This window comes from Tamandua tetradactyla, chromosome 19 (assembly GCF_023851605.1).
Source record: "Tamandua tetradactyla isolate mTamTet1 chromosome 19, mTamTet1.pri, whole genome shotgun sequence".
Taxonomy (NCBI): Eukaryota; Metazoa; Chordata; class Mammalia; order Pilosa; family Myrmecophagidae; genus Tamandua; species Tamandua tetradactyla.
Genome location: NC_135345.1, coordinates 18,000,750 through 18,072,838, shown reverse-complemented (window position 1 = coordinate 18,072,838; position 72,089 = coordinate 18,000,750). Strand labels below are relative to the sequence as shown.

Here is a 72,089-nt window from a genome sequence, read left to right as displayed (position 1 = left end):
GCACAGTAACAACTTCAACTCTTCCCAGGAAGAACAGTCTGGAGAACAATTCCCAGCCCCCCATTGCTCTCTCTGCCTCCAGGATGCCGGATCCTGAGAGAGGGGGTCCTACAGAGGTGAGGCCACTGTGGCTCACCTATTCACTTCTGGTCTCAGTGTGTCCACCCTCTCCCATCCATTGGTCCCGTTAGTTGAATAGTGATGCCTCAGTTCATCAGTTTGTTCCAGAAGGTCCCACTGTGTGAAGGATCTAACAATGAATTAAAGTTTCATTTTAAACTCTTAATAGCCCAATCAATAATTTAGGGAGCAAAGAAAACATTTTCTGGGAAAGCATTAGCTTCAGTCTGAAAAATAGTTGCTCACCCCTTGGAAATGGCACAATGTTTATGAGGGTGGGGTTGAGAGAATGGAGGCTAACAAATGCGTTTCCTATTTTCTTTCTCCTTTTCCTTCTTTCCTTATTCCTCTCTCTTTTCTTTTCTCCCTCCCCTTTCTCCTCTTTTCTCCCCTTTTCTCTCCCTTATACCTTTTTTATTCTCTTCTTTCCTCTCTATTCCTTTCTTTCTCTCCTACTTAGTCTCCTTACTTTTTCTCCCCTTCACTACTGCTATTCCTAGTTCTGCTTTTTTTTTCCATTATTTTGAATACTGTGCTAGCTACAGCAATACCTCATTAGTACTGTAACAAATTTGCAGCTACAGTTTTTTCTTGGAAACAGATCAAAACCATTATCTGCTAATGTTGCTTAATTCCATTTGACGTGTTAGTCCCACTCAAATTAAAGATTCACCTTAAAGGAATTGCTAAGATTCTAATCAAAATTTTACATTATTTTTTCTGTTGTGCTTGGCTGACCAAACACATTTAATTTAAAAATTCAAAAATAGACAAGATTCTAAGATTTCCAACCTGCTTTTGAGAACTCACAAGGCGATTGGTGATATACTCAAGTTACTAAACCCTTTGAACTGATTTCCAAGCACCTACTTCAAAATCTACTTTTTTCTGTCTCTTTTTCTAGATGCTGCTGATTACAGGTACACTCTGAAATCCATCTGGTTTGGGAACAAATGACACTTCAAAGAAAGAGACCTGGCAAGGCTTTTTGTCTCCAAAAGTGTTGATCTGGACTAAAATTTTAGTACAAAGCTACGGCCTAAGGATCCAAATACCCTACACGTATCCAGCAGCCTCAATGATGACTGACCTAAGTAAAACAAAATTGTAGCAGAGAATTACCTTGTAAAAGAAAGTTAGTGCTGTGTGGAGCAATGATGGCTCAGTGGTAGAATTCTTGCCTGCCATGATGGAGACCAGGGTTCAATTCCCAGTGCCTGCCCATGCAAAAAAAAAAAAAAAAAAAGTAAAAAAAGAAAGTTAGTGTTATGTGGTCTCTGGTGAGAACAGACAGCTAGCAAATATCAATTTGTCTCTGGTTATCCTTTAAAAAAGAGTTGTTTTGACAGATTTGTGATGTCTATTTAAAAGCATCCCCTCATCCCGTTTCTCACCCATGGCAGACACCTGCAAATCCCTCTAAATCCAGGGTTTCGGTGGATTAGAGTTGTCACAAGAGAAAATCCCCATTTGGCGTACCAGAACGAAGTGATCTTCAAAGTCCTTTTACACATTTTTAAAAGTCTTTGAGATGGGATAATTTCCTGACGTGTATATGGAAAAAGTAGTGGCTGAAGCCTGGTGTCCTGATTCCTAGATCAGTTCATGTTTATATTGATACTGCCCCTCTGAGCCTCACCACCCCCTTCCCTACCCGTGGTTTATGCCATGAAGATGTGGAGGAGTCCCAGGCACATCCAAGTCTCTCTGCTACAGGCACTGCCCTAGGAGATGGACCTATTGATTTGCCATCCACTTATGTCCAAATTCCCACTTACATCCAGTGCATTCCCTAGACAGTGGACCTCCAACTGTAGAGAGCCTCAAGATCATCTGGAGGGCTCTTAAAACCTAAACTGCTGTCCCCACCTACCCCACCCCCAGATTTTCTCATTCAGAAGGTCTAGGTGGAGCCTAGGAACTTGAATTTCTAACAAGTGCTGGGAGACAATAGAAGAAAGCACTATCTCCCTCCAGAGTAAAGGGGAGTTTATTTACTGTCCAGTTATAATAAAGATAATAATGCCTCCCTCTAGGTCATAGATCAGGCAGGCTCACCATTGGTCTGCTATAAAAGACTCAGGTTCCTTAGGCTCCTGATTCTTCTTCTGTAATGCATGCTGCTCTGTGTGCAGGCATTATCTGGTCCACTTGTCACTGTCCTATGCGAATTAGACCTCAGGGAGTTAGTGTAGCCATTTTATATATGACATATTTAAATGCATTTTAAGGATTTTGTCTCTCTCCCCTTTCTTATACATTTTTTGAGTTCCTGATCTCCTATTGTGTGCACTTCTCTTTTTTCCCAAGTACCTAAAACAGAGCCAGATGCATGGTAGGTGCCCAGAAAAAACATTTGTTGCATGTAAATTGAATAAGCAATGACCAAATAAGGTTAGTGCTGCTCTTAACTCCATTTTATAGATGAGAAAACAGAGGCTCAATGAGGTTGGGTTATTTGGCCAAAAATCAAAGAAGTAGGAAGTTGCGAAGTGGGGCTTTGTACCCAAAGTTTCCCAAGTCTCCCATTTAAACTCATCACCACTGTATTCTTTCTCCTTTCTAAAATGTACACATATGTCTGTGTTAGAGAAGCAGAAAAGACATCAATAGAGAAGTGATGGCTACTTGGTAACTATATTCTTTTTGTATACCTAAGCTTCTGAAATTATATATATGTAGTATATTTTATTATAAATAATGAGAAAATTATTTTACAATAAAAATAAATTTATTTAAAAATTCCACTGAGTGGACTTATTCCAAACATGCTTCTACTGCCAAAAACATTCTAAGGATCTTCCCTCCAGCAGTTCCCTCAGAGACAGTGAACAAGACTCTCAACAAAATGTTTCTCCATACTTTGCAACCACATTTCATTTTAACCAAAAAAATGACCTCGTCCCCCCACTCTCTTCCTTATCTAATACACTAGCCCTGGTCTGATTCCAAAGAATGTTAATTTTTGGATTAACAAGTTGTGTCCTAGGGACAAAGATATACAACTGCTGAGGAAGTTCTAAAGAAAGATGACATAAACTCTAAAGACAACCTGCCACCACCATCTCTGTTATATAGTTTATGAAATAAAGTTTGAGCATTCTGAGAACAGGCAACTTAATATTTGAAGACCATGAATTTAAACACGAACAACACTTATTTCAAGGTACAAGTTTTAAAAGCTAATATCCTTAAATCAAGTTGTAGCTCAGGTTTTCTTTTATCCTAATTCTTTGAAAAAGGATCATCTTTTATCGGGCAACTGTCTGCCAAACAGCTAGCGAGAACCCTCCCCATCCCACCAGCCCCTGTCCCTGACAGCCAAGCATTTTTTGTAAATGGTAAGGAGCTGTGCCTCCCACTACAGCATTTGGACCCATGTAATTTACATTCACTAAGATAATCAGTGCGTGCTCATTAAAAGGACACTGTACTGTTTACAATTTTCAAGTATTTGGGAAATTCTCCTTTGTTTATTATACCCAATTAGAAATTTGAATTAAGGTTTCCATTAAGCAAACACTGATCTCTTTTCCCATGTTTATTGTGGAACAGAAGCCAACAATCCTCTCTAATTTCCTTCCAAATTTTGTATATGAGATGCACTGTTGAGAACAGGATTTGATAATGTAATTGTTCTCCCTCTCTGAGCTTGGGCCACTTTGACTCAGTCAGAGCTTTATCTTCTGAAAACCATTGTTTTTGTTTGTTTGTTTGTTTGTTTCATTTTAGGCCCTTAGCATTTGGAAATGCATTTGCAGAACTTAGTGAAAATCAAAATGTGCATTCAGCATACTGACTTTATAAAGAAGTTTATGGTGGGGTGAATAGAACTCCACTTTGGAAATCGAGAAATGTGAATTCAAGTCACAGCTCCACTTACTAGTTGGGGGACTTTGGGTTAGCTTTGATCTCTCTGAGATGAAGCTTTCTAGCTGATAAAAAATGGGATTTATAATAGCAGTGCTAAATATCTTATAGAAGTATTGTTGATATAGAATGAGATAATATATATGAAAGTGCTGACAATGTTTATTATTTAGAATTAAGTCATATAATCAAACTTCATTGAAGGTAATGCTCAAAGACATACCTAATTTGTAATGTGATGCTCCAGAACTCTTTCATCACAATACCCCAGCTAATGAATCATTGGAACATTTAATCTACCAACAAAGAGCTCAATAAGAGGACAGTTTCTATTTAATCTTGCAAGAATAATTGTAATAAGAAGGTTACACTTGAATCATTCACTCCTGGGGATGGAGGAAAGGGAGGAGTTTGGGAGGTATTAAGCTTAAGCTTTCAAATTCGTAGAAATGGATCTTTCGGTCCTATGTGGCATTCTGCAACTTTTTTGTCCCAGGCAAGGGGCTGGGCAAGGGCAGCAGAAAGAGGGACAAATTGGAAAGGTCTCATTCCTTTTCAATTACTGACTCCAAGAACATCATTCATAATAGGTAGTACACGAAGAAGCTCCCTCCAGAAAACACTTTAATTATGGGCTGTTGGCATGCATCCAGGAGGGAGATAGCTTTTGGAGGCTGGGAGGCTGGAGCAAGGCTTTCAACAGCCAGATTCAGCAAAGGGAATACCCAGGGGGGAACACAAAGTAATTACCTTCATCTAGCACAATTGTAACAATAGCGGAGTTGGGCTCAATTGTTCATCAACAGGCAATTCCTTTCGTGCAGACAGCAGTGTTGACATCCTTGTATAGAAGCTCAGAAAGAAAAAAAAAGCAGGGTATAACCTTTTCCTTCTTAATCATCAATGTTGAGCTGGGTAAATGTCATCTGCTGTCTGACTTTTCATTAACCATATAAAATCCTGGGAAACCATCCTCGTACTCAGAAATTCGCTTTAAAAAAAAAAAAGTAAAAAGATTTCTCCTACTCCTCTTCTTTTCTGTTTTAAAAACCAACTATTTTATTTGCATGACACCCCCCCACACCCACCCACCCGGGGATGGCTGGAGGTGCCATGCCTGCAATCTCCTCATCAGAAGTTTCTTAAGGCAGAATTGTCAGAAGCAAATTGGATGACTGCGCTAACGAGAAGACTCAATTTAACTGTCATCGGGAAATTATAAAATAGCTTTTTGGAGATTGGATGTGAAGGAAAGACCCTGAGGATTGTCATTTAAGAAGCAGTAGGTTAAACTGTGTGGGGAGGATTTCCTTTAGCTCATTAGTACTTGAAGTCACAAGCATTTAAAGATCTAAGTTCTGCCAAGGGAATGAGCCCGCTTTCCTTCAGTTCTCCTGATGGAGAGTGATTAACTGGAATTAACAGGAGTATCACCAGGGATTCCTTTGCAGATAGATTCAGACAACAGGGTTACCCTGACACAGAAATCTCAGGAAACAGGTTTTTTTTTTTTGCAACCCTGCGTGCATGCCACAGGAGCGTGCACATCTGGCATTTCCTCTCGGCAGAGCAGAATGTCACTGGGAAATTATTAAGATAAAAACACATCCACCCTGCACCTGTCACAGAGTCATGTCATGATGAGAAAAATTACTCCGTGATGCCTGGTTCTGCGGATGTCTCCATTTTATTCTGGGCTTGCCACTCACTTATTTGCAGCTCCCTGAGCAAATTCCCTTAGGCAGGGTTAATGGTTGGGGGATGGGGGGAGCTATCAGTTAACTATTAGTTTCAGCAAGCATTTCGCTGGTCTGATCCATCTGTTCCTAAGATGACAGTCAGGCAGTGTGAGACAAGTGCCGTATCCAAACTCAGATCTTAGGGGCTTCTCATCTGAGTCTGGGCACCACTTTGTAATGATTAAACATACTTCTTAAGAGATGGTCTTAAACAAAGACAACCCTCCATAAACCAACTTGCTGCAGAGAATGGGGCTCCTGACTAAATTAAATTTTAGGCTACGGTTTCATTCTTGCTGAGTCCCAAAGTTGTCATTAGAAATATTACTCAAAGAAAGAATTGGGATTTGCCATCAGGAAATTTGGGTTCAAATTCTAGCTCCACCACAAACTTTATGACCCTGGGCTAGTTCCCTAAGCTTTGGGACCTCATCTGTATAAATAAGAAGATAATCAAGAGGATATACCCCCACCACATCACAGAATGAGTATAAACATCTGCCTAAGCAGCGTATTTCAAACCTGTTGAAAATACAAAGCAAAATGCACACACGCACAATTATTATTTTCAGAACAGAGATTTGGCTGAATGGATACTCAAACCAAGGTTACTTGGATGTTAGCTTATTAATATTCTATTAATAATTTTTTAAAATCATGGGGTGGGATTTTTGTGTCACCCCTTAATCCTTTCTCCAAAGATACTGGACTCCAGAGTGGAGATAAGACTATTTTGATTCATTAAAGCTCTCTACTAGTTGGGCTGCTGTTTACTCTACATAAAATGCTACCAGAGAGTAGAATATGCCAGCATTCTTGGAAGCAAGTAATAGAATGCAACCTGTTATCTTCAAAAGAAAAAGAATTTTTTAAGAAGTTTAGAAGTTTATCAGGGAAACAGAATCAAAAAGAGTCTTAACCAGACCTCAAGCATGGTAGGGAACAAGGGGGCTGCACAGGACCAAAAAAAAAAAACCACAACAGTCATTTTTAGTGAGCATTGCCTGGCCAGACCCCTCTGCAATGGGAACCACCTCACAGGTCTCCCCACCTCTCCATGTCTTTGCAGCTCTTTCTCCTGAATACAAGGACAGAATTAGCTGAGCCTAGGTTACCTGCCCAAGCCCTACCTTCCAGGTGGTGAAAAGAGAGATGCTTTTCCCTCTAGATTCCAAGGAGAGAGACAAAACAGGGAGGCACTTTCCAAAATAGAGAGAAGGCTTAAATACTGGGCAGCCCCAAATGGCAACTCTGTACTGGGAATAGCGAGGGTGTGCAGCCTGCTTTGTACTAAATACTTTCCTCTTCTCATTTCACTTTATCCTCACAACTTTCTAGAAGGTTGCATCCTCACAACCATTCTAGAGAATCTAAAAACCTTAAGAATCAACACGAGAGGACAAGAGAGCAAAGAGAAATAAATCAGGGTCTCCTTTTTCCTTTACGAATAAAACAGAGTAGGTCTCCTCTGCTAGTGCCTCACAGGGAGGAAAATGCAAAAGCTAAGGAAGGGCAGGCTGGGATGCCTCCTTCCCACTGCATCAGAGTCTGCTCTCTCTCTCCCGGCTGTCATGGCAGTGGCTTTCGTTCCCTGTGCCATGAATATTTATGATATTGCCAAGCACTGTGGAGATCATCTGACCTGCACTTGATGCAGATCAAAAAAGGCTCTGTCCCCTCCCTGGAGATTTTTCTTCCCAGTAAACCAATGACATTCAAAACAGCAATGGAAATTACTGGCTGTCTGTCTTATTTGTTAATATTTTAACAATTTTTATTCATATGTGTCTGGGCAATGGAGTGAATAATAATAGATTGAATTTCACCACTATACATCTTTAGTACATGAACACATACACATATATACACACATACATACATATATACATATATGTATGTAGTTGTTTAGTTTGTTTTTAACCCTCTGGGTAGAGTTGATTAAAAATAAAAGCTAGGGCAAAACCTTTGCTCTGCTACCTTTTATACCTTGGGGAAAATATCTTCTTGAGCCTCACATTCTTCATCTATAAAATGAGGATAATAGTAGTATTGACTCTTTGGACTGCTATGAGGACTAAACACAGTACCTGGCATGGAGTAAGGATAAAATAAAGAAGAATTAGTGTTTTAGTTTCCTAGGCTGCTTAAAGCAGGTACCATGAAATGGTTTTGGTTTAAACAATGGGAATGTATTAGCTTACAAGCATACAGTTTTGAGGCCATGAAAATGTTTAAATCAAAGCATCATCTGGGTGATGCTTTCTTCCTGAAGACCAGCTGCTGGCAATCCTGGGCTCCTCTACCACATGGCGAGGCACATGGCAATGCTTGCTGGTTTCTCTTTTCTAGTTTTGTTGCTTTCAGCTTCTTGCTTCTGTCTGTCTGTCTGTCTGTCTGTCTGTCTGTCTCTCTCTCTCTCTCTCTCTCTCTCTCTCTCTCTCTCTCTCTCTCTCTCTCTCTCTCAATTCAGTCTGTTTATAAAGAACTCCAGTAGAGGATTAAAACTCAGCCTGAATGAGGTATGTCACACCTTAACTGAAGTAGCCTTCTCAAAAAGTCCCGTTTATAATGGGTTCACAACCACAGGAATGGATTAACTTTAAAAACATGCTTTTCTAAGTTATATACCATTTCAAACCACTATGGTTATTATTATCCCCATTTTACAAATGAAAACTGAGGCTGTGAGCAATTTAGCAATCTGCCAAGAACAAAGGCAGCCACAAAAGACTTAAAACCTGTCATGAATCCAGATACAGGACGTTTTCCATTATATTTCTGCATCTTACATTTCCTACCCAGCTTCCTGCTGCCATTTACACACACACTACTTTGCCGATTTATATTTATTGTTGCATCCACAACGATTAGTAGGAAATTCTGCTCTGGCCCCAGGTGGCTTGCAGTCTCTGTGCAGAAGTGATGTCTTGCTGGTGAGCCGCTGCTGTAACTTAGCACATACTCTCCAATACTTCCTACCTCTCTTACTATCTTGGTAAGAATATGCCCCCCCCCCACCCACCCAAGATTGCATTCAAGAATTTCCTGAATTTCTGTTTTCCTGTGACCTTGCTAATGAATTCTTAACATTCATTCCCTGCTGGGGGAAGTAGGACTTCCTTCCCTGAGGGGTACCCAGTGTGGGATTCTTTAGCCAAGTAAAGAATAGAAAAAATAAGTTCATGAAAGAAGGTAGGGAAAGATGCTTAGGGAAGAAAGAGAGTGCAATGTGAGAAATGGAGAAGGCTTATGTCTTCATGTAGAAAGAACTTCAGTAAACTTCCTAAGTCCAAAACATCGGCAAATTCTAGATCCCATCAGAAGGGCTTAGGAATAATGAAGTGAAATATTCTTCTTCTTTTGTGTACGACACCAAAATCTGACCACACTGGGGGTGAGCCTTGGAAAGACTCCATGGTGACTTTATTAAATTGTCAGTAACAATCACATCACCGATTATAATGATTTTTAAATATATATTTATGGAAAGTAAATTCAAAATAAGGTAAATGTACATTTTATTTAAATTTCTCTTACTGACCACAGCAGTGCTCCCCAGCCACGCAAAAGTCCTAGGACTCTGACAAAGGCTAACAACCCCACCCCATTTATGTTTTGTTTTATAAGGCTGAAGGATGTCACGGAAAGTGCATGTGTTTGAGGACCAACAGACTGAGATTTGGGTCCTGACTCATCTGTTTCATAGCTGCTATAAATAACTTTTCCAGCCTGAGTCTCAGGCTAGTCATCTGTAAAATGGGAACAATAATAGGATCTCACAGGAATGTATAGAGATTAAATTAGCATAAATCTGAATCAACAATTGTAAGTTTCATTCCAAACATTAGAATTTGGAGTAAATGCACTTTGCATTAGAAAGCGAATTTTTTTTCCCAAATCCCCTTCATAATTATCTTACTTTATCATCACAACTCCATGAACTAGGTAGATATCATTAAACCCATTTAACACAGAGAAAACACTAGAGCAGAGAAGTTATTTAGAACTGCCAAAGATCACAGCCAGTTGATAACAAAGGTAGGCTAGAATCAAGCTCTCCAACACCCAGTCTATTCCCTCTCAGCATCCTACAGTTTTTATGAAATTGTAGGGAATACATTCCCTCCTGGACAAGTCTCCTGAGAATTCAGTTTCCACTTGTCTTCTCTTCCATTTTCTCATATTCATTCACAATGACTTGATTCTTCTTTGTGTATAAATTATCTCCTCTCTGCTATTAGAGGAAAATGATTAATACAAGTGCTAATGAGAATTTCTATTTCCCTTCAAAATATCTTTCATCTCATGTTCCTTCCAAGAAATATTTCGAGTATTAAAAATATGTATCATTAGACATATGTTAAAAGGTATTTATCACTATCTTGGCATGGATCTGAATTCAGAGATTTATTTCAAGCTGAAACTGTTTAGGTGTTAAAAAAAAAAAACTATGATGAAGCCAATTAGTAAGCATATATATGTAACATTTTTAATAGGCTTTTGGTTTAATTCAATTAGAAATTAAATTGAATACCTCTGCTTAAGCTAAGGTAAAACTTTTTCTAGCTTATGGGAATATTTCAAAGGTAATCTCCTAATCATGTTTCTAAGCCTTCAGATGGACATTCGGCAAAATGTTTACAAAACTGAACAAGATGTTCTATTATAGTCAAGGCTGAGTTAAAAGGAGATAATGTAACAATAATAATACTATTCAGAATATAGATAACATTTATTGAAGACTCACTAATTGCCAGATGCAGTAGTAAGCATATCACAGGCATTACACAATAGCTGTATTCTTGTTTCCACTTTAAATATAGGAAACCAAGTCACAGAAAGATTAAGTTATCGAGTGAAGTTCTCACCTCAAGTAACACCCAAGTCTATCCGACTTTTTAAAAACTATATGTTCTAACTGCACTTAGTAATTCCATCTGCAAATATTTATTGAGATCTCTGAAGTGACCAGCAGAGTTCAAAATCATGGGGATACAAGAATATGCAAGAGAGGCAAATCATCACGCATGTTCTTTTGGGAACAGATGGTAGATCAATACATGAACTAATGAACAAGATAACTGCAGATGGTGGTTAGTTCTATAAAGGAAAAAAAAAACAGGTTGGTGAGAGGTAAGGGCAGTTGACAATTCCAATACCCAGTGGCGAAGTCCTCACTGAGAAGGTGACATTTGAATTAGGTTCTGAATAACAAGAATCTTCCTGCCATGAGGAGCTTGGAGACAAAATCATCTGGACAGCCCTGCCCAGGTGACCTGCTGGGTGAGCTGGAGGAACAGAAAGAAGGCCAGGGTAGTTGGAGAACAGCCAGAGAAGGGAAGGATGGTAGGAACTGGGGCTGGAGATGGGTAGGACCAAACCTCATGATGACACATTTGGAAAAGTACAAAAGTATGAACATAAAGATTCTACAACCCTAATGCAAATACTGCCAAGAGTTACATAATAAAAGCTCTTCATATCAAACACCTTATAAGGAAAAGATTTAGTCTGAATATCAACACAATATGGTTACTACTTTTTTATGTTTAGGTAAGAAAAAATTCCATCTTCAAGATTGCCTATTACTTTTGGTTTGGGCTACTAAATACATAGGTGCTTTACAGTTTACAATAAGCCTCTCCCTGATTTACAAATGAATCCATTGAACGGAGTATTTATATAAATATATATAAAACAAATGCTGATGCATCGTTATATGGATCTTCAAGTCCTTTTGGTGAAAGGACACTAAGGAAGGGAATGGCTTTATATTGTTTGATTTTTGTCATTTCCAAACAATCAAAGCACTCAGTGCCCCTTAAAGTGCATCACCATTTTAAAGTTTTTTTTTTTAGAATTTTCAGAAAAATATGCAGCCATCATTTCCACCAAACCTGATAGGCAGAATAATGTCAAGTTGAGGCTCATGAGAAGGCGCTGATTTGTTTTCATATTTATTATAATAAACTCTTCACTATACTTTCTTTCTTTTCCCCTCCAAGCTCCACCCTTACTTAATAGGTAAACCAACCAATGACCAAGCCCCTTTTTCTACCTTACCTGGCTGCCACTCCCCTTAATCTGCCTCTGGATCATGCAAGGTAACAAAGCAATGTGCAGTTTTCTGACATATGGCCTTTCTCATCACTGGGCCTTTACTCGTGCTGTTCACTCTCTCACGAGCACCAGTTAGACTGCTTGCCCCTCCCTGTCCCCTTGGGCAAGACCTACCCTCTAAGACCTTAACCAAATGTTCACTCCTCCCTGACACTGCAAAGCACACTTTCTCCATCCTCCATATTCCAAAATCACTTTGCAGTAATTTTCTTTACTTTAATTGTGTACATAACACAAAAGGTTTATAACCTCAAGACAAAATATTTGGGATATTAGAAAAATATAAAGACTCCACCATTCTATCACAAATAATGCTTTCCTTAAATCAAAATAAAGCTAGCATCTTTTACCAATGAATGTTTGTCCACATTACAAATTATTGCCATAGGATAGATCCCCAGGAGAGGAAATAAAGTGTACCAAAGTGTAAATACAAATAGTTTCCCAAAGTGCAGTGTATAAGCAGCTCTGCTGCTACTTCTTTCATTGTTTAGTATTTAATTCTTTTCTAATTGTGATGTAATTCACATACTACAATATTCACCCATCTTTAGATATATAATTCAGTGATTTTTAGTATTTTAACAAAATTGTGCAATCATCACCCCTCTCTAATTCTATATCTCCATCACTCCAGAAAGAAACTCTGTGTTCATTTGCAGTCTCTTCTCATTCTCCCCTTCTCCCATATCCTGACAATGACTAATCTGCTGTCTGTCTTTATGGATTTGCCAATTCTGGACATTTCACATAAATGGAATCATACAATAAGCAGACTTTGTTATCTCTCTTCTTTCACTTAGTATATACACTACAACATGTTCATCCACGTTGTAGTGTATATCATTTCTTCTTTACTTTTTACAGCTATGTACGGATATACTGCAACTTGTTTATCCATTCATCAGCTGATGGACATTTAAATTGTTTCCACTTTTTTGTTATCATGAATACTGCTGCTAAAAACATTTATGTACAAGTTTTTGAGTGACTATATATTTTCAAATCTCTTGACTATACATATAAATGCAATTGCTGGGTCATATGGTAACTCTATGTTTAACTTTATGAGGAAATGTCAAATTAGCTTCCAAAGTGCCTGAATCATTTTACATTCCCACCAGCTGGGTATGAGGGTTCAAATTTCTCCAAATTCCCACCAATATTTATTATTGTCCATCATTTCAATTATAACCCCTCTAGTATTTATGAAATGGTATTCCATAGTGGTTTTGCTTAACATTTACCCAATGACTAATGATGTTGAATATATTTTTATGTGCGTATTGTTAGTACTGCTCTTACTCGGTTATAACGATTTATGCTCATATCTGTTTCCTTCAGACTAAAAATATATATGTCACTGCTTTTACATTCCCATAAATTGGAATGAATAAATGAATGAATGAGTGAACAAGCAAACAAAGAGAGATCTGAGAAATTCCAAAAAAGTAAAGGAAGGAAGGGAGGAAGGGAAGGAGAAAGGGTGAGAGGAAAAAAAAGAAGGTGACGCAGTCATAAAAATTTGAGCAAAGTTAGGGAAAGCTTTTAGAAAATTGGTTCATCTTTAAATAGTGACTTTTTGACTAAGATTCTAATGTGCGATAGGAGCCAATTGTGCAAAGAGCTGTGAGGAAAAGCATTCCAGGCAGAGGGACAGTGATGCAAATACCTCAACACATAGTGCACAACAAAGGATGATGAAGGGAAATGAAATCTGAGGCGTGGACAGCACCAAATCAAGCACAGTCTTGTCAATCACAATAAAGGTTTATATCTGTGATGTTCATTGACACTGTTCACAATTTTTGGTGCTCTCATTCACTGAACTGTTATATCACAGCTCTTCACTACATAACTGAATGCAGATGACACGATATTACTTGCTTTGACCAATAAAAAGCCAATGAAATATGTAGCTTCCAGGCAGAAACTCTAAGAGCCAGCCCAGAGCTCACCACATTGTTCCCTTGCCTCAGTGATTATGGAAGCCTATATCAAAATGAAGCCTGTGTCAGCCCAGCACACCGAGCACCTATGATGAATTGAGCCCCCAAAGCAGACCTACGATGGATGTGTAGCATGTAAAAACCATGAACTTTATTTTCGTTACCCCAAAAGAATGTAACCCATCCTGACTGATGCAATATTTTATTCCATCCTCTACTGAAAACCATTGGGAGGATTTAATCAGGGACAGTATATGACCTAACTCATGTTCTTAAATGTGTGCAAATGTATTGAAGGGAACAAGAAGGAAGGAAACAGAGAGAGACAGAAAAACTGGTAGGAGATATTTACACATGTCCAGGCAAGAGTTACTAGTGGCTTGGACTATAGTGGTAAAGGAGAAATGTAGAAAAATCATTAAAACATGTAATAGATTGAATAAGGAGAGTATGAAAAAGAGAGCCAATACTCTCTGTGTGCCCTTAAGAATAATACAAGTCCACAGAGTTGGGTGAGGATAAATAAAGCTCATTTATGACCTAAACTGACACTTCACACTGTAGGGGCTTGGTAAGTGTTGGCCCCCAGCCTGCTGCCATCATCACTGACACTCTGTGCAAGGGTTGAAATCACAGTTAAATGTTCTTCTTCAAATTATACCATTGTTTCATCACCATGAGGACCAGACTAAGAGTACCTGGATCACTAATCATAACACTTTACCCCTACATATTTTATCCAGGACTGGCTCACAAATTTAATTTCTGTTCACTTCTCCTTGACAATGAAGTCTGCCTATAGCTAGCCATAAATGGTGCACTGTTCACAGTGAGACAGCTCTACGGGAAAGGAAAATCAAATGAGACTGGCTCAGTGCTATTGAGGCAACTCCCTCACTTACAATTATTCATGACAACCAGAAATTTGTAGAAGCAGAAGATGTTTGGATTATGTTGTTTCCAGTAGGTTTGTGATCATTTGACAGCAGTGATAGAAATTAGATGTCACTTCTTTTATAATAACCACAAGTATTTCTTTAGGAGAACAAGCAATACTTACTGTAAACATGCCTCATTTTGGATTCTATTTGCCTAATTGTCTATTGTAACAACAAGGGTGAAAAATCATAGCATTGTTTAGCTATGTAATATCCAATGGCTTGAGGCAGGCTTTGGGCAACAAGACTGTAATTGGGGACTGTGGATCATCTTATTCCAAATGGATGGATGTGAACAAGGATAGCATTTCTCATACAAAATATTTCTGGATTCAGTGCCTGGCTGATAAGAAAACATTATTTTTGGGAACAGTTCTAAAGGGTGATACTCAATAATATAAAATTGTTACATCATGCTATGTGCATTAGAAGAGAGATGAAGATGCCTCCATTTTAAGAAGTCTTGTAGTACCAGCAGAGCAGAGATAGTTGCAGTGAGTACCTGTTCAGAGATGGGTAGGAGACAGCCTAGTATGTTAGCCCCCATCTCAAGGAGGTATAAAGTAGTTGTCATGCCAACCCCATCATCAAGACATCGCCTAAATTTTTCCTTTTTTTTTCATATACTGTATGGCAGGGTCACATTTCACTATTTTTCCATGTGAGTATCCCATTATTGCAGCACCATTTGTTGAATTTCTGTTTGGTTGTTTGTTTGTTTGATTTGTTTGTTTTGTTTGTTTGTTTTTTGGGAACTGCCTAGACCAGAAATAGAAGCCAGGTCTTCTGCATGGCAATTGCTTACATTTTTAAGGGCCCAGATATCAACCTGGGAAGGAGGGGGAAAGAGTGAATCTTTGAAAGGAGAGAAAAAGCACTGAATGGGAATTCAACTGCATATTTATCTAATGGAGACTGTGAACATCTCAAACAGACAGAATTACCTCATTTTGTTATTGGTGGAAAAGGAATGCATGAACAAGATACAGACATTCACAGGCAATAAAGAAGGCAAAATTTATTTTGCACCACTACATTGTAGCATGCAATAGACAGAATAATACCCACCCCCAAAGACATCCATGTCTTAACCCCTAGAAAAGGTGAGTATGCTACAAGGCAAAGGGGAATTAAGTTTGCAGAGAACATTAAGGTTGCTAAGAATCTGGTCTTAAGATAGAGAGATTATCCTGGTGTATACAGGCAGGGACAATGTTAGCACACTGGTCCTTTCAAGTGAAAGAGGGATGCAGAAAAACAGCATCAGGATAAGCATCATGAGGAGCACTACCAGCCACTGCTGGCTTTGAACATGGAATTATGCCTTGAGCTGAGGAGTGTGGGCAGCCACTAGAAGCTGGGAAAGCAAGGGAGGTGGAATCACCATTAACACTTCAGAAGGAACACAGCCCCACCAACCCCAGCGGCTCTCACCCAGGGAGACTTATTTTAGACTTCTGACCACCAGAACTGTAAGATAATAAACTTGTGTTGTTTTAAGTCACTGACGTTGCAGGTAATTTGTTTCAGCAGCAACAGCAAACTGATGCAGTGAATAAATGCATTTCAACCTCAATATAAATGTTTGGTACTTCCTAGAAAGTTACAATCACATCCCCTAGACTGGGAAAATTTTGTCTATTTAAAGAATCTTTGCATATGTCTGTTCTAATATATTGGATATTGATCTTCAAGCATAGTTTTTCAAGGGCACTTTTGTTTCAGAATTATTTGTGAATCAATCTGTGTAACCCCAACCATGGGCAGCAGATATAAAAAATGTTCTGTAGGGCAAATCTGCAGTCAGCCATCCTTGCATACTGAGTTTGGCAGTGGCACCAAGGGAGATCTGCTTAATTATGTATTCCCCTAACTTTTACACTTAGTCCCCTCGTGAGTTGTAGGCATTTTGATTTTTAGGCATTGATATCTTCCAGAGAGAACTGTGAAAGTTAAACACAGTATTATGCGTGAAATGACCAACTCATCATAAGCTCTAAAGAATGTGAACCCCATTATTCCACCTATGCTGGTTTGAAACTGTTGTGTACCCTCAGAAAAGCCATATTCTTTAATCCTCATTCAGAATTGCTGAATGGGATCTAGTTTGTTAGCTGCCAGAATGCAATATAACAAAGTATTTCCTCTTTTAAAGTATTTCAGTAAACTAATCAAGACCCACCTGGAATGTGTGGAGTCACATCTCCCTCTAATCAAAAGTTAATATAATTGGGTAAGTCACTTCTCCATCGAGGTAATCTAATGAGTTTTCAACCTATATATACTAATAAGGATTAAAAGAAACAGCTGCTTCAACAAGACTAGCTCTGGATTAAAACGTGGCTTTTTAAGGATACACAATCTTTCAAAGCATACTAGGTATATTATATTTCAATATACATTTTGAATTAGCTTATCAATTTCCATGAAAAGCCTGCCGGAATTGTGATTGGGTATGCTCTGAATTCATAGATCAATTTAGGGAGAATTGAGAGATCTTAATCATATTAAGTCTTCTGAATCATGAACATAATACATTTCTCCATTCATTTAGGAATCACTCAGTAATATTTTGATATTCATTATATAGATCTTGCATAGATTTTGTTAAAACTTATTTATATATTATTTTTTGATGTTCTTGTGAATAGAATGAATATTGTTTTAATTTCAATTTCCTAATGTTCATTGCTAGTATATAGAAATACAACTGATCGTTGTAACCTTCGGCCTTACTAAACTAACTTTTCAGTATTAGGGGATTTTTTTGTAGATCATTTGGGATTTTCTAAATAAATTATTATGCTATCTACAAATACAGTTTTACTTCTTTCTTTATAATTAGCATACCTTTTATTTGTTTATTCATTGTATTTATTGCAGTGGCTATGACATCCAGTACAATTATGAATAAAAATGGTGATGCCAAACACTTGCCTTGTTCCCAATCTATAGGGAAAAGCATGCAGTCTTGGCTCGTTCAGTGTGGGGTTAGCTGTAGGTCATTCACACATGCTCTAGAGGGCAAGGGACTTCCTTCTATTACTAATTTGCTGAGTTTTCCTGATAAATGATGTCAAATTTTGTCAAATGCTCTTATGACACCTATTGAAATGATTAGATAATTTGTTTCTCTTCAGTCTGTTGATATTTTGAATTATCTTCACTGATTTTACAATGTTGAATTAACATTGCATGGTCTCAATGTATTATCCTTTTTATATATTACTGGATTTCATTTGCTAAAATTTTATTAGGTGTTCTTAGTCTGCTTTCATGAGGGATACTGGTCTGTAGTTTTCCTTAATTGTAATGTCTTTGTCTGGTTTTAATATCAGGATCATATTTGCAAACCAAAATTACTTAGGAAGTGATTCTTCTTCTATCTCCTGAAAGAGTTTGTTTAGTATGGGAATTCTTTCTTCCTTACCAGTTTGGTAGAAATCACTGCTGAAGTCCTCTGGGCCTGGAGTTTTCTTTGTAAGACAATTTCTAACTGGAAATTCAATTTCTTTAATAGATACAGGGCTTTTCAAGTTACCTAATTCTTCCCAACTGAGCTTTGATAGTTTTGTCTTTTAAGGAATTTGTCTATGTTGTGTAAGTTCCCAAATACGTTAGCATAAAGGTGCTCATAAATTATTATCCTTTTAATTTCTATAAGATTTTGTAGTCATATCTCTTCTTTCATTCTTAATTTGTTCTATATTCATAATTTCTATTTTCTTTCTTCTTCCCTAGATCAGTGTTCTGACCCAGCCTAAGCTCTTGGACAGCATGGGAGGGGCAGCTGCTAGACCAAAAACACCCCAGGCACAGAAGTGGACATGGGTTTATTGGGACGTATAGACAGGAGAGATCTGCACTCCGCAAAGGGAACAGAATTGTGCAAGGCAATGTATGATTTCAGAACAAAGACATTCCGTATAATATGAGGATATTGGTTCTCTAGTACAATCATTAAAGAGGTGTAAGACCTGATGTTCATTAAAGTTAGTGTTTAAGACTAAGATTCAATCAAACATTTTTTACATCCATGATTCCATTCTTTCCCCTCCAGGGGGATTGTTCATTTTCTTGACCTTCGCCCTGGGCTAAAGTGATCTGTTATGGGCTTTTAGTTGGGGGCCTCTGGCATGCCACAATCAATCTGATTCAAATGTATCCACTTTATTTATCTTTTCAAATAACCAGCTTTTGGTTTCATTGATTTTTCTCTATTATTTTTCTGTTTTCAACTTCATTGATTTCTGTCCTTATTTTTATTATTCTCTTCCTTCTGCTCATTTTAGGTTTACTCTGTTTTTCTTTTGGAAGTTTAGATTATTCATTTTAGTTCCTTTTTCTCTTATATAAACATTAAATGATATAAATTAACATCTATCACTGCTTTAACTGATTCTGAGAAATTTTGAGTAATTAGGTTTTCACTTTCATTCAATTGAAGATATTTTATAATTTTACTTAATTTATCAGTTATTTAGAATTGCGTTGTTTAATTTCCAAATATTTTTTCATTTTCTGAATATCTTTGCTTTGATTTTTAGCTTAATTCCTATGGTCAGAGGCCATACTTTGTGTGATACCCATTTTTTAAATTTGTTGAGATTTGTATTATGGCCCAGATATGGTCCATCTTGTTAAATGGTCTTTATGTACTTGAAAAGAATGTAATTCTGCTGTTGGGTGGAATGTTTTAAAAGTGTCCATTAGGTCAAGGTGGTTGAGAATGTTGTTCTGCCCCTCCCCCAGTGCCATTGAGTTTTCATCCACCCTTCCCTCAGCAGCACGTTAGCTTTACCTGGGACCAGGAATATGAGGGTTTCCTTTATATTGCTTTTGCTTCAAACCCTCCTCCAAAGTAGTGTATCTTTGCCTCTCTCTGGGGAGATTCATATGAGGAAAGGATTTGGCTACAAGGAAGGTTCATGACTCTGCACCACTGTTTGGGAATCTCTCACATCCCTTGTCCTTCCCCCAGTCTTTTTTATGAGCAAATGGTAGAGCCCATAGAAAAGAGCTAGTGAGTATCTGCAGACTCTCTTTATACCTGGGGTTTCCAGGGATTCAAAACTGTCACACTAGCCCACCATTGACCTTTGAGAATTCATCAAAATTTCAGCTGCATTCTTCTTAGGGATTTTATGGTGGCCACCTCTCTCCTGTGGTCTTCCAAAAGTGACTCAAAGTTATGGGTCCCCTCTCTGCTTAATGGACACTTGCCATCCCTTGGAATTCATTTGTGTGTTGCCTTGAGGCCTATAACAGGTTCAAGAAAAGTTATGATTTTGTAGGATGTCTGGCTTTTTCTCCATGTTGGAGTAGAAACAATGTCCTATTACTTTCTAGATCTAAATAATGAATATTTAAAGCTTCAAGAAATACCTCCTTGGGCATTAGATTTGGACAAATTCATGTCCCCTCTCTGAATGACTTACAGACATTGCTTTTACCTCTCTTTATAATATGCCCCAAGTGAAGTTGTAATATATTGAGATTTTATATGTCTGGCATCAGAGACCCTATATAAAATATTCCAATATGTAGTGAGTTTGGTGTCCCTCAAATCCTTTTTTAAAAAATAAACTCATCACATATACCAGAATTAAATTAGTCTCTCCCAGTTTTCTCTCCAAAATCTCTCGGATGTGGCCTTATGATTTTTGGTGACTGCTACTCATTTTTAATCTGGTGAATGTACAAAGTCCTCTAGCTGATTTTTGACATCTCCTCGGTAGAAACAAAAGGGATAATTATCAATAATGATAATTAAGTAATTTATATAGAATACTAAGCCCCACAAACATGGTGTTATTTACTTCTTAAGGAAGGTATCATAAGAATGCCCATTTACAAATGAGGAAACCGAAGCTTATGTACTTTAATCTGTCCAAGGATACATTGTGTCCCTGACTAATTTTGTCACAAAGCTAGGACTTTTTGAATGAACGTGGGCTCCCTTGCTATAACTCCACTCCAGCTCTCAAACAGAATCTGAGATTTTCTTGCATTCTCATTTGATTGTGCCATAGTTCAAGTCCAGTACCCAAAACTGCGTGCAATTTTCCTAGCAGATGCCCCTGTGCTGTTTACAAAATATGGAGTAGAGAATCCAATTTCAAAATGAATGTTAAAAGAGGAGTAGTCTGTCTGTTCTAAATGAAGTACAGAGAAAGGCAGAGATGGTGTCTCACTTATCCAAGAGACACAATGCAGGGCACAGAAAATTCTGTTTCCTATGTGAGAGTTTGGATCCTTCTCTGCTCAAGTAAGCCCACAGCTCTTTTAAAGATATTCCTCGACTTCGAGATCTATGCTGATTATGAATACAATGCATGGCAACATCTGCGGTTTGCACATTGTTGAACTGAAAAAGCTCTAATGTGTTGGAGTAGAGGTCAAGCAGCCAGTATCCATGGCAACCCTGTGTTTAGTTTCAGCCAACCTGTGGAGCGTATTCAATCTGATTCTTAGATTTGTCTAAATGGCACCCAATAAACATCTCTCATAGCCAACATTTTTGTCTTGGCTTGGAAACAAAGGAAAATGAGACTGGTGCGGGAGTGGGGATGGGGCAGGGGAAGAATTCACCACAAAAGGACTAACTTCAGGAGAGCTAAAATGAATGTTTCACTTGTTAAGTGAAAAAGAATTGGGAAAATTGTTATAGGTATGAACATAGAAGTGGGTGTATGGGCAGAAAACAATAGGAGTCAAAATTCCTGATCTTAATTGTATCATTAAAAAGCGTGACAGTCTTGAACTTCACCTGAGCCCTGTGATCCTGGAAAACAACATAAGTCAAAAAATTCCCCCACCCTTTGTGTTCCAGAAAGTAGGTTACTGCAAGAAATGCCCCCTTCCCCAAAAGACACAGTTAAGACTCATAGATGCCCCCCATGTTTGCCTATAACAAGGCCAGACACAGACCCTCTAAATTTTCATTCTTTTTCACCTAAATGATTAGCTGAACTGCTTGTATCCAGTAATCGATTGTATCAAAATGCTCAACAATCAAACTTTGTAGGATTCTCTCCTTTCCCCCCAGGTCTCTGGACTTCAGTTCATCCTCAACCTGAGTCACCAAATAGCCCTTCTGTAACGTTCCCTGCTGGAGAATAGGCCGACTTCAGCGTAAACAATCTCTGATGGATATCTGTTCAGGCTACCCTTTCAGCCCACTTCCCTACACCAGGTTCCTTCTAGTCTTGTTTACTCCTCTCTATAAAAGAAAAAAACCTTTTGTTTAACCCTTGAGATGCTTGCTGATCTTATAGTCAGAACATTCTCCTGACTGCACTAATTTCCCTGTTCCTACTGCCTTCCGTGGTCCCTCTTCCCCCATTGTAATAATCCTTTCAAATAAAGCCTCTCCTTACCAAATCCAGATTTGTTGTTATTTGTTGCTGTTGTTTTACTGGACAGTGATTTCAAAAAGTCTTATAACCTAGTTATGTTTACAAAGTAATTATCCACTATTGTTAAGTGTCCACTCATTCATTATTCTAGGTACTTCACAGCTATCATCCCTAGTTCTTACCCAAAAAATACACAAGAAAGGTATTATCTCCATATTGCATTTGAGTCAACTGCAGCTTAGAAAATTTGAACAATTTATCCGCTGCTACACATTTTATCTGTGGATATTTGAAGCCAGGTCTATCTGATTTAAAAGTCCTTGCCTTTTCCAGTGCCTCATATCCTGAAGGGACTAAGTTGATCTACTTAAAAAATTCACATCTATGTTCAAAAGAATGCTTCTATAATCTGATATTATTTTGGCAAAAGAAAAAATTTTCAAATCTAACTCCATGAATTTTTATCACTGCAATGGTCTTGCTAAAAATTAAACAGCTCCATCTTTAACTGGAAAATAATTAAATGTGTGAATATTGTTCATTTGCATGTTATTTGCATATGTTCATTCTGGGTCAACCAAGTGTAGAAGAGCCTTGGAGGTGAGATCCAGCTATCTAGATGCAGGAAACATAATGTAACTACTCAAAGAATCCTGGATAGAGAGACTTAAGCAGACAACTGATAAAGAGAAGCATCTAAAGCCAAACTTTCCCTCACCTTTTGAGCCTTGCTTGTATCCCTAAACTGAATCACTAATTTGTATGTTGTGTCAATTAAACCATTGCAAAAGCCTTCCACTTTCAATAGGATACTGTTCTAGTTTGCTAGCTGCTGGAATGCAGTATACCAGAAACGGAACGGCTTTTAACAAGGGGAATTTAATAAATTGCTAGTTTACAGTTCTAAGGCCAAAAAAATGTCCCAATTAAAACAAGTCTATAGAAATGTCCAATCAAAGGCATCCAGGGAAAGATACCTTGGTTCAAGAAGGCTGATGAAGTTCAGGGTTTCTCTCTCAAGTGAGAAGGCACATGGTGAACATAGTCAGGGCTTCTCTCTCAGCTGGAAGGGCACGTGGCGAATACGGCGTCATCTGCTAGCTTTCTCTCCTGGCTTCCAGTTTCATGAAGCTCCCCAGGAGGTGTTTTCTTTCTTCATCTCCAAAGGTTGCTGGCTGGTGGACTCTGCTTCTCATGGCTATGTCATTCTGCTCTGCTCTCTCTGAATCTCCTATTCTCCAAAATGCTTCCTCGTTTATAGGACTCCAATAAACCAGTCAAGACCCACCCAAATGGGTGGAGACATGTCATCACCTAATCCAGTTTAACAACCACTCTTGACTAAATCACATCATCCAGGGAGATGATCTGATTACAGTTTCAAACACATAGTATTGAATAGGGATTATTCTACCTTTATGAAATGGGATTTATATTAAAACATGGTTTTTCTTAGGGGGCATACTTCTTTTCAAACCAGCACATTCCACCCTCTGGTCCCTAAAAAAGACGTTTTTCCCATATATAAAATACATTCATTCCATAACAATATCAGAAACCTTAAACCTTTCAGTAGCAATACAAATGAAGTACAAAATTAGAGACAGTATAAAATCTCATCAAGTCAGTTACAGGCATGGTCTGTCCTATGGCAAAATTCTCTCCATTTGCTCTGGACCTTTGAAAACTCATAAGTTATTTGCTGCCAACATACAAAGGAGGAACATTCATAGGATACATATACACATTTCCATAGGGAGGAAGGAACACAGGGGTCACTGGACCTATATAGTTTTGAAAACCTGCAGGGCAAAGTCCATTAGATTTCAAAGTCTGAGAGTCATTTAACCTTGGGGCTTCTGAAAGCAGCAGTCCCAAGGGCCTAAGCAGAGGCCTGCTTCTCTTCAAATGCAACGTTGGGGGATTTTGGGGAGACCACCTTTTACTCGGCTCCACCCTCTCCAAGCATCAGGGCTGCACCCGGACTCTCTGCCATCTCCAGGACACACGCTCAACCCCTCCATGTGGCTTTTCGCCAGCAGAGACCATCCCGTGCCTTCCCACGTAAGAAAGAACCTCAGTGGAAAGCTAGCTGCCTTTCCTCTGAAGAACTAACAAAATAAATCCCCTCTTATTAAAAGCCAATCCATTTCTGGTGTGTTGCATTCTGGCAGCTAGCAAACTAGAATAGATTTGGTACCGGGAATGGGGTGCTGCTGTGGTTTGCAAATACCAGATATGTTGGAACGATGTTGTGGATGGCTAAGGGGAAGATTTTGGAGGAACTGAAATAGAATGATGGAGAAGTCCTGGAGTACTTGAAGAGACTGTTGGTGTAAATGGAACCACTGCCAATCTTGACTAAGGAAGACACCAAAGGGAGAGATTGGAGTTTGCAGAATGAGAACCATGGAAGCTTGGGTCTGAAGCCAAGAAACCTTGGCCAGGAGAGTGGACCCACCCATATACATGGAGAGGGTGAGTTTACCCTGAAAGGCGAGGATGAGTCTCCCACCCTGTTGCAGTGGAAGAGTTGTGCAGCCTCAGGCCTTGGAGAAGGTACAGCATGCTCCTTGGGGAACTGGGGAGAGCCTGGCTGCCACCACATGGAGGGGCTGAGCGTGTGCCCCAGAAATGGCAGAGAGCCCGGGGGTGGCCCTGATGCCTGGAGAGAGTGGAGCTGAGAGGTAGTCTCCTCGACATTCCCCGAGGTTGATTTGGGAAGAGGTGGGCCACTGCATAGGCCCTCAGAAAGTGGTGGGACTGCCACTTTCTAAAGCCGAAGGATGAATGACTTTCAGACTTTGAAATCCAATGGTGTTTGCCCTGCAGATTTTACATCTGTGTTCTTCCAATTTCTCCCTATGGAAATGAAAACCTGTATCCTGTGAATATCCTCCTTTGCATATTGGCATCAGACAACTTGTTTTGAGATTTACAGGTCCGCAGCTGGAAAAGAAGTTTTTTTTGTACCTTAATATTGTTTAAGGTGATGCTTGTAGTTGCCAAGTTGACAAGGGATGGACATGTGGTAGTTAGATTCAGTTGTCAACTTGGCCAGATGAACGTATGTAATTTTGTTGCTGTGGACATGAGCCAATGGTACGTGAACCTCATCTGTTGCTAATTACATTTGCAGTCAGTTAGGAGGCATGCCTGCTGCAATGAATGATGTTTGACTTAATTGGCTGGTGCTTAAATGAGAAAGCACAATGTAGCACAGCCTAAGCAGCTCAGCATTCCTCATCTCAGCACTCGTAGCTCAGCCCAGGCCTTTGGAGATGCAGAAAGAAGTCACCCAGGGAAAGTTGTTGGAAAGAAGAGGCCTGGAGAGAAGGCCAGCAGAGAACATCCTGTGCCTTCCCACATAAGAAAGAACCTCAGTGGAAAGCTAGCTGCCTTTCCTCTGAAGAACAAAATAAATCCCCTTTTATTAAAAGCTGATCCATCTCTGGTGTGCTGCATTCTGGCAGCTAGCAAACTAGAACAGATACCAAGTCTGACTCCAGATGGGTGAACTTAATTTTTTTAATAATTTTTCATATGTATCTAAATCCATGGAACCATCACCACAATCAAGATAATGCACATATTCATTCCCCTCCCCCAAAATGTTTCCTCACACCCCTTTGTGATCTCTCATCAAATCCTTTCCCATCTACCCACCACCATCCCCAAGACACTGACCTGCTTTCTATCACAATAAATTAGTCTGTGTTTTCTAGAATTGAAAATACATATTAAGATCTGCTGGCACAGAGTTTCAAATATAGGATCCAAATACTAAGTCACTACAACTACTTACTCTTCCAAACAGGAGTCACTCCAAGTCCAATATTTAAAGCCTACTTTGAACCTTTCCCCTTATCAGCTCTTCTCAGCCTAGACCGTGTATGATTTTGGTAACTTCATTTCAGACAGGATCCCCAGGTTTGTACTTCACCAAGGAACCACTTCTCATTCTTATCACTCAACTTGATGCCTCTCTCCATGCCTGCCTCCTTGTCCATAAAGGAGGACTGAACAGTAAAGACTGCAGTTAAGGAAAGGAACCCAGACTAGCTCTTACTAGACCTGGTTTCAGTTGTTGTGGCACCTGTACTACAGAACCTAGGAGCACAGGACTGAATTTTCCTCATATTCAATTCTCACAGCAATTTCATACTTACTGGGCATGATCCTATCAACCAAGAGATATCTTGAACATCTCTTCCTGATATGAGTTCATAAAATAGGCTGATGTGGCTCTATGTGGTAATTGATTGGAATTCTATCTCTCTTGCCTTAAACAGTTATGTTTTTTAAAAGTTTTTTTTTTTTTTTTTGCATGGGCAGGCACTGGGAATCAAACCCAAGTCTGCAGCATGACAGGTGAGACCTCTGTCTGCTGAGCCACCATGGCCTGCCCTAAAAAGATTTTAAAATAAGAAAAAAATATCCTGTATATTTATTCACATGTTTACCATTTTTGGCACTCTCCATTCCTTTGTATAGATCCAAATTTCCATTTGCTTTCATTGTCCTTCTACCTGAAGAAAGTCCTTTAAAATTTCTTGTATTGCAAGGGTTCTGGCAATAAATTTTATCAGATTTTGATGGTCTGGAAAAAGTCATCATTTTGCCTTCAATTTTGAAAGATACTATTGTTGTTATGTAGTCTAGTACAGAGCTTCTTCTTTTAGCACTGCTTTTAAACTGAGATGTCTACTATCACTCTTATCTTTATCTCTCTGAATGTAAAATATCTTTTTCTTGATCCGCTTTTAACAATCTTTTCTTTATCATTGTTTTCCTATAGCTTAATGATGATGATGTGGCTTGCTATAGTTTATAATTTTTTTTGCTTGGGATTTTTTTTAAGCTTCTTGAATCTGTGGGTTTATAACTTCCATCAAATTTGGAAAAAGTTCAGTTATTATTATTTCTTCAAATAGTTTTTCTGACCTCCTTTCCTTCTGAGACTCTAATTACTTGTATGTTAATCATTTGATATTTTCCACAGCTCACTGAGGCAGGTTTTTCTCAGTAGTTTTCCTAACTATGCTTTTTTAAAGATAATTTCTATTGCTAAATCTTCAAAACTACTGGTTTCACCTTTGAAATGTTTAATATAATCTTCTATTTTTCCTATCTAGTAAATTTTTCATTTAAGACATTGCATTTTTTATGCTAGGAGTACCACTTGTGTCTCTTTTATATATTTCATTTCTCTCCTTGCTTTATGCAAGTTTTTTTAAAAAAATGTTATAAGCTTAAACATATTTAAAAGATTTATATTAGCTATTCTAAGGCCCTTAGATCTCCATCATCTCTCTCTTTTTTTTCCTGGTTATAGGGCATAAATCTCTGATTCTTTACATGTCTAGTAATTTTTTATTGGATGCCAGACATTGTAAATTGTACATTGTCAGGTGCTGGATCGTATAATATTCTTTTAAAGACTGTTAAATTCTTGCTTGACCCCTGGATTAGTTTCTTATTGATGCTGTAAAATTATTACAAGCTTAGCTGCTCACAACAAAAAAAAATGATTCTTTTACAATTCTGGAGGAAGCCAGAAATCTGAAATGAGTATCATGGGCCTAAAACAAAGGCATCAACAACCCCATTTCCTACTGAAGCACCCACACAGTCTCCATTTCTTGTCTCTTCCAGCTTCTGACAGCTTCCAGCATTACTTTACTCGTGGCCCTTCCCTCCCATCTCTTCTCTATCATTGCACTGCTTTCTTCTCTTGTGTAGTCAAATCTCTATCTACCTTTCTTATCAGGCTCACCCAGATAATCCAGGATAATCTCCGTATCCTAAGATCATTGACTTAATCACATCTGCAAAGTTTCTTGTGCCATCAAAGGTAACATTCACAGGTTCCAGGGAGTAGAACCTAGATATCTTTGCAAGTCATTGTTCAGTCTAGTAACTTAAGTAACTTGAAGAGAAAATTTAATCTTCACAGTACTTGCCTTTAAGGTTTTTCAGGGCAGATCCAGAGCGGGTTTTATTCTGGGGCTAATTTAACTCCACAATAAGATATGCTCCCTCTGAGCACTCTACTAAATGTTCTAGAATAACTAACTATGGCTGTAGAAATATGAACTATCCTAAGTCCTTGTGAACCTTGAGAATTTTTCATCCTGCTCCTTTCCCGTACTTCTAGCCCTAACCTCAGTATTTTCCTGCAATACATACACACATTAGTATTTATTCAAAGACTTGAGGGGGCCCCTTTCAAGTGTTCAGGAGCCCTTTCACTATTGCAGACCCCCTATCCAATACTCAAAGCCTCAAATTCTAACCCCATCAGCCTCCCTCAAATCCAGTCTCTATCCTCAACCCAGTGAGGCCCCTGGGCTCTGTCTCAGTTCCTCTTTTATGGAGTAAGATGGGACCACTACAAGGTTTACCTTCTCTGTTTTCCTTTTCTTAGGCATCACAGTCCCGCACGGCCTGGTTTCCAATGTCTAAAAACCATTGCTTAACACAATTTCCTCAGTTTTAGTTGTTCACATCAGGAGAGAAATTCTTGCAGCAGTTAATCTTCCATGGGAGGAAACAGAAGATCTTTGGAGTTTAATAGGAGAAGGCTTGTCAACTGATATAAAAGATCATATGCCAGCATCTTCCAAGTTTACAATTAATAGAAGCACTATAACCAATATCTACAGGTCAAGGGTGACAGGTAATCATTTGCATGATTTGATAAATCCCTTCAGTCCAGTTTTGTTTCAATTTAACACCTTAAATTTTAAAACATGCCCTTTTGCCCATGATACACAAATAAAGTATTGTCAGAATTGATAATGTTATTTTTATTGTACTGTATTATATTTTAATGTATTCTGGTAGCAAATACATGAAATACAAAAGTTCCCATTCTAACCATTTTTAAGTGTACATCTCAGTGATATTAATAAAATTCACCTTGTTGCACTACCATACCATCCATTATCAAGGTTTTTATATGAGCCAAAAAAACCTCTGCAGTCACTGAGCAAAAGCTCATCATGCCCTCCTCCCCATGGCCCCTAGCGATCTCTATGAATTTGTTTATTCTAGTTATTTCATATAAGTAGAAACATACAATATTTGTCCTTTTATGACTAGATTATTTCACTTACAATGTTTTTAAAGTTTCATCCATATTGTAGCTTGTATCTAGAACTTTATTCCACTTTTATGGCTGCATAACATTCTATTGCATGTATATGCCACATTTTTTTATCCATTGTCTGTGGGTAGGCACTTGGGTTGTTAACATTGCACTAATTTGGGGGAGCATATTTGGGAATAAAATATGGGGCAACTTAAAAAATTTCTACGAGTATAATCTACATACAGAAAAGTTCACTGTCAACGTGTACAGCGTGATAAATTTTCACAAACTGAAGACACCAGCATGCAGATCAAGAAACAATACATGATAAGCACCTCAAAAGCCCCCTTATGCTTCTTTCCACTTTTCCATCTCCCTTCACAATGGCATGCATAATTCTGACTTCTTGCAAAATAGGTTACTTTTGCCTGTTTTTGTATTTCACAAATGAGCCCACAGTTATTTTAGTGATATTCATCTCCACGTTGCATATAGTTATAAAGTTTTTTTTTTGTATGCTGCATGGCAGGGTCACATTTCATCATTTTTCCATGTGAATATCTCATTATTGCAGCACCATTTATTGAATTTTTTGTTTTGTTTGTTTGCTTTTTGTATGTTTTGTTTATTTGTTGGTTTTTTTTTTAAAGTGCATGGACCGGGAATCAAACTCGTGTCTCCTGCATGGCAGGTGAGAATTCTACCACTGAACTACCCTCGCATCTCTGCATGTAGTTATAGATCTATCACTCTAATTGTTGACTGACTTTCCATTGCACGAATAAAACACAAATTTATTTCTCCTTTCCATTGTTGACGGACATTTGTAGAGTTTCCAACCAGAGATAATTACAACTAGTAAAGCTATGAACATTCTCTCATATGTCTTTTGGTAAACATATACATGTGTTTCTGTTGGGCATTTTCCTAGGAGTGGAATTGCTGGGTCCTAAGTTATGCATATATTCAACTGTAGGAGGTATTGATACCAACTTTTTCCAAGGTGACTGAAAGTAGGTTGCTATAAAACCCAGCAGTCTGTTTCAAATACAACTCTAGGCTTGTGTCCTTTGAGATAGAACAGATCAGTATCAACAATTAAAACAAATTTCTATTTTCAATCTCTGACCTGGGTATCATTTTCCCTCAGTCATTTAAAACCCATGACAAGGGTTGGCCATGGTGGCTCAGCAGGTAGAGTTTTTGCCTGTCATTCTGGAGACCCAGGTTCATTTCCTGGTGCCTGCCCATGTAAAAAATTAAAAAAATAAAATAAAACCCATGGCAGAATAAAATAATTTTCAAGCACTTAAATAAGGTAAAATTAAATAAGTTTAAAAATTTTAAAACACTATGATTGAAGGCTGTTTCATCTCTGTTTAGTATCAGCTGAATCATTTTAGTCTAAAGCAGTCTTCTGCAGAATGTTAATATATAAAACTTGTAAAAGCAAGGAATCACTTGAAATAACTCTGTGAAACCAGACTGCTCTAAGGAGCCCAGTTTGAAAACTATGGCTATATTCCAACCCCTTCTGTTACAAATGAGGAAACTCAGGCCCAAAGAGGGAAAAAAATGTTTTGATATGGCCATAAAGCCAGGTAGGGAGAAAACTAAGGATCTGAACCCAAATTCCTCCAATTTTCAGTTCTCATCCTGTTGAACTTAATTCTAATTTGTTGTCAAACATTGAGTTAATCGGTTTCCTGCCTATGCTAGAGCAGATGCAAGTAGATTTTAGGAGGCTCAGATGCCTTATAACAACCTTCAATTGGTTATTTTCTTTCAAAGTTGCTGGGTTTACATACAGCAACATATTCTCCAACTGAGAAAATGAACCCACTCCATAGTGAGAAAGGGGAATCACAAAAGCTGCAATATCCAGATGCTTAACAGAGCAAATGGGTTTATTGAGTATTGAATATGGACCAAATTTATGACCTCCTAAAAGTTATTGGAAAATAAGCAATGTGTAAATATGTCTTGCCAGTGTGTGAGCCTAATTCTAATTAGCAGAAGAGGACTGAACTTTTTAATCAACCTGAATATTTTTTCAAAGTTTTGGGGAAATGTGATGTGAACTTTTTCCAAGCAATTGGCTTTAGGTCTGATTTTTTAAAGACATCTTCTTGCACATCAAATAGCTCTTTTAAAATTCTGCAAAGACTCAGATGAAGTTGAATTCAATTTTCCCCTGAAGAGCATATGGGCTTTCTAAAAGGCAAAGGAGGAGGTGGCTGGCAAAATATGTTTTCAGTTTTAACACAATTTTTAAAAACAAAGAAACAAAACAAAACCAAACAAAATAAAAAACAAAGTTGGGTTTTCCCAGACCCATAAATTTCTTTTTCTTATCATTAATATATGACTACTAATGTTTATCTGATCATTTTATATAAAATAATAATACTAATAATTTTGTTCATAAAATAATAATCTGATAGTATTGAGCTGTTGTTGCAGTAGGTGGGCAGGTTTAATAAGAAAAGGCAAGCTTCAGCATTTCACAAACCCGTGAAATTAACCATTCCTTGTGAATCATCTAAAATAAAGATTATTTAAAAACTTATAGGAGTAATTCTGGGTTAAACATGAAGATGCTGATTCCAAACCTCATTATAGAGTTTGGATTTTAAAGGAAAAATGGAAGCAAGGAAGATTGAAATATAAAAAGAGAGAAAAGTAATTCTGGAACTATAACACCAAACCAATGCATTACTGAGTGGAAAATTGGCTTTGGGGGCTCTGGCATCAGAAAGATTCAGTTTTGTTATTGAATTCACAGTTTTTCCCAAACAGAGAGTGTTGGCATTTTTTACTACAGCTTAAATGCATGAAGGAATTTACCCAAACTCAAACCACCCAATCCCTTGGTTCACCAAAATTTTTCAAGCATTTTGAAAATTTTTTTCATTCAAACCTTTTTTAGAATTGTCATCCTATGTCTGCCATAGCCTTGGCTTGATTTAGTTCCATCTCCTGAACACTTAATATCCTTATATATCATGCCTAATTGTCTGACTGCAAACCCAATATAATCAAGCATCAATAAATGTTAATGATTGACCAAACGAATGAGTAAATAAATAAAAGATTTTGTCAAGTTCAATCATCTCTATTTATCCATTAAGGAAGGAAAACAGAAACAATAATTGTAGCTGCTCTATAGTATAAGGCAATGAATAAGAGAAAGGACTTCAAATTCAAATAGTCCTGAATTTAAGTCCTGCCTATACTGCATAAAGCTGCGTGATCTTAGGCATATTACTAAACTTCTCGGAGCCTCTGTTTCACAGCATTAAGATAAAAAGCTTTCTTTGTGTATGTGTTCAATAAACATTTTTTTCCAGCAGATATTTATTAAGCACAGAGTGTAATGAAGAGATCATTAGATCAAAATTCTGACTCCAAGCAGCTAACAGGAGGTTATGCACAGGCAGATCATGGATGTGCTGGTTTGAAAGGCTTTATGTACCCTAAAAAAGCCATGTTTTAATCCTAATTAATCTTGTGGGAACAACCATTTCTTTGAATTCTTATTCAGTACCCTAGGTTGGAAGCTTGATTAAGTTATCTCCACGGAGATGTGATGCACCAAATTGTGGGTATTAAACTTGATCAGATGGAGAAATGACTCCACCCATTCCATGTGGGTCTTGATTAGTTTACTGGAATCCTTTAAAGAGGAAGAATTTTGAAGAGAGTCCCTTTTTGAGAATGAAAAGAGCAGCAGAGACAGGAGAACTACAGAGTCCACCAGCCAGTGAGTAACCTTTGGAGATGAAGGAGAACAGCCCTGGGGGAGTTTCATGAAGCAAGAGGCCTAGAAAAGAAGCTAGAAGATGTTGCCATGTTCGCCATGTGCCTGTCCAGTTGAGAGAGAAATCTTGAACTTCATTGGCATTTCTTGAGTGAAGGTAACCTCTTATTGGGCCTTAATTTAGACATTTTTATAGACTTGCATTAGGACATTCTCATGGCCTTAGAACTGTAAACTTGCAACTTGTTAAACCCCCCTTTTTAAAAGCCATTCCATTTCTGGTATATTGTATTCTGGCAGCCAGCAAACTAGAGCACTGGGAAATAGCTAAGCAAGTCAGGGCTGGGCACAGAGGAAGGAGTGCAGTCTTCCAAATGGACTAGGATGAGCCAGTTGCTGAAATCAGGGCTGCTTTGTTTGATGAAAGGGGTCTATGAATTTTTTTGTGATCCAGACCTTACCTTACCCTCTGGTCTCACTGTGTGCTCTAGCAACATGCCCTCCAATTGTCCCCACTGTATCTCAGGGTAATTCAGTTAATTAGAACCCCTTTTCAGCTCCCAGAAACTGCTATACTTTTTTATAGATCTGACTCTGGAAAGGTTATTCCTCCAGGGTCTGCTGTTCCTTGTGTGAAGACATCAACTTCTCTTGTGTGATCCTAGACATAACCAGACAAAACCAATCACTCTCTCCTACCAAGGTTTATTTTTATTATTAAACATTTCAATGGGACAGGTACTATTCCAAGTATCTTCCTTAAGTTAACAACAGGCCTATAAGGTGGTTATAGTTATCGTTTCCACTTTATAGACAAAAATTGTGACATAGGTTTAAGTAATTTGTTCAAGATCACAAATTAAAAGGCTCAGTGGGGAGTCAAATCCAGAAATTCTGCATATCTATCCAATGCTCTTAGCTAACAAATGAAACTGCTTCCTATTGTACATTGCATATACTAATTATATTGCACTTGTAATTATATATTTATCATGTCTGAGTTCCCTCCTAGACTGAGCCCCTGGAGGGCAGAGAGTGTATCCACATTCACTCATCTATTCACAAAATACCTCATTATGCTGTATTATATACCAGATGCTGTGTTAGGATGCTAAGTATACATTGGAAAATAAATTCATCCATGGACCCCTAGCACAGCTCCTAGCATATAGCATATGGCAAAATCAGTGCCATCTGATTAGAACTAGATTGAGTTGACTTGGATTTTACAGCCCATTTGTATGTGTCATGGTATTCACAATAAACTCATAGCCACATCTTTATTTCAGATGCAACATAAGGTCCATTAACATTAAAACAAATTAATAACTTTCATCATTTTTTATCAAGTCTGACAGATCAGCAGCTTATGAAAGTAGCAAACCAAAGAGCTCCTTATCCTACCCAGAGCAGGAAGATAGAAGGGAAATCTAAGAAAAGAAAAAGGCAATCAGATGTAAGAGGAGACAGTCAGTGACCACCCACATAGTATAAATTAGATCCTCCTAAATATCACTCATCATTGGTCATTCTACCAACAGAGCACTCTTCCTCTGATGACTTTCCATCATCAAGTAGCTCAATAAAATGTGAAGACAATCAGGTGTGTTGATCAGAGTTCTTGATGGAAGACAACAGAATCTACTTCAGTTATTATAAGCATAAAGTAATCTAGTAAAAGATACTATGTGGCTCATGAATCTCAGTGAGACCAAAATAACCAGACTTATACTACACAATCCAGAAAAAAAAACAGTTATAAAAAAAAAAAACATCCAAAAAGAAAAAGAAAAACACTCAAGCCCATCATAGAGCCATTTTAGAGAAAGCACCACCACTGCCATTTAACCAGATGCTATAGCTGCCCTAGACATCTCACCACTATACTGTTAGAAAAGCCAGTCTCCCTGTGTGGCATCTGCCTCTTCACTTTGCTTATTTCCACCTCCAAATCTGGGGGTCTTCTGATGGGCAGACCCTAGACCGTGTGCTTATATCCTGGCTACAAATTAGAGGAACATAATTCTTGTCTTTCCAGCTTCCATAATAAATGAAAGCAAGTTCCAAGTGGATCCAAATGAGTGTTGGCATAACAAACATGCAGTATTCAATCTCTAGTAGTTATTAAATAAGCAAAAATAAGATTGAAGAAATCTGGGCCAGTTTCAAAGGCAGAGAGAGGGGAGTGAAAAGGGTCCCTGAAAAAGAGAAGAAAGGGCTCAACAGGTCCTATTCAAGAGTTAATAAACAAAGTTATTCTTCTGAGCAGCCAACATGGTACTTGGGGTGGGGGTGGGCATGAACTGACTTGAAGAAAGCCTAGTCTGAGAAATTATTTCTGGACAGTATACAATTCTGTTTGATTTATAGCAATTTCTACAGTGGTTCTACCTATCTTGTCTCTCCACAAGACAAGCTGAAGTAAAATAGAAAAAACTGTAGACTGGAAAGAAAATGCTTCAGAAAATAGAAACCCATCCCTACTGCTTATGATGGTCTTGACACTGTGGCATGTACAACAGCTAAACATGGCAATGCTCAGAAAACTGCCATTCCAAAAATAGATTGGACACTAGGTAACCACAGAGAAGCGTGAAATGTCATCATATTTAATTGATTAAAGCAAGTTTTTGGCAAACTGACATTTCAACTCAATGATCATTTGAAGAACTATTTTCCACTGGTTTTTAGGAAACAGACTATTAAACAAATTGACCTAGACTCTTCAGCTCAAATGTCTCCTCTTTAGAGAGAAATTTTCATACCAAGCAATCTATAATAACCCCTTCTCAGATATTTGCTATCACATAACCCTGTTGCATTTACTTCACAGCACTTACGTCTCTGTGAAATTATCTTGTTCATTTATTGGTTTGGGGACATATTGTCTGTTTCATTTCACCAGAGACTAAGTTCCATAAAACCATGGTCATGTTTTATTCCACTCTGTTCCCCACTGTTTGAACAGTTTCTGGTACGTAGTTGCTGCTTAATGAATATAGTTCCCAACTGTGCAAAGTAAGTAGTAACGCTTACATTATCGAGTTGTTAGGGAGATTAAACATAACAATATGTGTAAAGAACTTAGAAGAGTACCTAGCACATAGTAAGACCTCAATAAATGTTAGCTGTTGTCATTTATTTCTGAACAATGCTCATGTCCTTTGTACATTGCCCTAATAATAACAATTCCTTCTAAAGACTTTTGCCTAAGTCACCTGGATTCTAAATCTGGAATTTAGTTGATGGACCAGTGGTGTTCCTCAGTATCCTCAGGGGGTCCTACAGGCTGGTCTTTGCAATATTAATGTTTAATGCAGTGTGATAATATACATTTACAGCTGCTCTAGATGAATAATTTATACATGATATTTAATATGAACCAGAATTCAAATTCTTAGTGCATCTTCAAAAGTGTTGCCATCTGGTCCCCAAGTCCTGGGGAATGTTTTGCAGTGAGAAGCCAAAAGTAGAAGGGTTAGGGTACAGGGGTTTCTCTGCTTCTCTGTCCCCTCTGTTCCCATCAACAGAAGTGGCCTTAGGAAATAGGTAATCAATAAAAGCTTAAAACTTCAGGAGCAAATGAAGCTGACCTCAAAGACAATTTTGCAAACTTACAATTAAACACTGCTTTGTACATTTTTTCACAGAATATTGAAATTCTAGAATAACTTGTGCTTGAAGGAGCTCTGGAGATCACCTGGATCCAACCGTTCACTATACAGATGAAGAAATGGAGGCCCAGAGAAATAAAGTGTATTGATCAAAGACACACAGACTATTTTTTGAAGTGCCACCACTAAAATCCAGGTTATTTCTATAATAGCACATTTTCTAGTTTTACTAAGTTTCTGCTTTGATAGGTGTGCCTAAGTTTGTTTTTGTTTGTTTGTTTGTTTGGGGTGGGGTACATGATCCAGGAATCAAACCAGGGTGTCCCGCATGGAAGGCGAGCATTCTACCCCTGAAACACCTATGCACCCAAGTGTGCCTAAGTTTTTAGAGACAGAATTCATGAAGGCTTCAAAGAAAAGTATTTATTCCTTGCAACCTTAGAGAATGATTACCCTGTCTTTTGATAAGGCCTTTCTCCATTTCTTCGCTCTCTTGTGTTTTGCTATTTTGTTTGTTTGCATTTGGGGATTTTTGTTTGTTTGTTTATTCATTATTCAAACCCAAAAGTATGGGTTAGATGGGAAAGATACCTTAATCCATGCAATGCTTGTTCCACTGTAATAGTTTATTAAATGTGTATGGGCTTCACCAAACAATTCCTTATTAGTCAGAACTGAAGAACTTAATGAGGAATAAAGTTGAAATTATTTCCTAAAAGGGACAGCTTATGTTTTAATTATCCATTCAATTCACACAGTGAGGAAGGCAGGATATTATAGCAGTTTAAGTTCCATTTCAAATCAGGCAGAGCTGAGTCTGAGTTCCTGCTCTCCTGTAAGTATTTAGTGGAAGTCACTAGAGGTTTTGAAGAGTGACCTGTTTTCAGAGAGCAATTGGCAGCTGTGTAGGAAAAGGATCAGAGAAACAGAGATGGGAGGCAAGGAAACGTGTAAAGGGACCATGGCAACAGGCAGGATGAAAGATAAGTCATCTCATTCTTCCTTGTTAGCTAGGATCAGAAGAAAATGGCAACATTTGCCATGTCGAATCAGTCTTACCTGGGAAAGATTGAAATGAATGAATGGATAGATAGATAGATAGTTGGATAGATAGGTACAGATAGATAAATATAGACAATAAAGAGTGAATGAGGGGAAAATACTCTTTATTTTTCCTATCACCCAGAATATTTTGCTCAATGTATTTTATATACTTATTGTGGTAGGTTGAATTGTGCGACTCAATTTAGACATGTTCTGAATCTTGACTGGCATCCCTGTGGGTGTGAACCCCTTGTAAACAGTACTTTTTGAAGGTATTATTTTCAATTAAGGTGTGGCTAACCAAAGAAGGGTGGGCTTCAAACCAGATTACCAGAGGAGACCTTTAAGAAAGCAGAAGCCAGAGTCAGAGAAAGCCACAGGGAGAAGCTAAAAGTCAGCAGAAACTAGACTAGAAAGAAGAAAGGATTGCCAGCAAGCCAGGACCAGAAGTTACAGACCCTGTGAGAAAGCATGGTCTTGCCAACCTGGATTTGTTCTTCTGACCTCTGAAACCATGAGCCAACAAATTTCTGTTATTTAAGCCAAAACCTGTCTGTGGTATTTGTGATAGCAGCTTAGGCAAACTAATACATCTGTGATTCTGTAAAAGTAGACTCCTACAAACAGCATCAGCAGCTCCTGAGAACTTGTTAGAAATGCATATTCTCAGGCCTCCCTACAGAGCTACTGAATCAGAAGCCTTGGGTGGACCCTGGCAGTCTGTGTCTAAGGAAGCCTCTAGGTGGTGTGATGCCTACTCAAATTTGAGAAATACTGATTTATATGTGTACGTGTGCATCCAGTAAATATCAGGTGTTCATAAAGTCCTGGTGCCACATGAACCATAAGTAAATCACTTCTGTGTGATATATAAAATGATTAAAAACATACAACAAAAGGAGGGTCTTAAGTTTACAGGTTGCAATGACAAATACTACACAATGCTTGCCTTAAACAACAGGAATTTATTGTTTACAGTTTTAAGGCTATGAAAAGTCCAAAATTGAGGCATCAGAAAGGTGAGTCTTTCTCCACAAACGCTGCAACATTCTGGTGCTGACTGCTGACAATCCTTGGGGCTTCATTGCTTGTACCTCTGCCTCGCGTCACATGGCAACATGGTTCCTTTCTCTTCCTGACTCCTGGCCTCTGGCTTCTCCCTGTGTCTCTCTATCTATGTCTGAACTACTGCTGCTTATAAAGGACTCCAGGCATCACATGAAGGCCCACCCTGCTTCAGGTGAACTAAAATAACATCTTCAGAGGGTCCTGTTTACAATGGGTTCCCACCCACAGCGATGCAGACTGAGGTTAAGAACATGTCCAAACTGATGCACTTAATTCAATCTATCACAGGGATAACTGTTCAAAATTCAAATAAACTGTTAAATGATTTGTTTTAATATCTTTATTTTACTTTCTATGTAATAAACCTTATGTATATAGTATGTATAATATGTATAATAAGAATATCCAAATGTATCCAAGATGATTGTAGATTCATTGAATGTTAACATTTCAATATTTTAAATCTGAGTAATTTCTCTCTCTGTCACATTTTGCAGATTTCTTATATCATATATAGAAGTGAAGTTATTAAAAATTCACACTGTACAGACTTTATGGACACCATCACATATAATACTTTTATGTGTATTACAAATACGTATTTATATATTTATAATAAGGTACTATAAAAGGATTTTTCAAAGTAGCTGTTCCTTATATATTTCATGAAACAGATGGGTTATGATTTTATGACTGTGGGGTTCTCGGATATATCCAGAGTTATTATTTCCAGGGCACATCTTTGATTTTCCTTATCTTTGTTCATGTTTTCTCCCTTACCTGAAATGTCCTCCTCACTCCTTTCAAACTTCCATCTATTATCTGACAGCCAGTTTGAGTTCTCCTCCCTTTGGAAAGCTTCATCTCACTATCTAAGTAGAAAATCCAAGTACTGCACCTGAGCCCAGCAGCACTAGAGCTGGGGATTTTTGAGCAAGCAGTATCTCAGTGCTGCTGAGGTCCAGAAGGAAGGCATTGAGCTGACCAGGGGATTTTGTGTCCTCTGAACCAGACAAGAGGAAGAGCACCAGCCTTGCAGTGATCTTAGAACCTAAGGTGTAAATTCTGGAAAGAGCCTGTCTTCAAAGATGCAAGAGCCCACAGGAAAAACAGCTGCACCAGTGGATGCTTCTGACCCACAGGAGCCGTAGGGGAGCTAAGCCTCTGATGTAATGAATCCTCCTGGTTCCTGAAGCCAAGCAGGTGAGCTTTGTTGCTCTTGAAAATGAAGAATAGGGGTGTAGGGAAGCTTTCTTCTGGTTTTTAGACAGACTGGGATCCTGGAACTATCAGCTGGGGTTGAGACTATAGGACTGCTGCCACTTAAGTATTTCAGCAGCTGGACCTCAGCCCTAGATAGGAGATGGAAAAAAGTAAGGACATTCCCCAAGAATCTAGGAAGGAGGAGTGAAAAGAACATGAAGGATAAGTAGAAATACAACAAATGGACGAGCAGAAAAACAAAAAGATAGTTTAAAGGGACAATTAAGGAAATTAAACTCCAGTATAAAATAGTTTTAGTATTAAATGAGTTCGCTGTATAAATGTTTTCATAGAAAGTATTAGAAGGGAATATGCAAAAAGGGAAACATGCTGTTTTAGTTTGTAAGCTAACAGGATGCAACATACCAGAAGCAGGATGCCTTTTAAAAAGGGGAATTTATTAAGTCGCAAGTTGACAATTCTAAGGCCACAAAAATCCCAAAATTAAGGAAAGCTATAAAAATGTCCAAACTAAGGTATCCAGGTAAAGATATCTTGGCTCAAGAAGGCCAATGACATTCAGGGTTTTCTCTCAGCTTTCTCTTCTCATTTCATAAAGCTTCTTCGATGGCTTCCCCAGGGATATTTTCTTTATGCATCTCCAAAAGTCTCTGGCTGTGTGGGCCCTGTTGGCACTGAACTTTTTCCAAAATGGTGCCCTCTTAAAGGGCTGCAGTAAGCGATCCCACCTTAAGTGGGTATAGACACATCTCTTTGGAAGCCATCTAATCAAAAGTTACCACACACAATTGGGTGGGTCACATCTCCATGGAAACAATAAAAATGATCCTACCCAGCAATATGGAATGAGGATTAAAGGACACAGATTTTCAGGGATACACAGTAGCTTCAAACCAGCGCATGTGCTATGGTAACAACTTTAAGTGTGATATTTTTCCTTTAATCAATTTTTATTAAAATAAATGTAATGAAGAGAACAGATTTGATAGAGAAAAACCAATTGATTTATAAGATTAAATAATCAATCTATATAAAGTAAAGTACCAGATTCATACAGGAGCAGAGTAGAGGAAAAGCATGTAAACAGGAGGGTGGGATGACTGAACTCTAGTCTTGTTTCTGCTCTTCACTATGTGACCCTGAACAAGTCACTTTTGCCATCTCTGAAGAGAGGTCTTTGCACAGGAGGATTTCTCAGGCCCCTTACATTTTAAAATTATACTTACTTCAAGATATATTAGTTGCCAAAAAACACTGAGCCATAATTATAAAGATTGAAACTGTGATAGAGGACTGATTCACTCCATAAGATTGAGAAACAAAGTGTAGCCCATTACTTTATTTATTGTAAATTATAGTTAATCTCCTTAATCTGAGATTCTACCTGACAGAGTAGACAAGAAAATCAATTACCATCATGTCTAACAGTTCACCTTTCTCCCTTCTCCCAAGGCTCAAGAAAATTCTAGGTAGATAAATCAAACTTAGAAAATGAAAACAGGGCTTCTGGTCTTCATCCATCCTGGTTGCAAACGAGATGCTCAGTCTCCACGCCTTTGTAGTCCATTAGCAAAGTGAGTCTATTCTCAGTGCTTAAGTGAGGCTTCCATGATGTCCTGTGTCCAGCCTCCACCTCCTTCCATGGCAGTAACCCACCTGACCATGACCAGGGAGCTTTATTGGAACAGGACACAGGTCCTTGCAATGTTGAGAAACATGACATCTCTTTAAATTCCCTCTCTTTGGGGATCCAATGCTTTTATTCTGAGTTCAGATAACTTCCAACTCTCCCTCCTTAGAGTTCTTCTACTCCCCTCCCCAATCAAATGATCTACCTCCAATGGTTAATGAAAAAAAACCTTCCATGAATAATTCTCACTTGGGGCCTTTAGAATAAGCTATGGGTGGGGCATAAGGGAGGGGAGGGCAGTTATGAGAGAGAAGTATTCTTATCTTTTCATAAGTCCACTATAGGCAGAAGAGCAAGACATGCACAAGCCATGCAATAATGGGTCCTGATATATTAATCCTGATGTAATATATGAAATTCTATGACATTGAAGAATTGGTACCATGAGCTTTAAGAGGGGGCAAAGGAAGTGCTTATAAATACAAGAGTCCAGTCTTCTATAGAAGACTTTGAGACTATAAATCTATGCAGTCATTCTGATAATTCATAACTCATGCCACAAATATTTTTTTAGCCCTGTCTACATGAATGAGCTATTCCCAAAAACTGTGGTTCTTGCCTTGTGAAGAAAGTAACAGCCTGGTTCAAGAAAAAAAATTACAGTGTATCAAAGTAAAATAATAAAACTGGTGTTTAGTAAGAGCCTTCTGGGTGGTGTTAATTTGTATCTGATACTCTTCTGATTTGCTTACTGGATTCAGAATAGCGTATGAGTGAAGAGCAGAGGCCAATGTGGGCACTTGCATTAACTAAAAGTGTGACCTTGGACAGATTGCTCCCTGGGCTTCATTTCTTCATCTGTAAAATGAGGCTAATAAACAATAAATGAGTTATAATCTATCTCATAGAGTTTTGGGTAGGATTAGGTTAATCAACATAAAGAGTAACACAGGACCTGATAAAGCCAGTATTCAATTTAAGTTATCTATTTTTATCGTTATTATTGTATTTATTAATATCACCAAAGGAGCTTAGAAGTAAGAAAGCACTAGGCTGGAGTGACCCAAGAAGCTTTCATGAAGATGATGAAAATTGAGCTGAGTCTCTCCAGAGCCAAAGTACATGGACAGACATTTATACAGAGCAAAAACCTGACTACATTTCCAGTTTCAGCTACATCCTATAAAATGCTTGAAAATTGTCAGTACCATTCTTACAATAAGAGAAAGCTGAACAAATAGAAAAAGGATGACTTTTCTTGGATGCATCATAGAACTGAGATTGCAGGGCAAATTACTACCCCAAAATCTGGAAAGAGAAGTAAATTCAGGCACTTACAGAAAAGATCTTCTTCCCTGCAATGAAGCCACTAGAGACATAAACTTGTGGGAACATTTAACAATAATATTGAGGAATCAACGAAAAAACACCTGAAACTAATAAACAAGTATAGCAAGGTCACAGAATGCATGGTTAATATACAAAACTCAGTTGCTTTCCTACATCCCAACAATGAATAATTGGAATTTGAAATTACAATGACAACATCATTTACAAAGCACCATAAAAATGAAGTATTTAGGTATAAAGCTAAGAATGTATGTACAGGTTCCATATAGAGCCCACTACAAAACTCTGAGAAAAGAGTCAAAGATTGAAGATTGAAATAAATGGGAAATATTCCATGTTCATGGGTTAGAAAACTCGATACTGTTATGATGCCATTTCTTCCCAAATTCATTATGAGTCAATGTCATCCCAACAAAACCCCAGCAAGCTATTTAACAGATATTGACAAAATTATCTTAAAGTTTATATGAAAAGGCAGAAGATCCAAAATAGTAAAGAAAAAGAACAAAGCCGAAGGATTCACACTGCCCAATTTAAAGACTTAATATAAAGCTACAGAAATCAAGACAGTGCTGCACTGGTGTAATGGAGAAATCAGGATGATTTTGATTTCTGAATTATTATATGGGTATTCCTTTTTGCTTTCTGGTATATTGGAGTAGACAGAGGGAAATTTCTGAAATCTCTAAATAGTAACATAGCTGCCTTGATTTCTGGTAATGGTTGTGTAGCCCTTTTCTTCTGCCCCTGTGATTGTAAAAATTTTGTGGCTAACTTTCATTTGTACGATTATCCAGTTTTTCAACTTTAGAGTCTTTTAATTACTAAAAATACCCCCTAATGTTTATTAATGAAACATCTTGGGTCAGCCCAGAACTAACCCACCCCAAGTGTGAAGTTATCTTGATAACTGACACTGGATCTAACCAAAGTGGGCCTACCTGACATGTGCAGTAGCTTGGACTTTAACCTGCAACTCACTTATACCTCATTCCACTATTTTTATTAATACATTCTCTGAATAAGCCTATAATCAATCTGCACATGCTCAATAATTAGATCACCTCTAATTACATCATCTGGGGTCACTGTGTTCATTATCCTAAATCCTGCCCATCTTTTTCTCTAATAAAACTATCAGGGGCAGGCAATGGTGGCTCAGTGGCAGAGTTCTCGCCTACCATGCCAGAGACCTGGGTTCAATTCCTGGAGCCGGCCAATACCAAAAAAAATGTAAATTATCAAGAAAACCAAAAACACTTAAAAAAAAAAAAAAAAACTCCATAAAATTCCCAGTGCCAACCCATGTCAAAATATATATATATATATATCAGAACTACTGCAGTTCAAGGAAACAGATTTTGGGCCACTAGGCCATCGGCTCTCCTGCTACATGCCTAGTAATAAATTCTGTCTCTCTTCAAAACCCCAGTATCACAGGAATTGGTTATTGACAGTTTTGGGCAGAAGAATCCATGGCTTTGAACTATGGGATGGATGCCCAAGGCTCTGGAGCTCCAGCAGAGTAGGTAAGCCAGGTAGGTCTTTTGTTGGCTGCTAGACCAAATTTAAGCTAGAGGCTTGGCAAGCAGGGTTCTTTGTTCTGCTAACACTCCAGAGTTCTGGCACTTTAAAAACTTCAAAGGGAGAAACTATTTCCGGTTCCATGTCCAGACATCTGACTGGGAGAGTGGATCATCAGAGTAAAAGTGGACTGGGGAGTAAATATGACAATTTGAGTCCCCTTGACATAGGCTTGGGTCACATTTCCAGAATGATCCCCTTTGCTCTGACCTCTATAGCTATTTTCTGGGTACCATGCTATATGGGGATTAAAGCCCTGATCTAAATTTGTCTGTTGAGTATATCTAAAAATGAGTAATCCTACAATTAGTTAGTATTTAATGAAATTAAGTAGGCCTTAAGAGCTAACCAGTGTGTTACCTGGGTATAGTAAGAGTTCAATGCTTGTTTAATTGTTAATCAGTGAGTTGAACATTTAAAGCTGTTTTGATTATTAGTGTATTTGGTCTAGCTATTAATTGGTGTATTGCTTAAATATAATAAATGTTAAGTGTCTGTTTAAATTTGTTGATTGGTCCCTAATTGGTTACTGATTTTGGCTGCATTGAAAATTGAAAAGATTTTGGCTATAAAAGTTTATTTCTGTAACATAATATTCTCATTTGAAAGCTGCCAGAATGCTATATACCAGGACTGGAACTGCTTTTAAAAAGGGGAATTTAATAAGTTATAAGTTTACAGTTCTAAGGCCATGTAAATGCCCAAACTAAGGCATCTATGGAAAGATACCTTAATTCAAAAAAGGCCAATGGGTTGGGAACACCTCTGTCAGCTGGGAAGTCTCATGGCTGGCATCTGCTGTGTTCCCTTGCTCCTGGGTTCCATGCTTTCAGCCTCGGTTCCTGTGGGGGTTCCTCACTTTGCTTCTTTAGGACTAGCTTTTATCTCTTAGCTTCCTTTGGCTCTCTCCAGGTTCTGGCTTGCTTAGTATCTCATGGCAACATTTGCTGGGCTCCAATTATCTGTATCAGCTCTCTCTCTGTTTCGGTTCTATCATTTCCTACTTTTTCCAAAATGTTTCCTCTTTTAAAGGATTCCAGTAAACTAATCAACACCCACCTGGAATGGGTGGAGTCACATTTCCATCTAATCAAAGGTCACGCCCACAAATTAGGCATGCCAATTCTCCATGAAGATATTCTAATCAAAAGATTCCAACCTACAATATTGAATAAAGATTAAATGATACAACTGCTTCCACAAGAGTGGGTCAGGATTAAAACATGGTTTTTCTGAGGTACATAATACTTTCAAACTAGCACACATAATCTGGCCTCAAAATGATTTAAAATGAAAATACTATCATTACAGTTAAAATTAAGGATACAGTTAAAATTGTTCTGTAGCTTCTGGGAAAATGGCCAACTAAAGAATAACTCGAGATTAGCCCTGCTCCATGGAAAAGTTAGAGAAGGGACAGGAGGGTGACTGAGGCAGCGATTTGGGAGCTCAGCTGACCTGGCAGGGCCTTCTGCACCACATGTGGCAGCCCTGGTTGCAAAGACCCAGGAACTGAGAGGCAGAAAGCTGGAGCCTGGCAGGGAGGCACGGGGCCGGAGAGCCTGCAGAGTGCACAGACTCGTGTGTGGGACTAGGAAATAAGCCAGGCCATGTTCCTTGGGTGCAAGATCCTCACTAGAGCAGCCCCATGACTGGTGACTCACCCCACACCCCATGCACCTGAACCCCGTCATCCACTCACACTCCCCATGCACCCGGTGCCCCCCACCAGCCCCAGTGCAAGCACCTGTGCCTCACCCCCACCCCAAGTGCAGCCCAACCCACCTCTCCTGCACCCCTCCTGAGCACAACCTCCCTGTTCCCTGCAGGCTGTTGCCAGTGTATAAAGGTTGTGGGCACTAACCTCCATATAGGCTACCCCTGCCCCTCACCCATAGTGCCGCACAGCCTCACTCCACCGTCCCTGAGCTCAGCACATCCATTTTATAGCACTTCCAGGTCTACACATGTGCATAGGCCCCCAATCATGTCATTCAGCTCTGGGAACTGCACTACAGCAGCCCTAAAACTGCACATGCATGCAGCCATCAACCTCATTTCTCAGCTCTAAGAAAATGCCAACCTATGCAGCCAGGTCACATCTACCCCCAATTCACAAAGGCAGAATGCAATCTGCTGCAACAGCACTACTCATGCGCACAAAGGGCCCCATTACTTAGATCAGCACATACCAGGGCTATGACCCCCAGAGTTATATCCTCCCTGGCCTCTGGGCGCCCATGTTCACAAGCATCAGCATAACATCCCCAACCTGCACTCAATCTGCCCTGAAACAAATCACCGCACTAAGTGCTTCACCCAGTGCACTGCTCCCTGCTCTACAACCATCCCCAAAACACAAGACTTTAGACTATTGAAAGAAATCAATGCCCAAATAAAACCAATCAAGATATTTACATGCCATGAAGGCAGTAGAAGATCACTATGCATATCACAATGCAGACAGACATAGCCCCATTTAATGAACAATTTTAAACACCAGAGGAGACACAAACATTGGAACAACTAATAAAAGATGTTCATAAAACTCTACTTAATAAAATAAGTTGGATATCAAATGACATAAAGGAGATCAAGAAGACAATAGAAGAGCATAAAAAGGAATTTGAAAGAATAAATAGAAAAATAGCAGATATCACAGAGATTAAAGATTCTGTTGACCAAATGAAAAAAACATACTAGAGGCACACAACACCAGATTTGAAGAGACAGAAGAAAGAATAAGTGATATAGAGGAGAGGATAATTAACCTTGAAGACTCAAAACAGTAAATGGCAAAAAATGTGGAAAAAATTCAGTGGGAGTTCAGGGAAATGATAGACAAAACAAAGTGCACAAATATAAGAATCATTGGTGTCCAAGAAGGAGAAGAAAGAAGTCAAGTGCTAGGAAGCGTAGTTGAAGATATAGTGGGGGAAAACTTTCCAACCCTCATAATGTACATAAACATACAAGTCAAAGAAGCCCAAAGAACTCCAAACAGAATAAAGCCAAATAGGTCTTCCCCAAGGCACGACCTAATCAGTCAGTCAAATGTTGAAGAGAAGCAGGAAATCCTGAAAGTGGCAAGAGAAAAACAATCCACTACATACAAGGAAACCAAATAAGACTGAGTTCAGACTACTCAACTAGCACCCTGGAGGTAAGAAGGCAGTGGGATGATATATGCAAGATCCTTAAAGAGAAAGACTTCCAACCAAGAATTCTGTACCCAACGAAATTGTCCTTCAAAACTGAGGGAGAGATTAAAGTTTTCACAGACAAACAAGTCCTGAAAGAACTTGTCAACAGGAGACCAACCCTACAAGAAATGCTGAAAGAAGTTCTGTCAGCTGAAAAAAGAAAAAAAAAAAGAAAAGGGCAGGAAAGGGATGTCTGGAGGAGGGCACAGAACTGAAGAGTACCACTAAGGGTAATTCAAAGAATAGAAAGAGAAAGAGGGAAAAGAACATATAGAACTGACAAATAAAATTAAAAAGATAAGATGATGGAATCAAAAATGCCTTTTCACCAATAATTTTGAATGTTAATGGACTAAACATACCAATTTAAAGATATGGATTGGCAGAATGGATTAAGAAACATAATCCAGTTATATGCTGCTTGCAAGAAACTCATCTTAGACACAAGGATACAAATAGATTGAAAGTGAAAGGATGGAAAAAGATTTTCCACACAAGTTGTGATCAAAAGAAAGCAAGAGTAGCTATACTAATATCAGATAAAATAGACTTTAAATGTGAAGAAGACATCATAAGAGACAAAGAAGGACACTATATGCTAATTAAAGGTCAAAGCACAAAGTAAATATAAAAATCACAAATGTTTATGCCCCCAATCAAGGAGCACCAAAGGACATGAGAAAGACATTGGCAAAACTGAAGACAGCAATAGATGTTTCAACGATAATAGTAGAAGACTTCAATACACCAGTCTCCTCTATATATAGAACAACCAGACAGAAGATCAACAAGGAAATAGAAAAGTTAAATAACTTGGTAAATGAATAAGACCTAACAAACATATTTAGGTCATTGCACTCCAAGGCACAAGGATATACATTCTTCTCTAGTGCTCATGGAACATTCTCCAGGATAGATCATATGCTGGGGCACAAAACAGGCCTTTGTAAATTTAAAAACACTGAAATTATTCAAAGCACTTATTCTGATCACAGTGGGATGAAGCTGGATCTCAATAACCACCAAAGAATGAGAACATTCACAAGCATATGGTGATTAAATAACGTACTCTTAAACAATGAGTGGGTCAAAGAATAAATTGCTAGAGAAATCAGTAGGTATCTGGAGATGAATGAAAATGAGAACACACTTATCCGAACTTATGGGATGGAGCAAAGGCTGTGCTGAGGGGGGAGTTTATTGCCCTAAATGCCTATACTAAAAAGCAAGAAAGAGCAAAAACCAAGGACATAACAGCACACTTGGAGGAACTTGAGGAAAAAACAGCAAACTTATCCAAAGCAAATAGAAGAAGACAAAGAACAAAGATTAACACAGAGATAAATGAATAGGAGAAAAAAAAAAAAACTAAGAAAGAATCAATCAAACCAAAAGTTGGTTCTTTGGGAAAATCAGTAAAATTGATGGGCCACTAGCAAGACTGACAAAGAAAAAAAGAGGATTCAAATAAACAAAATCAGAAATGAGAAGGGATGTGTTACCAGACCCTGAAGAAATAAAATAAATTATAAGAGAATACTATGAACAACTATATGTCAACAAATTAGACAACTTGTTGATGAAAATGGACAAATTCCTGGAGACATACAAACATGCTACACTGACTCATGAAGACAGAGAGGCTCTCAACAAACCAATCACAAGTAAAGAGATAGAATCAGTAATCAAAAATCTTCCTACAAAGAAAAGCACAGGGCCAGATGGCTTCACAGGGTAATTTTATCAAACGTCCCATAAAGAACTAATACCAATCCTGCTCAAACTTTGCCCAAAAAATTGAGGAAAAGGAATTCTACCTAACTCACATTATGAAAGTTATATCATTTTAATACCAAAACCAGGTAAAGATGCTATAAGAAAGGAAAACTACAGACCAGCTTCCCTAATGAACATAGATGCAAAAATTCTCAATAAAATATTAGCAAATCAAATCCAACAGCACATTAAAAGAATTAAAAGAATACACCATGACCAAGTGGGGTTTATACCAGGAATACAAGAATGGTTCAACACAAGAAAATCAATTAACATAATATAGCACATTAACAAATCGGAAGGGAAAAATCACGATCATCTCAATCGATGCTGAAAAAGTATTCGACAAAATTCAGCATCCTTTTCTGCTAAAAACACTCCAAAAGATAGGATTCAAAGGTAACTACCTCAATACGATAAAGGGAATATATGAAAAACTGATAGGTGACATCTTACTCAAGACAGAGACAAAATCTTTCCCCCTATGATCAGGTACAAGACAAGGATGCCCATTGTCACCAGTATTGTTCAACATTGTGCTAGAAGTTCTAGCTAGAGCAATCAGGCAGGATAAAGAAATAAAAGGCACCCAAATTGGAAAGGAATAATTAAAACTGTCATTATTTACAGATGATAAGATACTATACTTGGAAGATCCTGATAAATATACAGCAAAATTATTTGAACTAATAAACAAATTCAGTAAGGTGGCAGGATATAAAATTAATGTGCAAAAAAATCAGTAAGATTTCTATACACAAGCAATGAGCTAGCTGAGGAGTCAGTTAAGGAAAAAAAATTCCATTCAAAATAGCATCTAAAAGAATCAAATAATTAGGAATGAACCTAACTAGGGACATAAAGGACTTGTACATAGAAAACTACATAACATTGCTAAAAGAAATCAAAGGAGATCTAAATGGTAGAAAGACATTCCCTGTTCATTGATAGGAATGCTAAATATAGTTAACATGTCAATTCTCCCCAAATTGATCTACAGATTCAACACAGCACCAATCAAAATTCCAACAACCTACTTTGAAGATTTGGAAAAGCTAGCTACCAAACTCATCTGGAGGGAAAGAGACCCTGAATAACAGAAAGCATCCTAAAAAGAAGAATGGAGTGGGAGTATTAACATTCCCTGAATTTAAAACCTATTATAAAGCCACAGTGGTCAAAACAGCATGGTACTGACACAAAGACAGAAGCATTGACCAACGGAATTGAATCAAGCATGCACAAATAGACCATCAAATCTATGGTCAACTGATTTTTGACAAGGTCCCCAAATCCTCTCAACTGGGACAAAATAGTCTTTTCAATAATAGGGCATGGAAAAATTAGATATCAATAGCCAAAAGAATGAAAGAGAACCCCTATCTTACACCCTACACAAAAATTAACTCCAAGTGGATCAAACACCTAAATATAAGAACTAGCACCATAAAGCTTCTAGAAGAAAATGTAGGGAAACATCTTCAAGACCTAGTAATAGGAGGTAGCTTCCTAAACTTTACACGCAAAGCACAAGCAACAAAAGAAAAAATAGATAAATGGGAACTCCTCAAAATCAAATGCTTCTGCACTTCAAAAGACTTTGTCAAAAAGGTGAAGAGGCACCCAACTCAATGAGAGAAAATATTTGGAAATCACATATCAGACAAAGGTTTGATTTCCTGTATATATGAAGAAATCATACAACTCAACAACAAAAGAACAAACAGTTCAATTATAAAATGGGTAAAGATTTGAATAGGCATTTTTCTCAAGAGCAAATACAGATGATTCAAAAGCACATGTGCTTCTGAACTGTTAGTTAATAAGGTTGAACTCCAATGTAAGGGAATAGATAGGAGTGAAGGTGGTTCTATAATGGGCCTATAAGTAATATTCCCATATTGAAGATGAACAAGATTGAAAGAGGTTGTATAGAACTAGGTGTCCCACTGATTAACACTAGAAATATGAATAAGTTCTCACAATAATTACTTCAAAGATATGACTCTTGTGCAAAGAATGTTTAAGTCCAGAGTACAGAGGGAAAACTGCTATTGCATGCTATGAGCTATGTTCAAAAGGAAACCATCAGCACTACCATAAATGCAGCAGAGGTAAATAATGGGGGGAGGGACAAGAGTTAAAATGAGGTTTAGATTTCCTATTTGGCAAGGGTGTATTTATTGGTTTTCTTTCTCTTGGGAACAACGAAATTATCTAAAATTGAGAATGTTGATGGACTGTGGACTTTGGGCCTTCTACATGATGTCCAATGAATGCAGGTGGCTGAAGCATGCACTGATGAAGAAGTAGATTGGCAAACGATGGTGTATACTTATGAATGGAAGTTGTGCTACCACAAAAAGGAAAAAAGTCATGAGGCATGCAAGGATGTGAATGAACATGTGGGACAGTTGGTGAGACAAAATATGTCAGAAACAAAGGAACAAGAACGGTATGGTCACCTTTAGAAAATGCTTATAAGAAAACGGGTCAAGATTGTAAGCTTTTAGAGCAGACACATTAAGTCTGGAGTGGTGATTATCATTTCTGGATTTTGAGAGGTGTTTTTTATATATATAACCTGATATTTAGAAATAAAAATGAAGCCAAATAGTTGGGGTTAAAGTAGTTCAGAATACAGGAGTAAGGAAGATAGTGTCCATATTTTAGAACCATACATACTCTTTGAGACAATGGAAGAAAGGTTTACTTGGTCTGGAATTGAAAGTTTCTGTAGTGCATAATCAAATTCAACCTACCTGTATAGCTCATTTGAACAACTTAAACACAGGGAGTCCAGAACATGAAAGATGTTCTTTAATCCTGTATAGATTATTGCAATGCCTGGATACATCCTAGAGTATATTAAGCAGAGAATCAGAAAGTATTGGCAAAGTCCCCTGAGGAATGGGGAAAAAATACATGGAACTATTAAACCTTGCCATCAGGGAATCCCCTGACACTGTGTCAAATTTTAGGGACACCCAAATCAATAGGCCATGCCCTCGATCATGAGGCTTACTCTTGTGATGCTTATGTAAGTAGTGGAGAAGCTTAGACCACCTATGGGCATGCCTAAGAGTTACTTCTGGAGGACATCTTCTGTTGCTCAGATGTGGCCTCCGTCTCTCTAAGCCCAACTCTGCAAGTGAAATCACTGCCCTCCCTGCTACCTGGGACATGACATCCCAGGGGTGAAAGTCTCCCTGTTGAAGTGGGAGATGACTCCTAGGGATAAATCCAGACCTGGTACTGTGGGATCAACAATTCCATCCTGACCAAAAATGGGGAAAGAAGTGTCATTAATAAAGTATCAGTGGCAGAGAGAGTTCAAATAGAGTTGAGAGGCTACTCTAGAGGTTGCTCTCATGCAATCTTCAGGTAGACCTTGCTACGTATCATAACCTGCCAACCCCCAACCAGGAACATTCCAGCCAATCCTAAAGAACACCTAGGGCAATATATAAGATTCCACAAAAGCTCCATGCACTAGAGTAACTTTCCAGAAACCTATAGCCTCCAGATGGGTCCCTGGTCCAGATAAGTCCTGAAACCTAGCCCAGCCTCTCCAGAACATCAGATAGTTCCATCTCCCTATCCCATATTAGTTCAGACCCTTCCAATATGAGAAATTTAGAATTGCCATAGCCCAAATATCCCTAAAGAGAGGGATGGAAAGATCAAAGGTGATGGTGGAGTTATACAGAGAAGATATGATTTAACAAGTGAATATGAGTGTTTAATCATTAAATTGATGTCTCTTTTAGTCTGCAGTATTTTAGAGCAGCTAGAAGTAAAAACCTAAAATTGTGAAATTGTAACTCATGTCAAACTCTGAAATATGTTCTACAACTAATTGTGGTGCTGTCCTTTGAAATTTATAGCTTTTTGTATACATGTTATTTTTCACAAAAACAAAAGGAAAAAATCTATTGTGACAACAAAAAAATATTTAAGCACTCTAGCATCCTATATTCTGGGGCAGATAGAAGGAAAAATATGAGAGGATCATATAGAAGCCCATGACAAACTCTGGGATCTGTCCTGTAACTACTTGTTCAAGAGTGCTTTGAAAACTACTGGTTTTTTTTTTATTTCTTTGCTTTGTATATATGTTACACTATACAATAAAACAAATTTTTTTTAATTAACAATAAAAAAAATGTTCTCCCAAAAAGTAGAAATGGGTTGAGACAATACATTCAATATTTTAGTTGTCCCTCTCAGAAGTACTTCTGTGTTTCTGTTTCTTGCGTAACTAACTTTCTATTTGTGTCTGTCTGCCTGTTCAATGTACATTCTCATACCTCTGTATGGTAATAGCAAATGAATAAGAAAATTCTTAAAGAGCTCCGTTTGAACTGCTTAGAAATAATTGTCCATCAGATAAATATACATAAAGTGGCACATCTAAAATGAAAGAGAAAAAAACTTTCTGAACAGGAAGATTCAAAACCTTAGTTTTATAATTACTGTTAACAAACCTGAACATTAGAAAGAAGCCCCTGGAATTTCCCTAAGACAGCAGAAAACTGCTAACGGAATGCCTCTGGAAAAAGCAAAGAGCTTTGCCAGTGGTCCTGGTCACAGATTTTAGTAAAATGAGTCTAATAATTGGAATTAGTTAAAGAAGGATATAGGAACTCTCAAAATTCCACAAGCCAGGCTTCATTCAGTCTGTACAACCTATTCCTGCCCCAAGTCCCAACCACCTAAGGCAGTTATGAGGCGGGGCGAGGTATGAAAAGACATAGTGAGGCATGGTGTAGAATTCTTTTTTGCTGGGTCTGGAGATTAGAAGTATTAAGCATAAAAACAATGCTACAGAATAAGCTATGTTCATTAATATTCTTTTCTTCCAATAATACCTTTGCAATGGTGACTGTAGTAATTGGATCATTATTATATAAATCACCTTGGGATAGCAGTAACAATATCATCTAATTACCAAATTTCAGTAGGTAAAATGCAAGATCTTTGGGAGATATGGAAACATGTTTCTGAATTTAGGCTTAGAACAAATTGAACAATTGCAGTATATTTTCCAGGACTTGACAGGCAAAGTACTTTTAAATTTGTTCGTAATTTTAAGATATTATGAAAACAAAGAGATTTTTTTTCAACCTCCAATAAAAGGAATTTTATGATAAATTTTGAATTGAACTAACACGATTTTATTCTGGTTGGGTATGTTCTCCCTAAATTTATACAAGCTTACTAATAAAATAAGCTAGTATTAAAAACACATTCTCAAAATTCCTCTTAAAATAGCCTAGCTAAATAGGTTGTTACATAAACTGTGCAATGTACCCGGCAATACTAACATTTTTATAAAGTATAATAAAATTTAAAATATGCTAATGCTTCAAATATATTCTATTTAACACATCAGTTAAGTTTAGTAAAAAATATAAATGGATTTTTTATAGCCTTGATTACCTGGATTTCAAAGAATCTGACTTTTGGTTACTTTGCCATTTCTTACTTCAGAATGTGGAAGAATTTGAATTTGTAGTGTCTTTGTTGATGTCAGCCAGTATATTTTTGTTAGTAAATAGTTTCATAAATACAGAAAATCTAATTCTTAGCTTCAAAGAGTTTATGTTCTATACTTGTACCAGGGCATAGTGTAAAACAAAAATAATGAAGGAATAAAAATTCTGGAAAAAATTTTAAAAGCAGATAGATAAAGAATGACCTAAGGAGACCTCATAGAAGAAATGACACTTGTAAGACCTTTAAATTAAAAAGTAATATTTAAATAACAGAACACTGAAATAACTTTTTAAAAACTTAATTTTGTAAACTAACATATTCCTGGTATTATTAGTGCTTGGGAATAATGTGGAAAATTTGAATTTTTTTCTGGAAATAAATCCCTTAAATATTGAAAAGTTGATTATATTTCAAATTTGGGGCTTTTCTAACCTTTGAAAGTAGTGCTAAATTGGACTGAGAGACTTTAGGCATACTGTAAAATAATCATTTGTGTATTTTCAGTATAGAGTATAAAATAAAGTATATGAAGTATTTATTTTGGGCTGTGTTTCAAATCTAAGCATAAATTTCTTCCTTCTTCCATTATTTTGTAGTATCTCTATCTCTTCTCCCCTTCATGAATACTGTTATTGGAAAGAAGTATGTAGGTTCAAAAGCTTTGTGAATTTAGTTATCAAATCATTTCTGATTATATGCAGTCTGGATAAATAAAAACTATAGGTGGAATCCATATGGAAAGTGGTAAAAAGTTTAACAAAGTAGATTTTTTGTTATAGTCATTGTTGACTGCAAGTGGAAATGAATTTTGCTTGTTATAGTCATTGTTGACTATAAGCTCTGAATGAATGTAGAGAGATGTAAAAAAGGAGTTTATGAAAATGAATTCTGTCTGTCATCATCAGTCCTGACCAAAATTTAATGTGTGTCATATATTTCAAAAAAGAAAGTTTGTGTCAAGAAAACTGAAGTTTAGTTTTCACCCTGTTAAAATAACATGGATTGTTAGTCTACTCTTAATACAAAGTTTGTAAAAAAGCTTTCTTAATCATCCAAGTATGCTGTCAAGAAAACAAAGATTTTACATCAGAATAGTAGCCTTGTTAATGCTTATGTTGGCTTATCATCTTTTATTTCAGAAGACAAGTCTTCTCACTATTAAAGGAAAAACTGTTAAAAATTATTTGTTCTTTCACCTTGTATAAGAAAGGTGCTAAAATAGTTTACCTTATTGCACAATAGGTGTTTGGAAGTATTGTAGTAGTTAAAAGAGATCTCTGTCCTGGTGCTGGTTAAATTTGTATAGCTAAAATAATATTATTCATATATTTAGAGACTGCATAAAATTCCTAAAAATTTGACAATGTTCTCATTGTCCATGTTATATACTGATACTAACGTATATGTTAAACAATGGCATGGTATTGTTAGTCATGGTTTTAATTATTCTTAAAAAGCTACAGATCATAGAAACAGCCAAATTGTCAGTTGCACTGCTTTGCTCTAATACTTCTCTAAAAGTATGTATGGTCAGCTACAGGTCAGAGCTCCATCTGCAACAAGGAAAGACTTTAAAGGAAAGGCAGGACAAATATATAAATTGCATTTTATCTGTTAATTAACATAATTCTGGTAAACACGTAGAAGTGAAACAGATCAAAACCTCTGTATGGTTTGTTAATATAAAAACTGTCTAATGTTTTTATTTCTGAAAACATCTTCACTTAAAAATGCTTATAAAAATTAAAGCTTAGATTATAAGCATTAACTGTTATTTTTAAATCCTGAAATGCTTTGCTCTTTTTGTAGCCTAGTAGGTTCCCTGAAACTTTAAGTATCTGCATGACATCTGAGACTCAGATTTAGTTCTTCAGCTCTGAGAGTCAGCATAAATCCATATAGTAATTGTTTAAAAAAAAAATAAGCTGAAAATGACCAAACTCCAATTAAAAATGTAATGAATTGATCTAATTAAAACTAAGGTAAATCAATATACAAGGTAAAAAAAATACTATCTATATTTTAAAGCTTCAACTTTCATGCAAGATAAAAAGAAAAATGTTTATTTTGTCCAATATTTAAGTTTTCTGCAGTACACTATCTAATTTAATCTGTCTAGACAGTTAATTTAAACAACCTATTTCAGCTTTGTTTGATATAGAACCTGGAATAAGGAATAAAATCTTAATATTCTTTACAAGTTAATGTTATGCCATGATGTATTTTTAGAGTATTTTTGACAGAAAATGAAAAAGTATTTCAAAGTCCCTTGAGAGACTGGGAAAAATCTTCTCCACCTGGGGAATTCCTGATATTTTCTTTAGCAAGAGGGGCTCCCAATTTAATAAGCCAAGGCCTCAATCTTGAAGCTTGGCCTTATGGTACTTATTTCTTTAATAGCAAACTGAACCTAGTTATGATTAGTGACTAAGAGTAATCTCCAGAAAATTCTGCTGTTGCTCAAATATGGTCTCTCTCTAACCAAACTCTGAACTTTCCCCCTATGTGGGATATAATTTCCAGAGGTGCAAGTTTGGTCCTATGAAACATAATCAGTCCTGGTATCATGTGACATAACTGACCCTGGCATTGCAAGACATAACTGACCTTGGCATCATGTGACACAACTGGCCCTAGCATCATGAGATGTAAGTTTCAAGGATGAGCCTGGTCCTGGCATCATGGATTGGTTGACCAAAAGGGGGAACAGAAATAGAATTTCAGTAGCTAAGAGATATCAAATCAAGTTGAGAGGTCATTCTGGATGTAACTATGCAAGTTTCAGCCAGACATTGTAAACTGCCACAATATGGAAAACCCTAACCAATAGAAATCCTGAAAAATATCCTGGGGTCTATAAAATTTTACTTATTAAGTTATTTTTTCAGAGACTTAAAACCTCCAGATTGTTCCAATGTCAGAGAAGCTCTGAAATTCAGAAATACCAGACTCTCCAAAAACAAAACCAGTTTTCATCCTTTTACCCCTTAATGACAGTGCCCCTTTTCAGCCTTGAAGAAGTTAGAAGAGTCATCGTCCAAATATTCCTCAAGATTGAGAGATAATTTTCATACGAGAGGGAATAATTGTAACTGAAAAATCAGGTTTTAGGGATGATTTTGATTACTGAATCATTATATATATTATATTTTTATTTTCTGGTATATTGAGTAGACAGAGGAAAATTTCTAAAATCTCTAAATTGTAATCCAGCTACCTTGATTTCTGATAATTATTGTATAGCCCTTATCTTCTGGCCTTGAGATTGTAATAACCTTGTGGCTAACCTTTATTTGTACACAGTTACTCGGTTTTTCAACTTTAGAGTCTTTTAATCACTAAAGATACCACCTAAAGTTTATTAATGCAGGATCTTGGGTCAGCCCAGAACTAACCCACCCCAAGTCTGAAGTAATCTTGATAACTGACACTGGATATAACCAAAGTGGGCCTGTGTGGCATGTGCAGTCACTTAGACTTTAACCTACAAGTCAGCTATACCTCATTCCACCATTTTTATGAATAGATTGTCTGACTAAGCATATAATCAATCTTTGTATGCTCAATAATTAGATCACCTCTAATTACATCATCTGGGGCCACTGTGCTCATTATCCTAAATCCTGCCCATCTTTTTCTCTTATAAAACTATCAAGTTTACTGCAGTTTGTGGAGACAGGTTTGGGGCCAAAAGCCCATCTGCTCTCCTGCAACATGCCTAGTAATAGTCTCTCTGAAACCCCAGTCTCAGGAATTGGTTATTGAGTGCATCAGGCAAAAGAATTCATGGCCTTTGTCTAGTAACACTGGTTAAAAAAAAAAAAGACTGGACACATAGATCAATGGAACTGAATCAAGAGCCAGAAATAGATGCAAATAAGTAGAGTTAACAGATCTTTGAAAAAGGAACAAAGATTATCCAAGGGAGAAAAGATAATCTTTTCAACAACAGCTGTTGGAACAATTGGACACATACACAAAAAAGAACTTAGATACAGACAATACATACACCTTTCAAACTGGATCATAGACCTAAAAGTAAAATACAAACCTATAAAACTTCTACAAGAAAACCTAGATGGTCCTGGATCTCATGATATGATACCATGAGCTGGACCTATAATGGAAAAAATTGATATGTTAGACTTTATTAAAATTAAAAACTTTTATTCTGTAAAACATGCTGTTTAAGAGGATGAAAAAAGCCACAGACTGGGAGAAAATTTTTTCAAAGTACCTATTTGATAAAAGCTTGTATCTAAAATATACTGAGAATTCAACAATCAGAAAATAACCAACCAGACTAAAAAACTGGAAAAAGATCTGAACACCCATCTCACCAAAGAAAATATTCATGTGCCAAATAAGCACATGATAAGATGGTCAACAATTTTTGAATTGTGAATTGAAATAACAATAAGATACCACTAGAAGAGCAAAAGCTCAAAGGCTGTCAACACCAATTGTTGGTGATGATGTGAAACAACAAGAACTCTCATTGCTGGTGGGAATGTGAAGTAGCACCACCACTTTAGAAGACAGTTTGGCACTTTCTTACAAAGCTAAACATAGGCTTACCATGCAACCCAGCAATCACACTCCATATATTTCCCCAACTGAGTGAAAACTTGTGTCCACCCAAAAACTTACACTTGAATGTTTACACCAACTTTCTTCATAATTGCCAATAATTAGAAGCAACTAAGATGTCCTTCATTAGGTGAATAGATAAAGGATACACGATACATCCATACAATGTAGTGTTATTTAGTGATTTTTAAAAATGAGTTATCAACTCACAAAAAAAATACCTTGGGGATGAGTTTTAAATGCATATTGCTAAGTGTAAGAAGCCAGTATGAAAAAGCTACATACTCAATGATTACAACTACAAGATTTTCTGGCAAAAGCAAAATTATAGAGATGGTAAAAAAAAAAAAAAGTCAGTCATTTCTAAGAAGGAAGGAAGGAAGGCAAAATTTGAATAGGTGAAGCACAGAGCATATGTTAGGGCTGTGAAACTATTCTGCAGGATACCATAATGAATAATATATGGTACTCTTTGTCAAAACCCAAAGAACTTTATAACACAGGGTTAACTTTAATGTATGTAATTTTTAAAAAGTCACTTGGAAATTTGAGGGTTCCAAGAATAAAATGCAGAATGTGACAAAACAATTTAACTATATCACAAATGTATGAAATAGTCTAGGGGTGGGGGAAAAGGTGATAACCTAAGTAACTGTGGAAATGAGTCAAGTCTGTAGGACTAAAAGCAAAAGAAGCTTTGTAGCCTAACTGATAATGTTTCTCATGGAGGTATTGGTTTACAATTCTGATATGGCTATCCTGGGACTGAACAAGTAAGTAAATGAATGGAGGATGGAGAAGACAGGGATTTTACTCTCAGAGTGGAAAGTTATGGATAAGCAAGGGCATGAGTCTAGAATGACCCATATGTTAATGGACTAGAGTTGGAGCTATCAGTAGGAACTCATGTTTAGCTTAATATGTATACCCAGATGCTCCCATATAGTAATAGTTATAGTTACGTGTGTAAAAGGGTTAGTATATTCACATATATCATTTGTAATGGTTACGTTCATGTATCAGGTTGGCCAGGTTATGGTGCCCAGTTGTCTGGTCAAACAAGCACTGGCCTAACTGTTACTGTGAGGGTATTTTTGTGGACTTAAATTATCAATAAGTTGATTGCATCTATGGCTGATTACATATACAATCAAGTAAGGGGAGTGTCTTCTGCAATAATATATGTTAATTCAATCAGTTGAAGGCTTTAAAAGGAGAAGAGATGACTTTGGCAGTCAGAAGAGAAAACTCAGGCCTGGTTTACAGGTGGTTCCAGCATGATATGCAGGTACCACCTGAAAGTAGACAACTGCAGCACTGCAACCCCTCTCTGTGATGTCCAATCAACTAAGGGGAGTGTCTTCCACAATGAGAGGTATTAGATCCAATCAGTTGAAGGGTTTAAAAGGAGAAGTGATGACTTCAGCAATCAGAAGAGAGAATTTTGGTCTGCATTTCAGCTGGCCAGCTTCTCCTGGGGTATCATTGTAAACCTCAATGGAGTTGCCAGCTTGCAGCCTGCCCCATGGAATTTGGACTTGTGCATCCCCACAATTGTGTAAGACACTTTTATAAAATCTTAATATTAACAGATATCTACTGTTGGTTCTGTTTCCCTAAAGAGCACTGACTAATACCACCTTGCTCTGTCAGATGACAGGCTCTAGAAGCAACAACAACCCGATAGAAATGAGGAAACCTAGTGCTCATTTGTTGTCTGATACCATTCTCCAGCATTTATCCTTGGAGAAAATTTTGATTCTAGGATGGAGGAAGTAAATATACAAGATGAACCTAGAGCATCTTGTAATGGCAGAAACTAAGGAAGCACTCATTAAAAGGAGGGGTGGGAGTGGAGATATATCAAAGGGACAAAAGACAGAAGATTCAACTGAAAGAGCCCCAAATGGCCAAGCTGGAAGAATCTGAGCAACAAAATAAAGTAGTACTGGATTATAACTCAAAGTTGAAAAAAAAAATCCATGAGTTTATAATGATACAAATAAATAAATGACTGAATAAGTAAAGAAAGTAAATCTCTCTTACAGAAGAATTCAAAACAATTTATGTAGACACTCCACCCCTAAGGAAGCAAAGCATAATTCCCCATTCTTTGAGTATATGTTTGACAAATAGTGACATCTGAATTAGTCAGGGTTCTCCAGAGAAACAGAACTAACAGGATATATATATATATATATTTATATTATATTTATAAATATATATATATTTATATATATATATATATATATGGTGTGCATGTGTGTGTAGATGTGAAGAGATTTATTTTAGTAATTGGCTCACATGATCGTGGTGAATGCAAATCCAAATTCCAAAGGGCAGACTACAAATTGGTAACGCTGATGAAGGTGACAATGTATTCCCCAGGAAAAGCTAGCTGACTGAAGCAGAGAAAGAAATTCTTTCTTCTAACTGCTGAAATCATCAGTTGTTCCTTTAAGGCCTTCAACTGATTGGATAAGTCTTCTCTCATTGTCGATGGCAAGCTCCTCAGTTAATTGTAAATGCAAACAGCCATAGAAGCAATGCTCACTGATGATTTACACCCACTAAATATCCTCACTGTAACAATCAAACCATTGCTTGCTTGGCCAAACAACTGGACACCATAATCTGGACAAGTTGACACATGAACTCAGCAATCAAAACATCCTTCTAAAGAGTACAGTATGGAAAGAGGTAGAAAAGAGTGACTTTACAGTGGAGTATCCTGACAGGCACCTACCACAGAAAGGTGATCAAAGTTAACATCAACAGTAATAAGTCATATTAAAGTACTAACACTTGATATAGATTGAAATGCATTCTTTACCTCTCTAGACTTTTACCCAAAGCACATAACCCCAGCTTAATCATGAGAAAAACACCAAATTCCAAAAGAGGGGCCAAGAGGAGCCTAAGGAAACATGAAAACTAACTATAATGTGGTATCCTGGATGGGATTTCAGAACAGAAAAAGTACATTAGATTAAAAACTAATTGAATCTCCGTGAAGAATGGACTTTAGTTAATAATAATTGTAACAAATGTACCATACCAATGTAAGTTGTTAATAATAGAGGAACTTGCATACAGGTTCTGGAAACACTGTAATATCATCACAATTTTTTATAAATCTTAAAACTGTTCTGAAATAAAGTGTTTATTTAAAAATTACCTGAGTACATAATGAGGACAAAGAATATTTTTAAAGACGACATCCCATCACTTGGATGTGATTGATATCCAATCACTCCTAGAAAGCAAGAACAAGAAGCATCTAAAAGGCTTTGGAATTAAATAAGAAAATACACTGGGTTGAAATTGAACTAAACTTTATCTGGGGTCTCTCTGCTGATTCCCTGGATTAACTTATACACTTACTTCTGAAACTTCATTTGTTCATTAGAACTGCAAACATCACAGATACGTTCTGTTCTGGTGGGATCTGATTTGTTTTCTTGTTTTGTTTTATTCTACTGTGGGGTTTTTTTATGAGCAGAATGTCAAGGTAATCAAATTCCTCAGTTCATGCTATATTGTCATCATTGGTCCTTGAATAACCCTCTAATATTTATTATTTATTCCTGCTTATCCACAAAACCCACTCCTTTCTCCTCTCACCCTCAGAAGCAACTTTTCTACCACGTATTAGCAAGATACAGCAACAGAATTTGACACTCCCGAAAGTCTCAAAAGTGCTACCATAGCCAGTGTCTCTTTTCTTAATAACAAAACTCTTATCTGCGATTAAAATCACTTAAATAGTAGCTTTGGGGTCACAAGTGGTTTTGAAAGGCTCCATTTTGGTTGAGAGCTGTGAATTTTATAGAGCATTATAAACCATTTAATCTCTCCTGCAGAGACATTTCATATTGTCCCTTCAGGGAACCTTCCCTGCAGGCAGTCTGGGAGTTGGCCTGTGATCAGATTGGTGACAGTTTCAAGACACTTATACTGCTCAAAATTCCACCAAGCAGCAAAAGCACTCACAGCTGGAAATTTAAACTTGAAAATCTCAAGGAAAAATACATAACTTTTTATTTCCCACCACCCAGGATATTAAATTCAGGTGACCACAGTGAAAGCAAGAGAAAGACAAATTGCAGAAATAAGCACTGCTATTCTAAGTCACCAGGTCATTTCAAGTGACAAATAGGCCCATATTATTTCTAGGGAATTCAGCATCCTCCTTAGAGAGACCAGGACCCTGCCCTTGGAAGTTATTCTATCAAGGGAATAGCAATACCTAAGGAATTTGGTTGTTTCGCAGAAAGTAAGTTTCAGAGTTTTACATGTGATGAAGTTGATTTTGAGTCCATGATTGTCTGATCATTCCAGCACTTTTGCTGCAATCAGGCCTCAGGAAAACCTGTGCATTTTTAAGCCTCTTTCTGGCACCCAGGACTTACCTGCCAAGCTTTGTTCTTTTGTACTCTATGTGAAGCAGCAGAGCAGACAAGACAACAGTAGAGCTTTGGAAGAAGTGAAACTTAGGTTCAAATCCCAGCTCAGCCCAAACCAACCCATATTCCCTACATGGGGAAATGGATAATCCTTTCTGGGTATCCATTTCAGCATTTTAGAACTAGGGAAACAGCACTAATGGGGCACACTCAGCAGTTAAACTCTAAAGTCATTTCATAAGGTAAAAACTATGTAGATTAAAAAAAGAAATCTCTAGGATGTCTAATCTTTTGAAGTCAATGTGTCACTATAATTTCATTAACTCCAACAGAGTCAGCTTTTCCTCTGGTGTTGGAAAAAATGTCTGCTGCTTCACTTGATGATCAGATGAAATAGTTGGCTTGCATTTGGGAGCTATGTTGAATGAAAAATATGTACCTTTATCCATTAGTGCTGCATTCAGCACAGCCGAAGCACACAATATGAAAAGCATTTGAAACAGAGGCCATTTAAGGGACTAATGGCTCCACATGCCTGTCTCAGGTCACTGTAAGCCAAGCACCATCTATTAGAAGACAAAAAGATGAACAACTGAATGCACCATTTATATATTTCCTGGGCGAACTCCCTCCTTTTCCCCTCACTTCAAAAACCTCCCCTCCTTCTCTCCCTCTACCTCTTGCACCTCTTCTTACCCTTGCCCTCCTTCTCCCACACAAGTTTAAGTGCACTGAAGTTAAACGCCTGTAGGATTGTATGATGCAATTCTGTATGCCTACTTTGCTTGCAGTGTGGTGCTAAATGTGATTGTGTATGTAAAGCAGGTATCCCAGTGCTAGGTACTGCAGAGATGGTCAATAATTAGTCCAATGCTTAAGACTAAGGCCTGGCTCTGTCAGACCCTCATACACTCATCTCTACTTCCTCCCTACCAATAGTCGCATAGTACAAGTGAAGACTTGGTTTTATTTTATCTTGGCTTCTTCCCAGAACTTCATTATTACAAAAATCTTTATTCTTTCTGCTGAAAGCCTGGTATGCACATACACATAAAAATTCTTGGAGTTTAGGAAAAGGTATTAAAAAACAAATTAATATGTGCCATTATTTCATAATAAAGAAAAACCAAGATTGGAAAGAGCACCACTATATATTATATTCAAGAAGGTCAGTATGAGACAATAGAGAGATGATGAAATACAAAACTATATGGACATGAGTTTAAAGCACCTTCCTGTGCTTTATCTTTGGCAACATGCTTTATTTCCCTGAGCCTCAGTTTCTTCAAATGTAAAACTTGAATTTATCAGTTACTGGGTCAATGAGGTTTATGATCTATTCAGCATCCTAAAATGGGAAAACCCAAGTTCTTTGTATCAGGGCCCAGACAGGAAAAAAAATGGCAACCGAGATACTTCACCAGAGAGAACTTAATATTTGGAATCAGCCAAACAGATTGGTGGATTGTAAAAGCAAAGAGGAAACAGTGAGGTAGAACACAGAGGTAGGAACTGCAGGACTGGAGGGAAAAGGAAAGAGGTTTAGGTATTCGGAACCCAGAAGTTCAGAGAGGAAGGCTGCTGAAATGGGACTTGCACCTTGAAGGAGGTACTGACTGCCAGATGCTGGTACCTCAGCAGCTGAGAGGAGAGATCCATGGGAGGTGGAACTCAGCCTCTGAGCAGGGGACCAACTGATTTGGCAGTGCTGATAGAATCCATAGGCTGGAACTAAAGTGCTCTTTGGGGGCAAGGCTGACAGGAAGGGCAGGCAAATAGAAAGAAATGTGTCCCTTTTATCTCCTGCATCTTTCCAGTCTTCTCTAATGGTGGTACCTCACAAGGATCCAGCTGGCAAAGGAGAACTGTAATTTGCAGAATCTCAGATAAAAGACAGGTAGATTTGGAGTTGAAAGACAATAAATTAATGATCTGCACACTGTTTCTAGTGAAACCACACATTAAAGTTCACACTCTAGCACTCACTCTCTAATCTTATATTCCAAACTGAGTAGCTACATTATTTTTTTAAGAACATGGAGGTATACTCTCTGGCAGCGTGAGACAGACATCCTAGAATGAGCTGGGACTCAACATCAAGGGATCGAGAGAACCTTCTCGACCAAAAGGGAGAAGAGGGAAATGAGACAAAATAAAGTATCAGTGGCTGAGAGATTTCAAAGAGAGTTGAGAAGTTATCCTGGGGGTTATTCTTACACATTTTATAGATATCCCTTTTTTAGTTTAAGGTGTATTAGACAGGCTAAAAGGAAGTACCTGAAACTGTAGAACTGTACTCCAGTAACCATATTTCTTGAAGATGATTGTATAATGAAATAGCTTTTGCAATGTGACTATGTGATTGTGAAAACCTTGTTTCTGATGCTCCTTTTATCTATGATATTGACAGATAAGTAAAAAATACGGATTTAAAATAAATCAATAATTGGAGGAACAAATGTTAAAATAAATTGAGCAGACTGAAATACTAGTGAACAATGAAAGGGAGTGGTAAAGGGTATAGAAAAAAAATAGGGGGAACAAAGGTTAAAATCTATTGAGCAGATGAGAAGAAGGGGTTAGGGGTATAGTATGTGTGAGTTTTTTTCTTTTTTCTTTTTCTGTAGTGATGCAAATGTTCTAAAAATGATCATGGTGACGAATATACTACTCTGTGATGATATTGTGAGCCATTGACTGTATACCATACACAGAATGTTTGTATGTTAAGAACGTTCATACTTGAATGCTGTTTTGGTTTGATAATACAAAATTATTTAAAAAAATTAAAATTAAGACATGGAGGTATAAATGTTGATGGTTACTTTGTGGAATGACAGTACTGTTGCTAATAGTAGTTATTTGGAGGGAAAGATACCTGAGTTTAAATTCTGCCTCCATCAGTTGTTTGAAAATAAGCAAATTATTTAATATTTCCTCATCCTGAAATGGGAATCCTTATACCATCTCTGGTGGGCATTGGCGTTTCCTTTCCATATCCCTTCCTACTGTCACCTTGTATATCAGTCATCCATTCATATCTGATGGATTCCACTTTAACTCACCCAAATTGTCATAAATATTGGCTCCAGCAACAGCAAGTATCCCACAAGAGTATCCTATAAGAGTATAGCTCCAGAGTTTTACTCAGTTTTTAGGGGTAAAAGAAGCCACAATCACTAAACAGCAGTGGGGAAGCCTGTAGACCTGGATGGTTCTAATAGCTTTTCTCTGATGAAGAAATCAGCCAGCCTCTCTATAATAAGACAGTGCAACATGTCAGTAGTTAAAGATAAGTGTCAGCAAAATGATGGCTCCTTAGTGCTTGATGGAACACACTTGAAGATGATGCTATCAGAATTCATCTGATTCTCATCAGCTGAGTATCATGAGATCTCCTCTCTCCTGCCTAAGTATCCTGAGTCCCCTTCCCCATTTCTGACCAGAAGGCAATTCTAAAAGAGGTTCTTAGTTTGACTCATATGTAAAAGAAAGTATGTACTTTGATGTGTTAAGGAAGTATGGCTTGTTGGTCACCCAGCTTCCTTCTACGTCATAAGAACTACAGTGTAGTTCTTATAAAGGGTCAAGGTTCATTTTAAATTCTGAGTCCATGGTCTTATTTCCACAAAAAATATGACCACGAGGTGCAGAAAGATGGCAGACCCAGAGAATCACATAGAAAAAGAATTGGAGCCTTAATAAAATTGAGCTGAAGCTTGTACTACTTATCATTGCCTGAATCAATAAATTCCTTTATGTTTTAAGCAAGCTTGGCACTGACTTTCTTTTACTTGCATCCAAAAGCCCCTAATTACTAACAAAGTCATAGTAAAAATTTAATGGTAGGGGCAAGCCACTGTGGCTCAGCAGGCAGAGTTCTTGCCTGCCATGCTAGAGAGCTGGGTTCAATTCCTGGCGCCTGTCTATGCAAAAAAATAATAATAATAAATTAAAATGTATATATATACATATATATTTTTTTAATTTATTATTATTATTTATATATATATAATGGTAGAAAGCACATAAAATATTTCACAGAACTCTAGACACAGTGAGTTTTCAAAAATGTTAGTCAGTGATTTTATTGTCTTCTTTGAGACATTTCATTTCTCATTTTATTTTACTATGTCATCAGACAAATAATCATTGAGAAAAAGATTGAGCCTGATAATTAAAATCTGCTTTCAATGTACAAGGTAGTAAAAAATAATGGAAAAATATTTGTGGACAGCTGAGTTTCAAAAGTTTCGCTTCATATATTAGTTAGGATTCTTATAATCCAAAAAGCAAGATGGAGTTGACACGCATATTTTACAGATAAGACATAAGCTGAAAGCATAGTAATTATATTAGTCAAGGTTCTCTACAGAAACAGGATCAACAGGAGATATTTATAAATACGAGATTTATAAAGGTGTCTCACACAACCATGGGAATGGATGAGTCCAAAGTCCATAGGACAGGCTGTGAAGCTGGCAGCTCTGATGAAGGCTCTGGATGAATTCCCCAGGAGAGGCCTGGTGGCTGAAGAAGCAATGAAAAAGTCTCTCTTCTTCCTTAATGCTTTCAACTGATTGGATTATTTCATTGTGGGAGGCAAGCCTTTGTTTATAGCAGATGCAATCAACTACAGATGCAATCAACTGAAGAATGATTTAATGTACCAGTCTTCTGGTTTGTCAACCAGTTGTGAAATATCCTTGCAGCAATGGTCAGGCCAGTGCTTGCCTGATCAGACAACTGGACATCATCACTTGGCCATGTTGACACCAGAGCCTAACCATCACAGTAAGACTTGCTTTATTGGGTTACTCACTTTATCAAGGTGGTCTATAACCAAATTCACAATATCTCCAAACTATCTCTGTACATCCTTCCGACCTATGTCACTTCATTTAACTATTACCATGGACTCACCACCCCAGTTTAATCATGCTAACATTAGGCCACACTTGCTTCGAATTATTTAGAGAACAAAACATTGCAGATACCTAAACCTTCTTCTGTACATTTGCCCAAACACACTACACCCTACCCTTCCCCATGGTAAACACTATCTTCATTTTGGTGTTTGTTTATCATTCCTTTGTTTATTTTATACTATTATTGCATCTGTATAAATCCATACAAATAGTTTTTATTTCTTCAAACTTTATATAACTGGCATCTGTCATATTGCATTTTTCATTCTGTGACTTGCTTTTTTTCATCACACTACACTGTGTTTTTGAGTTGCATCTATGAAGAAAGATATAATCTTGTTCATTTATGCTAACTGCCATCAAGTATTCCTAGTATTCACATACCACAGTTTATTTAACTCTTCCCCTGTTATTCAGTGTATTTCCAGTATTTCACTATTCAGTGTATTTCCGGTATTTCACTATTAGACAATACCACTGAGAATATTCCTGAATGTGTCTCCTGATTTAGAATACGCAGGGATTTCTTGTCTTCATGACTGGAGGATGAAATTCTGGACTGCGGAGCAGGCATGTATTGGCACCCAAATCTTTTTTTGTTTTCTCCCCCTACTCCAGGCAAAAGTGAAAGTGAAAGCTAACACCCAGCACCTGTAGCAGCTCTTCCTTTCTGCAGGCAGAGTGCCCGAAGCATCATTTATTTCCCCCATCTCCTCTGTCCTAGAGGGACAACTCGGGGCAGCAAACAGGCAGGAGAGCTCAGTCCAACCGCCTCGGTCAGAACAAGTGTAATTTACATTCTCGAGCTCCTCTGCACAATCCAGCTAAAGCAGCCTCCACAGGACTGAGCCCGAGTTTTCACGATAACTGGCTTCGTCCCCCTTCACTGACCTGCTTCCCACCCCTGTACTAGTCTTCTGTGGTGCACTTCCTTAATAAATTATTTGTACAGAAACCGGATCTCAGGCTCAGCTTCTAGAGAAACTGACCAAAGACAAGGCGCATTTCAAATTTACTGCATGTGTCCAAATGTCTCCCCAAATTGATGGAACTAGTAGATTCTTCCCCCAGCAGTTATGGAGTTCCCAGATCTTCACACTACGTCCCCAAACCTTGGAATTAGCCAGTCTGAAATTGTTTTTCACTCTGATAAATTCAAAAAGGTATCTCATTATTGTTTTATTTGGGATTTCTTTGATTTCATTGTCAGGCTTGCATCTTCTTAAATATGTTGACCATTCACATTTTCTCTTCTGTAGATCACCTATTTATTTTGTTTTATCCATTATCTTATTAAGTTCTTTGTCTTTTTCTTAGTGATGAGGAGCATTTTATAAATTCAGATACTAAACTAGTAAAAACAAAATACTGACTTTCTCTCGTTCTTTACCTTTTTTGATCTTCCTGGCACATTTCACATTGAGCTTAGTCCACGAAGCTCTTACTGGTTAGCCTGTATCTCTCTGGTTATCTTCCTTCCTCAATAACTGTTCCTTCTGTAGCTCATATTCACTCTTCTTGGAGTTTCCACTCCCTCACTGGAAGTGTTCCCCAGAATAAGACTCTGGCTTTGTGTTTGTGTGCTCTAAGCATGCCCTATGAAGCAGCCTCACCTAACTTCTCCAATTCCCCTCTGTACAACCCCTTCATTTCCTCACAAACCCTTAACCTGAAATTTCCTTCTTTACCATCTCCACAAGTTCAAACCTTACGAAACTTCTTTATGCCTCTGCCAAAAGCCACTCCTCTAAAATTCCTTTTTTTATTCCATCAGCCAGAATTAATCTCTTCCATTCTGTAACACCTCAAGCACTCTATCTCTCTGTTCATCTGCTGGTATCCTTACCAACATAGCATAATTGGTACCTGAATATAATTCTCTGGGGACAGGGCATATCTCACTTATCTCTGAGTCTTCTACAGAACCTGATACAGTCCCCAGCTTATTGTAGACATTGAATAAATATCTTGGAGCTGAATGAAAGATATGGCAGAGAAGACATCCCTGCCTCATACTGGAGGCTGAAATAAATTAATATATATTTATTTTCTTATCATATAAATTCTTATCATATAATTCATACACATTTTTCTTATCTCAGATTCGATACTCCTTTGATTCTCAAGGTCATGTGCACTAAAATATATTACCACAGATGCCTGTGGAACTTTCTGTTCTAGACAGAATTAATACTGTAACCAGTAACCTTTCTGGAATATTTGGGCATAGTCGTTCTTGGGGCAGGGGAGAGTGGGAGAGTTTAGAATGTGTCTCAATATTATGTCTAATCCTATATTTCACATAATCTTAAGATTCCGTAGGAAAGACTTAGAAACTGAAAAATACCATTAGATTTCCATCTGGACATATCATTGCTCAGTGAGGTGAGGCTCACATTTGGCCTCTATAGTTCAGCATTCACACATCCAACAAGCAGTTTTCAAATTCTTTCTACCTCATCATCTAGAGAATTAGAGAGTTACTCTGTCACAGCATGAGACATAGTCTGCAGTGGTGAAAGTAGGGTATTTGATTCTAGGCTGAAATGCTTAGATCTGTATCTTATTGTAAGGAGAAAAGGAACACTTTAAGAGGTAAAGCCAACATATAAAATTTGAAATTTTAGTAGAAAATCCTGTCTAGCAATAAGGAAGGGTAGAATGGAGAAACCAGGGGCAGGAACCACCTTTCATATTCATATATTGATACAACAGGTAGTACATTTGAACCCCCAAAACTACAAACTTTAGCTAATGTCTTGGCACTGCTTTCAGAGCATAGCAACGCATTTTCAATAAAAAAAGTCTGAGCAAAAAACTGTATGTTTGCCTCCAAGCATGTAAAAGTTATTGCATAATTGACTGAGACATGGATTAATGTGACTAAATTCACTAAAATAATCCCAATTAAGGAGTTTTATCTTGAGAGATTTTTTTTCTAACCTAAGCACCCACAGAATTCACTGTTAAAGCTCTGTTTTGACATCTAGGATTTCCTTTCTAGTTAAGACTTGAGATTTTGAAAATCCATGGGCTTGAAGTTGAGGCACCTTGAAGGGTGCTTAAAGAGAGCACTGCCAGCAACAAGCTTTCACCCAACTCTGGGGAACATTTGTGTAACCATTTCCATTGGGATGCTGGCCTATCTCCAAGGAAGATCTTTTCCTCTATGAATTCTCTGATCTCTCAGAGAATATTTAAAGCAAAACTAACTACATACATTCAA

At 37.6% G+C, this 72,089-nt stretch overlaps 1 long non-coding RNA gene across 1 annotated transcript in view; it reads left to right on the top strand.

Moving 5' to 3' along the window:
• LOC143663496 (uncharacterized) overlaps nucleotides 1–1,341 on the top strand; it is a 13,401-nt gene extending 12,060 nt beyond the window's left edge. Inside the window, exon 3 of the long non-coding RNA XR_013165965.1 lies at nucleotides 1,025–1,341. This is a non-coding gene — a long non-coding RNA (uncharacterized LOC143663496). The remainder of the gene's footprint in view (nucleotides 1–1,024) is intronic.
• Nucleotides 1,342–72,089: the final 70,748 nt, after the last annotated feature.